The following is a 72,089-nucleotide window of genomic DNA, read 5'->3' on the forward strand; positions in this document are numbered from 1 at the left end:
CCTGTATATAAATTTTCGTTAAAATGAATCTCATGCCCAAGAACTGATCCATTCGTGCATTGAATTTGTATTTCAGGTTAATGTAAATATATTTTTTACTAATATACTTTGATTTTCTAGAGATTTGGTTTGTATTTAACTTTTAAATTATACACAGGTATTGATATTTTCATATAATAAAACAGATTAACAATGGGGCATGCTCAAACTAAAAGAATATATATTATCCGCCAGGAGGTGTGATAGTATGTCGTTTGGGAGAGCAACCTATATAAGTTCAAGTTTATACCATAATGCGTGTACAAGTGATGTTTGACATTCACCACGCTTTTAATATTGACGTCATAGTACATGAGTGCTTGCATGTTATGTCAAAATATATTTTTCTTTTCAATCAGTCGGTACGATACATTAAATTGAAAATATTAGTAATAGTGACGTCATAGACTATGAGTGGTTGGATGTTTTGTCAAAATCCGCCTGTCTTGCCAAGCAGTCGGTACAATATATCAGATTGGAAATTTTAGCAAGCCTGGCTTTTTTTGGTCTAACCTTGTATTAGTTAAAAAGGGTATTTCTATTTCAGGGTTGTTGCCCACCCCGAAAATTAAGTAATTTTTTTGTTTTACTTCATTTTTTTTTGGTCACGATGAAAAAAAAAATTTATTTTTTGTAAATAGCTGTAGATTTTTTAAACTTTTTGGCTTAAAACTTGATTTTTAAAAATTAAATAATTTTAATTATTTTTTGTTAAATTTAAATTTTGAAATTTCTTAACAAAGAAATTAATTTTTTTTTATAGCTGTAAATTTTTGAATTTTTTTGCTACAGCCCGTGCAGTCCACCCAAACTATGTAATTTTTGAGTTTACTTGTTTTTTTTTGGTAAGATTAAAATTAATTTTCTATGAATTTTTGAATTTTTTTTTGAAAAATTTAATATTTCAAATTTATTTCAAAAAAATTTAATTATTTTTGAATAGCTTTTGATTTTTGAAATTTTTCTGTTTCAAATTTAATTTTTGAAAATGAACCAATTTTTGCTTTTTAATACAAAAATTATTTTTTTGAAATTTCTTAAAAAAATTTTTTTTTTTTTTTGAGTAGCTGTAAATTTATAAAAAAATGCAAAAATGTAATATTTAAAATTTTATTTTGCACTTTTTTTTTTCTAAAAATATACAAATATTAAATTTTTCAGTAACAAGCAAAAATTCCTTCTTTATTTTTTGGAGGGTGGGCTACAGCACCTCCAGCACACACCCTGTAGATGCTTCTTGATAATTTGTGTAGAGATTATAGATGTGGACACCTATATACTGGTGTTGGGTTGTCGTATGAAAATCCTAGACTGCTCAGACACCGTTATGATTATTTGTGGATTTAACTAATTCCTCCTTTTAAAGAAGTTCGGTATGGACCTGTCGCAAAGAAAAATTCGATCTAAAACGGTATTTAAGAAAAATTTATAGGATCGATCTAGACGGGTTCTATAGGTTAATTGTTAATGTTGTAAACATTGGAATAATGCCATTATATGAAATTAAATGTGTTATATTAATCCTATTTATAGAGCTTATAAATGAGGATGTGGGAGAAAATTTGTTTATTGATTGAGAGCGGAAAAAATGTGTCCATATAATGAGACCGAAAAAAACGGTCCATAATTTTAAAACGATGCAAAGTTGAAATACAGTCTGAGATCACGGTCTGATACGAAATGTCAGTTTGGAAAAAATCACTCATGACCGACCCTAAATAAAATATTGTTCTTGGACCAAATCTCAACACTAGTATTATACCTACAGTTGAGCCCAAAAGTATGTGTACCCTTTCAATATTTGCCATATCGATACTGGAAATCTCTAACAATTGGTCTTAATTTTCTTTTTATTATTGTTTTTAACAATAATTACTATTCATTGACTAAAAATATCAACTTTTTTTATGAAATAATTTTTATGCCTCGAAAATAATTTTGCTTGTTTCAAAAGTATTTATACACCTCCAGAAAGGTAAAAATAAAAAACAAATTCTCTGTTTGTTTTTATCATCGTGAAGTCTGGAAAGATTAAAATACTTCTATAAAGTACTCGAGAGATCAAGAATTTCCTTGAACTATATTCTGAGGTATAAAAGTATGATGAGCCAGTTTCTTGCTTCAGTCATTTTCCGCACTCAACATGACAAAGCCCAATGAGTACAGTGAGGACATCCGCCAGTTTGTAGTCAATTACCAATCAAAGGGACAGGAATAAAGTAATTTCCATCAAGTTTTCCATCTCAAAATCCCCTGTCCAAAGTATGATCACCGAATTCAAAAGAACTGGCCATTTCAAGAATCTTCCTCGACATGGTAGGAAGTCCAAGCTGAGCTCAGCACAAATGAGATATACAGTCCCAGAGGTTGCCAAGAATCCAACAGCAACTCTTAAAACCATTCCGCAGGGGTTGAAAGCAACAGGAACTTTGGTCGGACGATCAATCGTTTAAAGGGTTTTGGACAAGAATGGGTTCCGGGGTTGAGTTTTCAAGAAAGACTCTACTCCTCAAGAATAGGGACATAAAGGCCAGGCTAAAGTATGCCAATGAACACAAAGATGATGAACGCAACTTCTGGTGCACTGTGCTATGGTCAGATTGAGACAACACAGGAGATGTTTGGCCCCAAATTAGCACATTTTGCGACGGAAGGGCCAAGCCTTCAACCCAAAAACAATATTCAAACCTTGAAATACAGTAGTGGAAGGATCATGATTTGGATTGTTTTGCTGCCAATGGAAGTAGGGAACTTTACAAAATTGATGGCACCATGAAAAAAGAAGCCTACATCGAGATTCTTGAAAATCATCTGTATCAATCAGCAAAGATGCTTAAGCTTGGAAGACATTGGTTGTTCCAGCAAGTCAATGACCCGAAGCACACATCCAAAAATGGCTCAATAGGCATAAGATTAGAGTCATAGACTGGCCAGCCCATAATCCTGACCTTGAGTCTATTGATAATCTATGAACTACACTGAAAAAAGTAGTGTGGAAAAGAGATACAACAAATCTATGGAGATTCTGTAAAGAAAAGTGCCAAATCGATCCCAGTGTTTGCCTCAATTTTGTAAGGACTTATTTCAAGAGTATTTAATATTTGAAGAAAGCCAGCGGCCATGTCACAAAGTATTAAGTCATTTTCTCTTGGTTATGAACACTTATGAAACGCCAAAAATTATATTTGGTTGATTAGAGATATTCTAAATGAGTTTGTAGATCCAACATGAACATTTAATTATGTTTTCTTGGCCTTTTTGTTAGGGTACAAATAGGTTTGGGCTCAACTGTATATGAATATTTTTGAAATTGCTAATCAAGTAACAATGGAGATTTTCCTTTGCATCAAACAGTATAGTTTGCTCCTGATAACCAAATTACTATAGAAACTTACAAATATGTACATTCATAGAATCAAATATGTGTGTAAAATTTGCAATTCATTTGGGGATTTGATTTATTATCTGTCAAAAAAAGAAGCATTTTTTTATAATTTCAGTAGGTTCATGATCATTCGTTTTGTTATCATTGGTTATTGATTCGTTATTTCTTTTGTTGATTAATTCGTTTGATGTTGAAGATGAATGTTGTAGCATCTCTTGTAAGAAGACCCACCTACTTTCAGCCTGATCCGTCCATTTCTTTCTGTTCGGCATTTGTTTGAATCCAGGAAGTGGATATATTTTCAAAAAATGGACGAAAAAGAACTTCCTTTCTTGATTAAACATTACTTTAGGAAAGACAAAATGCCTGAGGAGACTAAAAAGAAGCTTGATAAATATTAGGGGGACTCTGCACTTTCGATTAGAACAGTTTATAAGGGGTTTCAAATTTTTTGGAGTGCCCATATGGGTACAAGTGAGGCTGAACGTTCTGGACGCCCTGTTGAGATTACTACTCCATAAATAATTGATAAAATCCATCATGATATGGTGATGGATGATAAAAAAGTGAAGATGCATTATAACTCTATTTTCATTAATTTTGCAACCACAACTGCTGAGGTGTGAGCTGGTACATTGTCGTGATGGAAAATTATTTTTTGTGTTAATTTAATATTACAATTTAATTTTTTTTCAAATAAATTCTAATTATTATGAAAAAAAAATCCAAAAAAGCCTCACAAAATATAGTCCTGCAGACACCCTTGCTTATCATATACAAATCAGCTTGTGATATTCACATGATACCTTCAAATATGCAAATCAAATTTTAAATTTAGTTTCTTTCTTTGACAGAATGTTTTTTTAATGGTGAAAAGGGTAGATTCATCAAAATATGAAACCTTGGACGGAACAAAGGTTAAACTACTTATTTTGCAATTCATGTACGTTTATACATATTTAAGTAAGTATATCCTTGAGTATATATATGCCTCTTTTATTTAACCAGTTTAATTCTAATTTAATAAAGCCAATGTTAAGAGTGTTTCAACGTATGAATGTAGATAGATGCGAGTGTAAAGTTCAAACGTTAATTGCAACCTATGAATTATTAATGAATTTTGATTTTGAGATTTATAAAGAATAAGTATTGTATCTATTGAAAGGCTTGTTAATGAATAAACAAAAAGGATCTTGTACATAGAATGATTTTTTTTTTTTGCTACATACATATTTTCAATCTCTGTTGAGATATGTGTGTACATTGTAAAATATACAAAGGAACTTTTATTAGAATACAATTTTATTATTCAGTTATTTTTTATGTTTTTGCAATCCATATCTGATATATTCAGAGTCCAATGTACATAGGTATAAGGTCAAATGGATTTACTTATATATGTGTAGATATAAATTTTGTACCTGTTTTGTTTGCAAAAGAAAAAAAATAATATAAGGTTTTGTAGGAGGGTGGGTCGATAAGTCGGAGACTTTTTGAATGAAACACGGGTTTTTTTTTTGACAAGCAATCATTTTATTTTTGCAATATAGTCTCCTTTGACCTCTTTACACTTTGTTCAACGGTTTTCCAGTTTTTTTTGGCATATATTTGTGATATGATTTCATTATTGGAGCAAAATCTCTTTCCTACGAGACTTTATGTTTGGAAATAATAAATAGTTACATCGGACTGAATACAGAGAGTAAGGCGGATAACGGAGCAATTCCTAGACCAATTCATTAAATTTGTCATGGACAATACATTTGTGTAAACTATTGCATTGTCTTGGTGGCGAATTTTTAGAGCAATTAATTCGTCAAATCGTAATTGAATCGGTTCAAAAAGTTGTCGTAGTATTTGACAATCTGGATTATACCCTGTACATTCCAAAAACGGTTGTCATGACTTCATTGAATGACAAACCCATTTTGAGCTTCTTCGGCGCCAAATTGCCCTGTTTTGTCTTTGGTGTGTTATGGTGAAACTACGTTTTCTCTACAGCTACAAAACGGCGAAAAAAGCTCATTCTTATTGCAGTTGAACAACGTCAAACACTCCTTCGAACTTGTCACATGATTGTGTTTGTTGTTAATTGATCTTGCGGATAACTTTTTCTTACCAAGTGATCTTCTAAAATACAGCTACAATTGAGCCATGTGATATGCTAATGTCTTTCCACAATCTCTGCCCTTTAAATCTTCAATCGGCCAACACAGTATCGTGAATGTTTTCCATTGTTTCGAGCGTAACAACCTCAACTGGGCGTCCAGAACATTCCAAATCTCGTCTACTTGTACGCCCGCCACAAAATTCATTCAACTACTTTTTTAACATTGAAGTTAATGGTGCAGAATTCTCATAGTATTGATCATACTTAACCTAAGTTTCTGGGATGTCCTGAAAAAAAATATAGATTGATGAGCAAACGAATTCACTTTTTTTGTCATTGTTATTACAATTTAGCCGATGGTTTGTTATCTACGGCTGACACACACACACTAAATGATGCAGCTTGCTCCAAATTTGAAAGGGATCAACTGACCGATGCTGAATTAAAAGAGATGTGTTGACATTCCACTAAAAAATCGGAGAAAATGAACAAGTGTGTAGTATTTTATAATAAAAAATGTCTTGATCAAAACTCTTCGTAATTATTCTCTCTTTCTACATAATTAGACAGAATATTTTGGAAATATTACTTAGTTGACTATCCACATTTTGTTCCAAAGATGAATTTAAGAAACCATTACTATACGTTGTTATATCATCTATAACATTTCATATTTGTGGTATGAAGTATCAAATCTCATGAGTCAATGAGTATCATTTACGGCCATTATGAATAGAAATTACGTTAGATGAAATATGATAATACTTGTTGATTTAGATTAAACTACAATCAGAGAGAAAGATAATAAATTTATCAGAATATATAAATTATGAAATATATGAATATGATATTTTTTTCCGTTTCAATTTTGTTTAAATAGATAACTATTCAGCCTAGAACTCATATCAACTCCTACAACATAGATTAGTGGAAAATGAATTAATTTAAATGATAAAATTGAAGTGAATCTACAATTTTTTTTCTTTGTGACATACAGAATGCTTTATCTTACTAAAATGAGTACTTCAGTAATATTTTTAATTAAGATAGGGATTGTTAATCAATTATTATATTTGATCTTTCTAGATATATATGTGTTATCATTGAAATCACTTTAATTATAGTTAAAGAAAATGATAATTGTACATGTAGGTGGCAATACATTAATATATACCTATATGATTGCATTCTTTTTAAGTTAGAATCATTTGATATCCCACATTCAGTAATATACTTTACTTATAGTTTAAAGAACAGTTGTTTACCAAAAAACGAAACAACTATAAAATGAATTATTACAACAACATTTCTTTGTGCCTCTGTATTTGTTTGTTTGCCTTAATCTTTGGTAGGCATACATTGTTATAAATATGAATAAAGCAAGGTTCGTCAATTTGGGTATTTATTGACGCCTCAATTTTTTTGGGTGAGTCGCTTAATATCTTAGAACTGTGTAATCCCTTCATCTATCAAATTACAATACAGCAAGGAGCGTGTGTATCTATAGCTCAGTGCGTCATAATAATAAAAAAGGGGGGAGTATATAAGTAAAGTTTGTCGATCTGTTTATCGAATTCTAATTCTTCTAACAATACAAGATACATAAGGTTTTTTTTAGATGTTCCTTTAATTGGTTAGATGGAGTTGCACTGATTAAGTATAAGTAAACATTATCGTATTACATTCACTCCATTTGGCCTAAGAATCTTTTTGGTGAGATCCATTTACAAAAAGTATATTTTTTTCTCTAGGAATCGCCTGGGCGCGAACGCACATTGAATTCAAGAGAATAATTTCTCCCAATAAGCATTTTTGTATGGATCAGAAACAAAATGTAGTTTTAATTTATATTTTATTTTACTTTGTATCAACGTAAATTTAGCAAATATATATAATAGGAGAGGTGGGATTTTGGTTGAGAAAAAATACAGTTTGAAGATTGAAAAATGAAAACGGTAGTTGCTTGTGATATTTTTTTTTTTTTTGTCCATTCTTAATTAGATCGTCCTGGTGTTAACATCTATATTTGAAGAAAGAATTCTCGCTTAACTTTGATGTATTTAAAAAAAATCACAATAATATATATATTTAAATATAAGCATTATATTTTACATGTAGGAGGGTGCCCTCTTTATAGGGGCAATTCATTTTCTTCCCTCAAAATCATATAACAGGAAACTTATGTTAATATGGGTCTTAATTCGGTAATATCCCATTTTTTGCTCCCACTTTCTCCTCATGGTCACCAAAAATTCCATGCTATGTATTGATTCAATATCAACCCCTAATTCAAAGTTATTACAAACAAACAAAACCATTGATATGTATACGTTATAACACAGGTATTCGTAGTAAGGACATTGTCATTATCACATTCAAACATATATAATACTGTAATGAATATATCATCAAACACTAAATTAGAAAAATCTAAAACAATATATCATTGGATTATATATTATCTGTATTACTTAAAATAATTAAGTCTAGTCCCCTACCAAACACAAATATCCTAACTATTGATTATCTTCAACAATATGCATTTGAAATTGTATAAGTAATATGAAATAAATATGCCTATGTACTTATAATTTCCCATGTTGTCGTACATTTTGCAAATATTTGCTTTAATGCATTATATGTTCTAGGATATGGAGAACACACCTTCAAAAACAATTAGGTAAATTTTTTTGCCTTCTAAGAAGAAACTGATTTGAATAAAATTTAGTCTTTGGTATAATTGATAGTAGTCCTATTCAGAATTGAATTATTAGATCCGTACCGCAATCCAAATTACGCAAGTATAGACAAGTATAAAATAGCTCAACAAAACTTATACTTATATTTTAATAAATTAAAAAAAAAAAAAAAAATAGACCTTAAAAATGTAACTTTGATTTTTTTTACAATTTTAACCATCTAAAGGTAAAATACTAATGATTTTTTTATTTAAAGAATAGAGTGGTAAAACCATGGACATACACAATTCATAACTTTATTTATGTAGTATCCCTCTAAAGGGATAGGTTCAATAAAACTTGAACTTTTTATATTTTTAATAGTATATACATATACCATATCATCAAGTCTTTATCTAAAACCTTATAAGATAACAGTGGACAACTTAAGTATATAAGCACATTATATATTTATCTCTTACAGATAAATTTATGCACTTGAGCTCTACTAAATATCAAATATCAATCTAAACTGCTTCTCTAATTATGTTTATGTAGAATGATTTTGTCATTGTTGATGATATATTGGTTATATCATAATTATGCAAATTCTACACATTTTTAATACCAATTTTATTCGAAAGATGACACTTAATTCACATTAGTCATGTTACCGGTTCCAATATGGATTTCAGTATTTCGATACCGTAAAAATAAAGTAAGGTACTTTACTCTTTTGACTAAAAGTTCAAATAAAGCTAGAATGGGCACTCAGTATAGTGCAAATCTTGCATAAAATCATTTCCCTATAAATTAAACTTCATTTCTGTTTTATATGATTTGTTTTTATTACAACCTGTAGAATATTTTTTTACCTTTTGAGTGTGCTTGACCTTGTTTGACTTAATATATATTGGGTGCTTTTATTACACCATAGAGTTCAAGATACCTGGAATAATCATACATGATTTGTATTCCCACTTGAGGGGAATATAACAAAGTGGTTGGTTGAACAAAAAGGAAAAAAAGAAAGAGTCAACCTCATTTACTTTTCCATTCCTTCAAGAGGGGAAGGGAGACAAACAAGCTTTAAGCTACATCCTTGATTATTCCATGTGTCTAGAATTTCGTAATTATACATACTAAATGACATTCATTTGAGTCATATATCGCAATTTGTCCTAATGTAATGGTCAATTATGCGTTTGTAATGGTGACCTTGACCTCGAAAAATGTGATGACCTCTTACTGTTAACAAATATAATATTTTTTCAAAGTATTACTAAAACCTTTTTTCATTAACCCCGCTAAAATCAAACAAAGTAAAGCGAAAACTTAAGCTCTGTTCAACTTCTTTGGTGGAGGTAAATATGTTAACTCACATGCACTTACAGGGGTGATGTTCTCATGATTTTTGTTTTCGGCCTAGTTCTGAAATTTGATGACTTGGTACGAAGGTTGTTTGACAAGTACGTGAAAAGTCCAAGAGACGGCACTTCTGCCGAACATCGAGGTTATGTTTAATTAGTAGCATCTCTTGAAAGAAATCCTACCAACTTTTAGGCAGGTCTGCCCTATTTCCTTCTTTCTTTACTGAAAAGTAATAAATAGTTAAATGCCATTAATAAATAAGAATTGGAATCGCAAATTAAACATTATTTTCCTTATGCACATCCTGATTCCGATTCTAGAAAAAACAGCCGATTCCGATTGATCGCCCTATCACTAATGATAATGCTCTATAAACACTTTATCAATATCATCTTTCAACATGATTGTCATGAAGCCGATTACACAAAAGCTACATTTGCCAATTGATTGCAATTTTTATTCGAATCTTGTCGTCAAAGACTAATTGAAGATGAGATCAGTAGTATGATTAATATACACATATCCTTTTTTATATAATAGTTATTTGATAAAACTTTTTAACACCTTTTTAACAATTATATTTGCGTTGACAGTTTAATTAATGGATTCTGATAAATTAATTATTGAGTTATTTTTTTTGTTTTTTTTTTTCTAAATGTCAAAAGCAACTGCAACATATATTCTCTAAAAAAGGAGAGAAATCTAAAAAAGGAATGGAAGTGGCCTTGTCCTTTTGTCAAAGAATCCTTTCTCATAAACATTTCTTTAATGATACTTTCACATAAAAAAATGGTCATCTTCATTTTAAAAAAAATATATATATTTTATCTATTTGCCTATATACGGGTATGTACAGTGCGTTTAAAAAACAATGTGGAAAATTTACCTGTCTATGAAAATCGGGCATTTCTTAACAACCCTGAGACTCACTGGCCAAATTCATACTTCATTTATAATATCTTAAATGGATCTTTTAAATAATGCCACATTATCTGGTATCAAATTTCTTTTTGATCAATCAGAACTTTGAAAGTTATAATTAACCAATTTTTCATAAATTGGGTTGTAAACGTATAAGCTGGTGTCATATGGGACAGACTGTAGGAGCCAAAAATGGTACAATTAGTAGCATATGACAACTTTTCCTCTTGAGAAAAGTTTTGGTCGGATAGGTCCTAGTATATGGTTAAAGCGTGCATTTGAGTTTTGAACCCGTTAATATTACAAAATCAAATTCAATCACATCTCAAGGGCCAAGCAGAACTCAAACCCCAACTTAGCAGGCATTATTTATAAGATCCATTTTTGCTGTTTCGAATAAATTATGAATTATTTTAGAGTTTTCAATAAATTATGTAAATTTTACACGTTTTTTTTTAACGTATCAGTGTGAGTATAAGTGAATACTCGTATTATATTTTATTTTTTGGTAAAAGAAAAAAATAGTAACATTATTTCCAAATGAAAAAGACAAAGAAATTCGTTAACTACTTTTACTAGTCATGACTTTGGTCGTAAAAAAAAATTTACGCTGTTTTTACGAGCAGTTGTAAATTAAGTCTAACCCCAAAAAAATAAAATAAAATACCAAATTCCTGATGGAGATGTCATATAAAGGATATTTTGAGTGGGACTCTTAATTTGAATTAATCAAAGAAAAACATAATGATAATATTTTTAAGCTACATGTATTTACACAAATAATTGCAGTGTAATAATCGAATATATGTCCGTCAACACACAAGCAAGTGTGGATTACATTTGCATTCTTTAGAAAAAAAATAATATTGTCGATTTAACTATGTTTTTAGTACGTGAGAATACTTTCTAATAGCCTTGCAATCAAAGGAGGATAGCTGAGGTGAATTTATCTTAGATAACATAATTCATTTTCATCGTGGACTCTCTTAATCGTCCGGATCTCTGAAGATTTGGTTTAGTTGAAGCTACAAGCTTGTGGATGAGTTTCGATGCAACCACAAAAAGTTATATGCTATACCAAACAAGAATATCATTGAAGTACTCCTTTGGTTAGAACACCCAGTGCATGCCATGTATGTACATGTTGAATTGCATCATCGGAATGGAATGTAAGATAAATTTGGAAAATCATTTATCCATCTAGGAGCTACGAATCACGAAACAACCTTCATCAATATTTTAGCCTAATTTAACCAACTTGCTACATGTATCATTTATTTTTTTGTTCTAATTGGGAATGATATAATATTTAGTAAGAAGATAACGAATTATGTTTATTTTTGCTTTACTTTTGTAAGATAAATTCTTAAAATATATTAATCTTTTAAAAAAACACTATATTATTACACTAATTTTTTTCAAAAATTATAAATTATTTTTTATACAAATTATTCTAATAAGCCCTTTGAATATTCTGCAAATTGCACGTAAAGTAGCCAACATTGATTGTCACAATAGAGAAATAATAAATTCACAGATTTTATTTGATAGGGGGCATATTGGGTCCAATATATGTTTATTAATTTAAACATTTACAGGTCTTTAAAAAATGTTGGAGATGGAGTATGTAGAACTTTGCAAACTCATATCCATAACATGTCTTTATTCTGCAACTATTTTATAGAAAAAACGCCGGAAGGAAAGTTGTGGTCCTTGAAATGTGGAAAACTAGACAGACCATTGCATATTTTTACGGACTGTATGAAAACAGTGAATTTTAGAAACTTGGATCAAAGATTTTAGAGATTTTGAATTTGGTAGAAAAGTCCTGGATTTTTATTTTTGAGCCCGTCGAAGGGGGGTCGAAAGGTGATCATCGGAAGGAATCTGTTGAGTCAAATTAAAAAAATTTATCATGATTTGCAAAATGTATGTGCAGATAAATCCCATCGATTTATTGAAGAGTCGTCTTATTTTTTATCTGTTATCTATCAATTATTTTAATGAGGAACTGTACTTTTTAATGAACTCAACAATTTTACAAAGCTTTTTAATTTGCCAGTAACATCAGGCATAAAAAGTCTCATAGTAAGATGATGCTCCAAACGAGAAAGTGCAAACGCCTCTATGAATATTTCCGCTTTTTTATTATCTATATCTAGATTTATATATCTAAATTATATTTTTGTTGTTTAGTTTTAAGAGCATTTACATCGGGAAGAAAAAAAAAAAAATAAGTTTATTAAATATAATAAAAGTTCTAAACTATAGCTAAAATTCTTAGGTGTTTCAACTCAGTCCACAAATTTGAATACAAGGTCTATTATTGACTCAAAGATGTCTATATAATATTGATTTTTATGTATATGAGAAAGTAAATACATAAATTGGGGTTTTCTCCTAATTATTTTTTTTCTTTAAGATTGTTTTTATCTTGCCACACTACATATCCTCCTACTAATTTTAATACAAAAAATGTACCTTCTCTTGAAATATTAAATACAAATCCCCCCCCAAAAATAAAAACCACTTTTATTATCCAATTTGAACCGTCACCCACAAAATAGATTTAAGTCCAATTTTGTAAATGTTTATCTTTAACGAATAAGTTCTTAAATATGGTTTTAACTCTTTAAATAATGACTCAAAAATATATAAAAGAGGTTAAATATCCTTGAAAATTGATGAAACATGAAAAGTAGGAGGAGGAACCGGTCAACTTTAATCTTAAAATAACTTTAAATTGAGACCTATAAAGAGGTTTTCAATATATTAAAAAATATAGGTATATAGTAGTATGCCCGTATATAAATAGATTCAATCTTTATGAGACTCAACGATGAATATTCATAAATATTGTACATGCGGCTATTTCAATGGACTTCCTATAGACGAGTCTCTTCATAAATTAACACTTTTTGACGATCATATTTTATAAAACAGGCTTTTTAATGATTCGATCTACATACAAAAAAAAAAAAACAAGCATACATTTTTAGATCTCATGGTTATAAAAAGCTGTGAATAGCTGAAGAAGTTTTATTTAAAAAAAGAAGACTTAAATAACGTAATTTTGTTGAAACATTTTTTTGTCTTCTTCTGGAAGTAAAATTTAAATAAGTTAGTTGGTTTGAACATCAAAGATATACAAATTTTGTCATTTTTTTTTGGAAAAAATAATTTAGTTACCTTCTTGGAGGAGAAGACGTTTCGATTTTGGACTCATTCGTTAAGTTATATTAATCTATATTACATGTGGGACAGTTCTGGAATTATTCTTAAAATATTTTTGCAAAAAATTAAAAGCTATTCTCAAAAAATTTTTTTTTTTTAAAAATACACATGTGTTTACAAAAATTAAATTTTTTGGAAAAAAAAAATCATAAGTCTATAGCTGTCCGCAAAAAATTAAATTTTTTTGAAGAAAGTTTAAAAAAAAAAAAAAAATTCGCCAATAAATTGATTTTTTTCATAAAACAAGATCGATTCCCTGTGTCTCAAAACTTTTTTCAAGGGTTGGGTTGTCGAATCGAAAATGAACAAAAAAACAACAACAAAAAAACAAAAAAATGAATTATTGTACTACCAGAAAAAGGGAGAACATATATTGAATACGAATTAAACAAGGGAAGAAAGGAAGAAGATGATTAACGAGTTAGTATTAGTATGTATCTTCATTATGGGCTAAGAAGGGAGATCTCGTAATCAAATTTTTTATTGATTACAAGAATCGCTCTTACACGTGATGGCGAAGAGTTTCCATTTTCAATTATAAAAAAACAAAACATTTCCCAATTAAGTTCGCAATGCCAAAGACTATAAATAAATCACAAGGTCAAACATTTGAAAGAATTGCTTTATATTTACCAATATCAGTATTTTCCCATGGTCAATTATATGTTGTATCTTCAAGAGTGTCAAAAGGGGGTACAGGTTTGATTATATTTACATCAAATGGACAGAAAAAAACAAAAAATGTTGTATAAAAGGTGTTTTACAATAGAATTTTTCCTATTATTTATTTATAGTTTATAATATATCGTTTTAGTTTAGAGTTTTAAAATAAGCAAACTAAATATAAATAACATCTTTTTAATTGGCTATCTTTAGGATAGTGCGTTCGCTCTAATAGTTATTAATAAAATTGTAAAGTTGTGTGACTATAACATCGACAATATATAATTTGTCCAATGTTACTACATCCTGTTCTTGATTACAGAACATTATAGTCTAAGGAGTAGATTAGAAAATGAAGGGTAATAATTCTTGGAAGATAACTTTATTTCTATCCCAGCTACTCAAAAAGTTACTTAAGTGGGAATATGATTTCAACTGCACACTACTCTCCTTTTATATATATATTTTTTTTTCAATATAGAAACAATCTTAAACAAAATAAATAGAATTTTAGTTAATTTATTTAGCTTATTTAAACATATGACCCTATATTTCAAAGGCATATTTGAGTCAATTATATGCTTTGCATTCCAATTTCAAGTGAAATGAATTAAGATGCCCACTAATTTTAACTATAATTTAAGCCTTTCTTTGATTTAAAATACTTATATTGGACTCAACATGGTTCCTTTCAAATATATTCTTTTAATTTCTCATCCTGATACTGTGACTATCCATTTTGGTATCTTTAATTATAATTTGCAACTCACGAAATGGGTAATTAGAATAATCCTTGTTGATAGAAATGGAAGATAATTCGTTAAAAATTAATTTAAATTGCCCAAGCTATTAGCTATTAGGCTAGTTAGCTTGCAACAGTTGGATAATTTAGTCTACCTTCATTAGTGCTTCACGATTTTTACAATGAACGAAATTATTGAACAAAAAACCGTCATACAAGCTTATGGGCGTTATTAAATTGTCTTAACATCCCTCATGAGTCATTCGTACCATTCTGACTGAAAATTTGGGCGTGAAACGCGTCGGTGCAGGGCTTGTTTCTAAAGAGCTGAATTTTCTGCAAAAACATAACCGTGAGAAAGTCTCTTTGGACATGTTTAAATGTGCAAAATCCAACCCAACGTTAATGGAATGCATTATAACTGGTGATGAGATATAGATCTACACGTAAGACATACAAACAAGCCAACGATCGTCAGAATGGAGGGAGAAAAAACTTATTGTAAAAATCGTGGAGCACTAGAGAGGTAGAATAAATTATGCAGCTGTTGTAAGCAAACTGGTCTACAGATCGCCCTCAAACTTGGCATCATAATGAAAGACAGTGATGCCGACCTAGAAAAAAAAGTTAAATTCTTTCAGTTGGGGCAATTTGAATTAATAATTCCCGGTACTTTTTTGACAGAATCCACATATGTTACTTCATTTTAATCAACGTATATTCAATGTAGAACATGTCATTAAGTTCGTATTTCTGTGTAGTTTACCAATGAAGAATTCCTTTTCATGAGGAATCTCTGATGATTTATATGTATATATTATATATTAATCAAAGGAGTATAATATTTTTTACTATTTAAGTAATTACCGGATGTAATAACTACCAAAAACATCATTTAAAATGATGAATTACCCATCTAAAAAGTATATATATATACATTTTGAAGGACATTCTTATTTGGAGTAGAGGAATACATTAATCATGGGTCAGTTAAGTAAGCAACTTACCTATGTAAATAACCTCATTTATTCTTTAAAAGAACCATAATTTTTCAATATAGGTATATATCTAATCATGTGTATAATTAATTAAACCATTCACTGACTATGAAAAGGGGTTTTAAGAACAATTATTTTAAATCTATTTGTGTTTATACTAATTATGTATACCAATGATTGGCTGATTAGGCATTGTTCTACCCACAACAACATAGATGACCGCAAATCATTCAATTTAACGCTCCCTTTGCTTGACTTTTAAATGAGCTGCTCAAAAATTAATGCTATAGGTGTATTTTTATAATCAATAAAATTGAATCATATAGGTAGAGAGTAGTATGAGGGTCGTTTGAAAAGTCCTTGTAAAGTCTGATAGGTGACACTGCTTACGCGTATCGAGGTTATGTTTAGTTAGTTATATCTTTTGGAAGAACACAAAACCACCTTTCCGCCAGATCGGTCTATTTCTTTCTGTTTGGCATTCGTTTGAATCGAGGAAGTGGAGTGATTTTCAAAAAATGAACAAAAAATAATTTCGTGTGTTGATTAAACACTATTCTATGAAAGGTAAAACGTCGTAGGAGACTATCAAAAGAAGCTTGATAAACATTATGGGGACTCTGCACCTACGATTAGAACAGTTTACAAGTAGTTTTTGAAATTTCAGAGTGGCCATATGCACATAAGTGCTGCTGTACGTTATGGACGCCCTGTGTAGGTTAATATTCTAAAAATCATTGATAAAATCCATGATATGGGGATGGATGACAGAAGAATAAAGGTGCATGAGATTGCCAGTGCTCTGGGCATCTCGAGTTGGAACACAATTTCCATTAATTTTATGACAACCGGTGCATTGTCGTGATGGAAAATGACTTTTTTTCGTGGTGGCAATCTTGGGCATTTTTCTTGCAGCTCAGTTTTCAAACGGTCCAATAACGATGCACCTGTAATAGTTTCACCCTTTTCCAGATAGTGGATGAGGATTATTTCTTACAAATCCAAAAGACATTCGCCATAATCTTTCCAGCTGATCCCTCGATTCAAACGAATGCCAAACAGAAAGAAATTGAACGATCTGTCTGAAAGTTGGTGTGTGTTCTCCCAAGAGATGCTACTAACTAAACTTAACTTCGATACTCGTCAGAAGTGACATCTCTGTATCTTTGCAAGGACTTTTACAAACGACCCTCGTAGGTGTAGAGTGGTATTGATACTTAGTCCAATAGGGATTTTTCTTTCGATTCGATATTAAGGGATTTTTCTGGACACTACACGAGAGAAAAAAAAATGAACTTGCAATGGAATATGGGATTAGTAAATGGAATAAAGTTTGTCGAAATTTGTCTTTAGATTCGTTTGCATATAAGTTTGCCAAATAAAAATTGATGTTTACCTAAAATATCTGTCATTTTCTGAAACGCCGACGCATCAATTTACAGAGAGTATTTTCAATTTCCAAAACATTTTATTACATAATTTTTGTAATATTTGCAAACATGAACCAGTTATCGAGTTTTATCTTTTCGACAACATTTTTCTTCAAAACCTTTTTGTTTTTGCAAGTACGAAAATAATATTGGTAGGTTTGTGTTTTGCTTTTACAATTCCAATAAATGCTATTAACTATTTCTTTGCAAAATTAGTGCAAATAAGTCTTTTGCAATTTTCTTCACGAATTTGTGTTTGGAAATTTTTTGAAGTAAATAAAAAATGGACTTCTCATATAGACAATTTATGCACATATGTTGGAATGTTATTTGAAGTTAATAACGTCTTATTTTTTTAAATTTTCATAATACTAAGGTTACAAGAGGCACTAATGAGAGTATTATTATTATTATTTTTTTTTTTTTTTTGGGGGGTTAACCAAATTGTTATTGTGTGAAAAATCCAAGAGAATAAGAATTAGAATTATCAGGATCTTTTTCGACAACAAAAAGTATATAGAAGTATGTTCTGTAAATATTTTTAATTTTTAAATTAATTTGACCATTATGAATCTGATTTTCCTCTCCCTCCTTAGTCCGAGCAATGCCGAGTAATCCTTAGCTAGTTTTATACAAAATATCTAAAAGCATTCCACGAACTTATAAGTTATATGAGTTGTAGGAAAATTAATGTAGTTAATCTACCTTATGTATATTCTGCATAATACTTCGAAGTGGCAGCCAAGATGATAAAATAAATAATGTATTTTATTGAAATGAAAATACACTAATTATTGGAGTATCGTTTTTTTTTATTATAAATATATCAACAGGAGAAATGTTCCTTGAGGGTCATAAAATAAACAATCGATTATAGTAAGGAGAATTGCCAAAAACAATTTATCAATAAACAACTTATATAGAATTTATTCTACCAAAATAGACATTCCTACATAAATGCACAATTTCAATTACTGTTAACATGTCATACATATAACACGTAGTATATTGTACATTTTAAAATATTCAAATGTTATTTAAATATATTTCAATATGGAATGCAACAATTTTTAGACATTGCTATTTATATTGTTCACACTAGTGATGTTGTTCTAGAGATCGTTTTTAGTGACATATCCAGCCTCGAGACTAATTATTCAAGATTTTTGACTTGATCATGTTGAAAAAACACAGTAACAAATCAATGTTGTTAAAAACCCTAAATATTTTTGTAGTGTGTAGGCTAAGTCTCCATCCCTAAAAGTCTTGGACTCAAGTTAGGTGGTCTCGACCATATCAATAGTTTATACTTAAGTCATGATTCATTCATATTTTCGTAATTGCCAAAAGATACTTTATCGTAGATACTTAAATATCCTGTACAGATAACTTCCCCCCTCCTCCCTTCAAGGTCTTTATATTATGACTTAAAAAATATACCTATCACATAACAGGGAAATTACACTCTCGTAGAAATGATTTTGGCAAAGTTTTCAAGATTGTTTTCCTTAAAACTTCCTAATAATAAATAAAAGATGAGATCTTTTAGCAAATATTTTATTTTATAAAAAGTTCTTCAGTTCTAAGATATCCAATGAACACTGCGAAAAAATCCGTAGTGAAACATTTATCCATGCAAGAAGTACTTCTTCAGAGATGGCAAGGTGGGTAAGAATGCTCATGGCGACATTTTATAAAAAAAAGGAGGATGGGAGCATAGAAAGACAAGACGGTCCCATGGCACAAACGTCCAAGAAGGTGCAACATTTCTGCAGGGAGAACAAGGCTGTCTTCTGGTCGGCGTACTTCTTGTTTTCGTCCTCACCCGTCATGAAACCACTGGATTTCGCTGTTTGGTGCGTCTTGGAGGGCAAGACGAATAAAATTCTCGCCAGAATGTCAATGACCTAAAGTTTGTCCCTGTATTGAAGCCATCATTCAGAACGGAGGGGGAAATATTTAATAGAAAGTATAGAAAATGGTTGAATTTACAAATTTTGCTTCAAAAGTTTGCTCCAAAATGAAAATGTCGAGAGCCATAAAATACGGATGAAAGGGCTTACAACTGACTCCCACTCCACCTTAAACCTCAGAGGTGGCTCAGAAGTTCTTAGTGGACAATGTACCATAATGGAGCATACAATTTTATGAAGACAAAAAATCTATGTAACCCATCTAGAGCCTAGATCTCAACCCTCTGGAATTTGTTATCCAGCCCCAAAAAGAGAAGCAATCCTGTAAACTAATGATGTGTCGTTCGCAAACGTAACGCCTATATGAGCCTGCTTTTTGAAGTGAATGACGGGAGCTGGTTTTTAAATAAAATTTTCGTCAAGTTTGAAAAATTTGAAAAAAATAGGATGGATTTTTTTTTATGGATTTCTATTCTAAAAAAGGTGATTTGAATAAATTATACAGCAGATAATTTAAAAATATATATATAATCTTGCGGCAGGAACGTCTGCAGGATAATATTTGGATAAAATTTCTTGAAAAAAAAATCAAAAACTAAATTTTCATTGTTCAATCTTGTGGGAAAAAAAATCATAAATCTACAGCTGTGCACAATTTTTTTTTTTTTTTTTTGTAAATTGGGATATTTGGGGGGGGCTACAGTCCTTCTAGCTTAGTCCTGGCGAATGTTCTGGGGGAACGCATCTTTTAAAATAAAAGGATCAAAAAAATTTGAAGCCAGAAAGCCGGTTCTCTAAAAAGAGTCACTACTGTGGACTTCCCCACCTTTGTATTTAAGACCTGAAGCAGGTAGTCAATGAGCAATAGACTATGATGTTGGAAGTCTATATAAATACCTTCTGTGTGACTTCTGATAGAGATCGGATACTTTTCGTGAAGCCAATGGGTTTATATTTAGAAAAACTATTTGTTTTTTTTTCTTATGTTTACAATTTATTTATACAAAACTATCAATTTCCATGTTTATATTTTCTAGGGCTTGTTGTTCTTGACAATTCAAAGTGTATACATTTTTTTGTTACACCCTGTAAATGAATTTAATTTGCAGAAATGTTGATTGTAGCAGTAGGAAACGTTAAATTAGATCCATTACCAAAATAAATTTTAACTAAGATTTTGTTAAGTAAAATACCAAACACGGCCAATGTAGTGATTAAGTCAAGTCAATTTGTGAAATGAATATAAAAAACATCCTTTTATGAATTATATCAGTATAAAATATTTAAAAACGAGGCAATTGGTTTATTTTTTAATGTAAAAGGGATCATTCAAAAATGCAATCTATATCCATAGAAAAGTTATAAAAACAAAAAGAAACTTTTACATTATTTCAAGACATATTTTCTACCCCATATAACAGGATTACATTATACGTACTGTGTACATATATAAATATTTTCTCTCTATTTCATATCTTCTATATTATAATCAATAAATTTTATTTGGTAATACACAGATATACAGAGTAAGGACTCAAAAATTAAAAAAAAATTAAAAGCGTTTTGACTTCCCCTATTTTTATTATGTGCCATATTTTTATTATGTTCCTTTAATTGGTTAGATCGAGTTGCACTGATTCAGTATAAGTAAATATTATAGTAGTCCAATTACTCCAACTAAACCAGGAATCTTCTCTGAAGTCCATATATTTCTTTCTCTAGGAATCACCTGTAGCGAAACTACGTACATTGAGTTCAAGAGAATAGTTTCTCCCAAGTGCATTGTCCATGAGTTATTCCATATTTTTATTTTGTACCATTTTTATGGCAAACTTTTGGAGCAATAGTTGGTAATTCATTTATTTGGTATACTTTTTATTCAAGATGCTGCCCTTTATTCTGAATGCTGGCTTTAATAAGGGAAGGAACAAAACCACTACAGACCTTGATGAAGTCTGAGGACAAGTTGTTCCACTCCTCCGTGATCACGGCCTTCAGGACATCAACATTTGGGTGATAGCATTGTTTGTCTTGTCCTCCAAGACGCACCAAACAGCAAAGTCCAGGGGGTTCACGTCGGGTAAGGACGAAGGCAAGAAGTCTGCCGGGCCGAAGGCAGCCATGTTCTCCCTGCAGAAATGCTGCAACTTCTTGGACTTGTTTTGCCAGGACAACGTCTTGGGAAAACACAAAATTGTCCCTAATGAATGTGCTCTGACAAGAAATGGTACCTGAGGACATTGTAGTAAACGTCCATGTTGACTTTCTCAATATCCTCCTTGACCATGGCTTCAAACTCGGTACTCCTCTTCCTGTTGTGGTCCCCGCTTCCATGCTTCCTGGAGAGACCGCGTCAGAGTTGTTAATCGCCTTCCTGGTGTTGTAGAAGGTGGCCAAGACACTTTGAAAATGGTTGAGATCTTCTTGGAATCAACTTGTGTACAGAGGAGATCGCAAGCCCTCTGGCATTTTGCTTGTTGCTCGGACATTTTTCGATTGCACAAAAACAAAACAAACATCAAATTGTAGCTTGTTCTCAGTTCTTTCTAATGGCTTCAGTTACAAAATTGTCAGAATTTTATAACTGAAACTAGACTTCCTTCGAAGAGGGTTCTAATTTTTGAGTCCTCACCCTGTATTTTTGTATTACATATGGTTGTCGTCAACATAGGAGTAAGTTAGAATATTTTTCTTAAAATTTAGTGTCGATTATATTTGTATTCTTCAACGAATTATCCTTAATTTATATAAATAAATTATTCGTATTAACCCTTTGGGTGCGAGAAAACTACACTTTAAGTCATATTTTGAACCAGTATGTTATAAAGTGCGTTTAAAAAAACACACAAAAACAATTACTTGCCTACAAAAAATTGTCCTTACTTAAAAATTATGAGAGCTACAAGGCTGATTCATACTTTGTTTAAAAGATAGAAGTAATATCTTGTGGCTGAACATCTGATAGTTGATTTTATTTCATTAAAGGATGCAAAATTCAATTGCACGCTTTGGAACTTTACGGCTAAAACTTGTGTCAAGGGAAAAAAATACTCTCATATGCTTCTATTTGCCTCATTTTTATTACTTTGATGATTCTAATACTCAAAAGGTCTTCGTCCCAGCTTGCAGGTTTAAAATCCAATTTATGAAAGGTTGCAATGATTATAACAGTTCAGGTCCTATAATTATAGTTTCATTTTATACATATATATAATATGTTTCTGTCTTGTTACAAAAATGAGACAATCGTTAATTAGAAACTGTTTTCTGTGAATATGAAGAAAAAAATATTCAATAATTATAATAAAACTATTTACAATTGAAATTATAAGGAATTTAATTATATCAAATTAAATGTAGATATATAAAAATGTTTGATTATATTCGGTTAATAAAAATTCACAATTAATTATCTATGTAGATATTCCTATTGAACAAAGTTAACAGATAGTATATATGGGTCGTCAACATAAAATCAATGTAGAATGTTTTCTCAAAATTTCGTATAGATTACATTTGTACGTAAAGTCTTTTGCCGAATCCTCCTTAATTTATTTCAAATATTATTCTTGTGAATATGTCGCAAATTCTAATTAAAGTATTAAAATTTGATTGTCAAAATAAAAGAATAATAATTTGATACAGTTTATTATAAAGGTCCAATACAAGCCTTTTAAATTGAATACAGTTACTAACCCATAGCTATAATTATTTGGTATCTTAACATAACACACGAATTTGAATATAAAGCTTCTAATCAGTAATACAAATAAGTGATGGAACAATTAAAAAAAAATCCCGAGGACGATTCTTTAATATTTTAAATTATAATTAAAAATACAATTTTTCTATCATGGGCCTGGTTTTGGAATTTTTTTGAAACAAGTTTGAAAAATTAAATCTTTTGGAAAAAAATATTAAAAATGAAATATTGAATTTTTGGAAAAAAAAACTTCAAATATACAATTTGATATATAAATTTGTTTCAAAAATCCAGAACTACTCTCGTTATATTAAATTTTTTGAAAAAAAAAATCCAAAATCCACAGTTATTAACAAAAATAATTTTTTTGTGAATAATTTCGAAAAACCACAGCTATTCAGACAAAAATAAATTTTTGGTAAAAATTTTTAAATTTTATATTTTCTTGTAAATAACATGAATTCCTTAATTGGGGGGGGGGTATTTTTTGATAATTGTGAAAATTGATAAATATTTAAATACCAGTATTAAATAATAATCAGGATCGGAAATTGAACATTATTTTCCCGATATTTATTCCGATTCCAGAAAAAAAAGCCGATTCTCCGATTAATCGTCCCACTTCTAATAAAAATAATTTAATCTTCCAGTATGCTAAAAAAAATGAAACTGAAAATTAAGTTGGTCACCCTGACCATTTGAACAATCTTTGGGAGAAGAAAGATTAAATTAGCTTCAAGTAGCTGTTATATGAAGGAATTAAATGTCAAATCCCACTTGTTTTCCTGCAATGATATAGATAGGAACTACTTCTGAATTCTACTACGAGTCCAAAAAAGTCTTATACATACATCTTTGCAAAAAATCTATCAGTCTTAATTTTAGTCTATTAATAGTGCTAACATCTTTTAAAAATAAACAAACAAATTTCATGTTGTAATTTCAAAAAGAACTCCTTCTTACAATCTCTTATTTTGTCATTTCTGTCTTTAATTGACTCCTATACAGGGTGAGGACTCAAAAATTAGAAAATTTTAAAAGCCGTTTTATTTTATGGCAAATTTTTGAAGCAAAATTTGGAAATCCAACCATATTCTATACTCTTTATTCAATATTTCCCCCTCCGTTCTTAATGATGGCTTCAATACAGGGACGAACAGAAACACAAGTGACCTTGATGAAGTCCGAGGTCAAGTTGTTCCACTCCTCCGTGATCATGGCCTTTAGGTCATTGACATTCTGGTGAGAAGTTTATTCGTCTTCCCCTCCAAGACGCACCAAACAGAGAAATCCAGGGGTTTCATGACGGGTGAGGACGAAAACAAGAAGTCCGCCGACCAGAAGACAGCCTTGTTCTCCCTGCAGAAATGTTGCACCTTCTTGGACGTTTGTGCCAGGGCACCATCTTGGGTAAACACATAATTGCCCCTGGGGAACGTGCTCTTCAACCATGGCAAGATATGGTACCTGAGACATTTGAGTAGAAGTCCGTGTTGACTTTCTTGTTGGCCTTGAAGAATTAGGGAGGCATCGTGGTGCCATCAGACGCCAAGACCCCAAAGAATAGGAACTGAGCTGGACGTTTGGTCCTGAAGATTCCCTTGACCTGAGCCCTTGATTCAGCCAAGCACCGATTATTTCTGCTTTCCAGAACAGTATCTACTGTGAAGATCTTCTTGTCGGAGATGGACTTGTGGGCGGAGGAGATCGCACACCCTCTCCCATTTTGCTTGTTTCTTGGACATGTTGGATCCCACAAAAACAAAATAAACATCAAATTGAAGCTTTTTGTCAGCTCTTTCCAATTTTCCAAATTGTCCTAATTTTAGAACTGAGGCTAGACGGTCTCGAAGATGATTCTAATTTTTGAGTTCTCACCCTGTAAGTTTATTAAATATTTGTCTGTTTATTGAAGGAAAATAACAAAATAGGATTATATCTTTTTTTTTTTTTTTTTCTTAAATTGTTTTTAAGTTGAATCACCACATATTTATATAAGAAATTTGAAAGAAAAGGGATCAAATATGTATAGGTATGCCTTATCAACAAAAAACAGTGTGTGCCTAAACTTCAAAGTCAAGAAATAATTTTATTGATAGTTTTATAATATGCAAGTAGATGGCAAAGAGAGAAATGAAAAAGGATTTTTTTTCACAATGAGAATACTTTTTTTTATAAGAGTTTAAAACTTTTTATTTCTCAGGATCTTTTTATTTCAAATGACAAATAAAATTCTTCAACTTATTTGTCAAACTATGTTGTAAAAATACTTTGTACAAAATAGACAAATTAAAGTAAACTTTATTTTTCTTGGAAACCAATTCAGCTGTTGCATAAGCAGAAATTTTATCAGATATTCAGGAATTAACTAGCAGGAAATTATGTAGAACAGTTGTAACACTTTTTTTTTTCATAATTGCGCTGAGTTGGTATAATTTAGACTTGCCAAATTTTAACCCATCATACTTCATGACGGCGTTTCCTTGCCAACACAAAAATTGATAGCGTATTTTGTTGTTTGCTGTAGATGTTTTGCTTCTCTTTTCCTTATTAGTGCTCATAACGTTCATTGATTGAAGTAAAATTAGCTCATTTTTAGCTGTGAACAATTCCCATCAATTATTGTATTATATATCCATAGTTTGGAAGAATTGGATACCACCAATAGATTTTGGGCCTCTTCTGTTTATTTTTTTTTTTTGAAAGGAAAGGTTGAGTGATCAAAAAGGGTAACAACATAACATATGTCCATTATTGTTATTATGTATTTAAAGATTACAGGTCAGTCAATAAAGTTTTCACAAATTCAATTTGAATGTATCTCGTCAAACGTTGCAACTGTCTACGTAACCATAGACGTTTGAAAAAGTTAAAAAATAATCCATTTGAGTTGGAAATTATTAAAATTTAGCTACATAATATTTTATTATGGATAAATACATATACTTTTCACGATATTGAACTCCTAGATTTCATTGTATTATACTTTCATATAGGCTTAAAAGTCAATATAATCTCTATCAAGAGCAAAACAATCATTCCAACACCGCTCTATCTTTTCCTCAAAATCTTCCTCAGTTTTAGGAATAAATACTTCATTAAAGCAAAGTTTTAGGTCTATGAACAGACAATAATCACTAAAAGACAGTTCTACAGAGTAAGGTGGATGTTATAGCAATTTAAAGTTCAATCCATGTGTTTTGTCATTGTATTGATCGATTCATGACACGGCGTTCCTGGCGAAACAACACCAGAAAATGGGGCATTTTCCCGTGATTTCGTCATTCAAGCGCTCTAATAACACTATATAATATCTACTGGTCATGGTATTACCCTACTCTATGCAGTGTATGAATATTATGTTATACGTATGCCAAAAAGCCGAAACCATAAACTTCCCAGCTGATTGTTGTGCTTTCGGGCACTTTGCACGAGGTTGACCAGTTGTTGTCAACTCTGACGATGATTGTTTTGAGTCCGTTGTAGTGTGATAAATCCATGTTTCATCCATTGTCACATACTAACGCCAGAATTCCTGGTTGTTAGGCTTAAACATGGCCAAAGCCTGTTCAAAGTCTTCATCACCTTTTTGCTTTTCGTAAACAGTGAGCAAACGCGGCATCCACTTAGAACAAAGCTTTCTTATGGGCAGATACTCATATAATATAAAGGCAAGTTGTTCAATTGATATCTTTACGATGTCAGCTAACTCACTTTTAGATCATCAAAACGATTTTTGGATGTTTTCTGTTGTTAACACCTCATTTGGACGTTCATTGCATTTTGCATCATACTTGGATTTACACTCACGTTTGAAGTTAGCAAACCAACGTGTAAGAGTTGTTTTTGATAAAGTATAGTCCCCATAACCCTCTTTAAGCCATTGCTTAGCATGTATGCTATTATTTTCCATCAAGAAACAGTGTAAAGTGTAAAGAAAAAAAATTGTTTTTGATCCATTGTTTGGCAAAAAAGAAAAATAGCGTCTACATAGCACAAGAAATCACAAACTAAAGAACATATTTTAATGTTATTTTTACGACTGGCTTTTTGAAAATTGATACTAAACGAAAGGGGACTTTTGAAATAAATAACACCCTCTATGTGTGGATCCTGGAACTTTTCATCCAATGTGTTTGTTGATTAAGATATAATTAGATTTATATAGAAATGTCCGATCGCTCTTATAGATTGATAAATTCACTCTCGATTCCTCTTTAGAGCTCTGTGTAAAGTGTTCAAATATAAAATAATATACGAATAAATAATATAATGACATTTACAGTACTTTTTGCAACTGTTTCCTTTGTGCTGTGCGTTACAATATCTCAAAGTTATCGACACTAAGTCAGATTTGAATTTCTTTTTTTAATGTTCCTTTGATTGGTTAGATGGAGCTGTACTGATTAAGTAAACATTATAGCATTACATTTAATCCATTGGCCTAGGAATCTTTTGGTTAAATCCATATACATAAAGTATGTCTCTTTCTCTAGCAATCACCTGGGAGCGAAAGTACACACATTCAATTCACGAAAACAATTTCTCCAGAGTGCGTTGTCCATGAGCTACGGCGATTCTGAATTTTTGAATATACAAACTGATCAAAAAAAATTTGAAAAAAAATCAAATACCATACATCAGCATTATTATTAAAATAATGAACATCCGGGCTCTGCCATCTAGGCCCTGCAGGCCACTGTCCTTACTTAATTTATACAAAAAAATTTAGGGTTTATTCAATATATTAAAAATGTACTATGAACCCATAAATACAACAACAATTTTTATAACACGGTTACATAATACGACACAAATTAAAAAGCAGATATATTCTGTTAGTGCTTTAAATAATTTCATAATTTAGTAAACTTGTCAAAAGACAACATTTGAAAATCCTTCATTCTAATTAAAATAATTAGGAATTTGTTTTTCCTTCATCCATAATGAAAATACATTCAAAGACTAACCTGCTAATCTTTTATTTCCATTTGAGTCATTTATCAAACTCCCTTTTTTTTTTATTTGTATAGAATGTAATATTAAATATACGTTCTCCCTTTTTCGGTTAGTACAATAATTTGTTTTTTGGATCTTTATTTTTATATATATTTTAAGATCTAGAACACATACCTTAACACAAAACTTGGAAACATGGGGGATAGATTTTGTAATATGAAAAAAAAATCAATTATTAGCAAATAAAACAAAAAACTTGCTCTCCAGAACCCAGGAATCTGGTCTGATCATAACGAATCAAATCCATTACAACGTACCTTTGAATTCCGAAGAACTTTTATTTAATATCTAAAGTGTATATCTGTCTTGGTTTTTCTAATTTGGACGTTAATGGTTTAGGTGCCAGAATTTTCATTATATATTAAAATAACTATTTACGACGTTTATTCATCAAAAAAAAGTCTTTGACAATTATATCTTGAGGAACAGTTGACAAAAATTAATGACTATTTTTTCCACAATAGTCTGCATTACGTTATACAATTGTGAGATGTTCTAAAAAAAGAGACTCTTACAACCCTCCTATATTTCAACTCGTCTGCCCTACTAATAAAATGTAGGGATTGAACATATCTTCAAACAATGTATGAATTCATTTCTTGGCAAACTATGACAAGAAAATTAATGATTAAACGATCAAGTAGCAAAATGAGCCTCTATAAGAATTCATTATAAAAAGTATAATTCATTTTTATTGTTCAAACACAAAGGGATATGACGATGCAAAATTTGGATGGTCAGTTCTTTCACATCAATTCATTCTCTCTAAGATGGATTAAGCTCATTAAAATAATTGTACAAGTCGTCTTCGTATAAAGAATATTAAAAAAAAAAAATGATGGTGTACATATGTGTACTATTCATATGTAAATAAATATTGAACAACTTTTTAAGCCAAGTGAACTTATCTTTTGGGGGTCAAATTATGTATATACTTGCAAGCAATAACAAATAACATACAATAGTTGTGTTTTCCTTAATATAAGGAACTAAGGATTTATGAGTTAATTTCTTCCTGATTTATTCTTGGAGTCGAGTAGTTTTACAAAATAAATTCTCCTTGTTATTTATTGAGTTCCTTTGCAGACCTAGTTTGTATTTGATAGAAAATATCAAGGATTAATTACCTATTTTCTATAATTATTACTAAGAATCCTGTATAATATGGAGAAATACACAATCATTCTGTCTTATTCTTTTACATTAAGACACGCGAAAATGTGTTTCTACTTGAATGAAGCATGTAACAAACAGTTTGTACCTCGAGAACCCCTTTGTCTGTTTGGTAATATGTATGTACATAAATATCCAATAACTAATTTTGTGAGAACATTGATAAATAGAAATATTATCAAAGAATAACCTGTTTACAGATAGGGAACTTATTTAATTTCCGGTTTTAGCATCTAGGATTCATTGCCTTTTTTCTAAAATAATATCTCTTGATTATAGTTTAATGACTTTCAAAACATTAAGATACCTTTTACTTCCTGAATCATACCATAATAGTGATTTTATTTACATACATATTTTGTGCGTTAACATATAAACAATCTTGAGCAAAATTTAAGAAAAGGAGAAAGTGCCAAGATATATATATTATTATACTTTATATATACATAAATACCAATATTTCATTGGCATATTTGAGTCAGTTATAGGCATTGTATTCAAATGTATGTGTATTCAAATAGAATATATCAATATCTCATTATTTTATTGTGATGATAAATATTAGGTTACTTCGATTCTAATTTACAGTGCCTCTAAAGGTTTAATAAGATTAAGTTGTTGGTAGAAATTGACGATAATTGTCTGAAGAATATTCGTATGCCGATAACATATAAGCTAGCTGGGAACCCTTTTTTCAATATTGCGACAGTATGATAAACGTATCTATTGATATGAGTACTATAATGTATGTTAATTCAAAAAGTAATGAGGTCCTTAGGAGTCGCAGTTTTTAAGCTTAACTGAATCTTATAAAAATCGTCATGATATTAAAATAATTTTTAAAGAAGAGTGTATAAGTATTCAGGTTGTGAGAATAACGAAAAAAAAGAAATGAATTAGCTATATTGATGATATCAAAATTTGATTTAAAGTTCAAATACAACACCATGAAATTGACAGAATGTGTTAATCTAAAACTTTAGACAAATATCAATCATATTAGTAACTTGTTGGACAGCTTTTCAATGGTTTAATATTCTATTTGACTCTTTATATAATCATAATTTTTTAATTGAAGTAAAAAACTTATAAAATTTTTATAAAAAAAGTTGAGCACTCAGTTTTAACAAGGAACAAGTGTAACTTATTCTCATATTAGAAAAAGAAAAGAAAAGGCAGATTATAAAAGGTACATTAAATCGAATAAAAAATAATAAACGTGACTTTCAATTAGATGTAGCAACGAGCGTGTGTTGCTAAAGTTTAGTAAGGGAGGGCTCTAGATATTAAAGTACTCTCTTGCTCAGATTATTTTTTTATAATGGAGGAGAAAATATCTGAGTGTTGATAACTACGTGGGCTCAAGAAAATCAGAGAGTAAACCTTATAATTTCTGATGGAGTTATCTTTTATATTGTTATGGCAAAGTCTGTATGTATGTCGATGCATCATAAAAACTCTGTCCAATAATTGGTAAAGGGGCGGCTGTAGGATCTGGGCTGGAGGGGTGTAGGCTCCCAAAATATCCAAAAAATGTATTCTTAAAAAAAAAAAATTAAATAAATCAATATCAATTTTTCAAAATTTTTTCAAAAAAAATTTGATATTGGAATTTTTTTTTCATATTTGCACTTTAATTTTTTAACTTTTTGAAAAGTTGTAGATTTTTGAATTTTTTACAAAAAAGTCACTTTTTTGAGAATTTATAAATCAATATCAATTTTTGAAAAAATTTTCAAAAAAAAATTTATACTGGAATTTTTATTTTTCATATTTGCAATTTAATTTTTTAACTTTTTTGAACAGTTGTAGATTTTTAATTTTTTCCAAAAAAAAGTCATTTTTTTGAGAATTTATAAATCAATTTTAAATCAATATCAATTTTTGAAAATTTTTTCAAAAAAATTTTATATTGGGAGTTTTATTTTTCATATTTGCAATTTAATTTTTAACTTTTTTGAACAGCTGTAGATTTTGGAATTTTTTGAAATTTTCTTCACAAAAGTTCAATATTCTTTTTTTTTTTTTGAAACATTTATTTTTCAATTTTTATTTCAAAAAGTTAAATTTTTTAAATCCTGTGGACGGCCCTGTAGTATTAGGGATATTAGGGTCTGTAGTATTAAAGCTGGTTGGCGCCTTGTGCGCCAACGAGCTCAGCACTCCCTCTATTATCTCAATTATTTGAGTCGAAAAATTAAAACAATTACTTATTTTTTTATGATACACTTAAATAATGTTGCAAAAACTATTTGGACTTTGTTAGAATAAAAAAAGGCATAAGTGAAGTAGTTGTTACTACAGTTTCAATGTAACATATATATAAAAAAAATCTAGATTTATAATCTTGATTCAATGTCAAGTCCTGAACACAAAGAACTCAAACTGTATCAACAACAAAAAATTTGTTTTTTTGGACGACACATAACAAGTCAAACATGTTTTGTTTTTTTGCATGAATATATAAGTATATAAATATATAATTGAAAATGCACATATGCGCTATTTAAGCTTTTATGAGGCACTAAAATTATTTTTTCGTTAATCTTATGTCTCATTGAAGAGAATATTTTATATTAACAAATCAAATTTATTTACAATAGTTCAATGAACATAATTATTTAGCATACAGGGTGAGGAATAAAAAATTAGAATCCTCTTATATGCCGCCACCCTCAGTTCTTAAAGTTTGACAATTTCATGTTTGTTTTGTTTTGCGTGTTTTTGTGTGCGGTCAAAAATGTTTGAGCAACAATCAAAACGGGAGAGGGAGCGTGATGTCCTCCACAAACAAGTCGACAAGTGGACACTGTGCTGAACAAGAGAAATGATCACTTCTTGCCTGAATCAAGAGATCAGGTCAGGGAATCTTCAGGACTAAACATCCAGCTCAAGTTATGGTCCTCGATGTCGTGGCCAACGAAAAAGTCAATACAGACGTCTACTACAAGGTACTCATGTACCAAGACTTGCCATGGTTGAAAAGCTCGTTCTGCAAGACAGCGCCTCGGCACACACGCCCAAGAAAGTGTAGTATTTCTAGATGGAGAAAGTGGCTGAAATATGACTGGCAGACTTCTACCCTTCGTCCTCCCCCCGACGTGAACCCCCTGAAATTTGTTGTTTGGTGCATCTTGAAGTGCAAGAAAAACTAGACGTCTCACCTGAATGTCGATGCCCTGAAGGCCTTGATCACGAAGGAGTGGAACAACTTGTCTTTGTACTTCATCCAGGCAAGCTGTACTTTTATTCGCCCACGTATTGCTGCCACTATTCAGAATGAAGGGGGATATGCTTAATAAAAAGTGTAGAAAATTGTTGAATTGCCAACTTTTGCTTCAAAAGTTTGACATAAAAATGGCCTTCTATTTTGGTTGGGTCTCAAGTAATTTTTTCTGGACCGATTTGGGCCTATATCTCTGTGTAGACGGCGATATCAGACCGTAGACCGAAATTAAATCGTTTTCAAATCGTGGACCGATTTTTTGCTTTTACCGTACAGAGCAGTTTTCTGTTCTGAGTTAACATAAAAACAAACTTGAAGAAAAATAAAAATGTCCTTTATTACATAGGAAATTTTTGGTAATCTATTACCTTTATATTCAAATTGTTGCAAGGAGTAGCTATATATCCCTTCTTTGACTGTTACTGTTAGAGTACAGCTGTTAGGGGAAACCACAGGATTATATTGGGAGAGGTGCTTGGATTTAAGGTCCTTAAAATGACTTAATCTCAATTTAAAGGACTGTTGAGCCATTTTATCAATTAGGGAGGTTGATCATCGAACATCTGCAGCAATATCGGCAGAGAGGGTTTGTACTTCCGGGAAATTAAAGAATCCTCCTATGGACAGTACCCAACAAAGAGGCATTTCAAACTCCATAGTAGCATCTATGCACCCTTTACATAGATACTGCATTCGTTTGGAGTATTGAAAGAATGTGAATTTATCTACAATCACATTTAATTAAAATGCTGTGTTTTTGTAGCTCAGGACAGTAAATAATCGGTCTAGACACTTCAAATTTAAAACCAACTTTTCCATGAGACCAGTCCAAACTGAGCTTTTAAATGATTTTAAATTAATTTGGTCTATTAAAAGTCAAAACAGTCTTCGACCAGTCACGGATTTACAGACAAAAGCCCAACACTAATACATCAAACAGAAAAAGCAACAACACTTACATATGTCTAAGATAATTTTTTTGCATAAAACATTTTTTGATCATCTTATGAATATATGTATGCATGCATGTCTTTAAAGGCCGAGCAGTGTTTACATGTATGCATGTCATATTCAATGTGTTACATAATTAAAAAACGCTATTTCATGTATTTTTAATGTGTTTATAAATAATAAATGTATAAGATAATTCCTTTATGAACAACCAGCTTTGTCCATGAATTAAAGTATAATCGAATGTATCTAGAGATTCAAACAGAAATCATTATTTGCAAAATCAGCGAAAATATTGAATTATTCTTTAATAATAAATACTAATATATTAAATACCGAGTGGAAACTAGTGATGGGACAATTCACACAAAAATACACATGTCGATTCCGATGTCATGTTAGTAAAAATTTCCTATTCCGAATATTTTTCCGAATAGAAGTTAAAAAATACCATCTTGTTACTTGGGGTGTCCAAAAGATTATAATTATATTTTTTTGTGAATAGCAATGGAATCGATATAGCTTAATAGACAAGGGCCTCGGAAGAAATTATTTTATTGAACTCAATGTGCGTAGGTTTGCGCCCCGGTCATTCCTAGAGAAAGAAATATGCTTCATGTTAATGAATTTCAAACAAGATTTCTAAGACAGATGGAATAAATGTAATGAATCTCAAAGTAAGGTTACTTTTCCCCGGAAATTTGATCAAATTTATGTCCCTGTTTATATATCTTAGACTTATTTTATTATTTAAATAGACTTACAATAGAAAACTGAACTACAATAATTCATAATATTACTTAAGATTGGACAAATTTCAAAAATATGAGTAAGTTAAACTGTAGCACTTGTTTTATACATGGGCAAATTTTAAAGTAGTTTGTTAATTTTTTTTTTGAGACTTGGAACTGACGTCCAGTCGCTCTTGTTGGTGATGTTATTATGCAAATGCTATAAGTAATGTATAGCCAACAAACATAACCTCTAGGAGGGCAATTATAAGAAAGAAATGGAAAAAAAAAAGATGCAAAAACTTGATATTTAAGTCTGTGTTTTTATTGTCTTCATCAGTAATTACACCAAGCCATCCACCTTATTGTCAAAATTGTAATCAGCAAATTGGAACAATTCTGTTTTTGTGTAAGCACCATCTCAAACCGATTTTTTTAATTAATGCTAGATAGGTAGAAGAAATTGTTCATGATTTCATTGAAATGATATTGTGTAGTAGAAACTATCACAAGTGTATAACATTATCAAGTGGTAATTTTAAACAGGCATATTCTCACAAACTGCATGAAATAGATCCTGTTTAACGTTACAAAAGGACTTTTAATTGATTTTAAATATACAATATACTGAAGGGTAATCATCTTTCTTTTTTATTGAAAAAAAATATTTTATATTGATCCGGTTCACACTGTGCATGTTGAAATGAAGGCATGTAGATGTGTGGAGTAAATGAGGGAAGCAGTTGATAGGAGATCAATTGTAATTAATAGCTGATTGAATAGATGGAAATAGTTTTGAAAAATCTAATATTTTTGTACTTCATAAATTACTGCATAAGTTTCCAGCGTTGTCCGGGATATTAAGAAATTAAAATTAATAAAGAACTTTTCAGGGAAGCGGCGGTAGAAGAATTTAACCTGCTTCAGGGACCAGCAGCTCATATACACAACCCGTGGATGGGGTGTATTCTAGCATATTAGAGGGGGTGCTTAGAAATGCGGCAGTTGTACAGCTTAAACTGCCTTGAGATCCAATACTTAACCTGTAGAACCTGAGAGCCATTTTAGGATATTGAGAGGATTCCATAATTCTCAAGGAAGGAGTGGTGAATAAATTTAACTTGACTTGGGTCCAGAAGTTCATCTGCACAACCTGTGGCCTGGAGTATATCAAAAGGGTTCCTCGATGCTTAGAATCAGGGCGGAGGTAATGTTTAAACTCCGTTTTAGCCCAGTATTTCACTTGTACAACCTGAGGACCAGGGTATATTTTGGATATTAGAAGGGTTCTTCGATTCTCTGCCGCCGCATTTCTAAGTACCAAGAACCCTTTCTAGTATGTAGGAATACACCACAGCCCAAGGGCTGTGTATACGATCTGCTGGTCTCTGAGGCATGTTAAATTCTTCCCCCACTGCTTCCCTGAGCATCAAAGAACCTTTGTAACATCCAAAATAGGTCCCAGTCCTGAGGTTTGAGTAAAGTGCTCAAAAATGTTATTTAAAGGCCACCATGGCCTTGAAGACCAACAAAAATGTTACTAGAACCATGTCTAAAGCCATAAGAAACTACATAATAAAATTAAGGTAAATCTATCCTTTGGTTTGGCCTTAATTGAAGGACAAACAAACAGATATTATTACACATTAAATATATATGTAGATTATAAGTAATACATCAAATATTAAATAATTATTTGCTAAATGTACCTATATATTTTTAGTCCCCACTACATATATACAAATATGTCCATCGATAATTATCAAGGAATAGGCAATATACCTTCTTTCCTTTGAAAAAATCAATGACATATATGTGTATAGTTGGATTATTTTCTTATATATACATGTGTGCGCGTCTAAAACTGAACACTCTAAAATTTTAAAAAATAGTTAAATAATTCTGTAATTTTTAAAGTGGTCGATGAATTAATTTATTTAACATGAAAGATGAGAGTCTTAGACACATGTCTATTCAATACGGCCGCCCATATTCTCCACTACCAACTCCAGCCTGGACTGGAACTTGTTGTATGACTTGGTGATGAAGCTCTGACCGAGGTTGGCTCAGGCATTCTTGAGGGAAACCTTCAGCTGGTCCTTGGACTCCCGATAGCACCCCTTTAAACGCCCACACCCTGCTAAGTCATGCGGCGAACAATCAGGCGAGTGAGGCCTTTTTCTCAAGCTTGTCGAGAAGAATTTTCGACCTTGTGAGGCGTTTTTCCCCGTCTACAGGCTTGAGGGCTTGACGAGGGGGTCTCTTGTAGACCTTAAGACCAAGATCTTTCTTAACTAGCGGATCCATGGTCCTTCTGCTGACGTTGAACTACCTGGCCAGGACGCTGACGGTGACATTGCCTCTCTTATCCTCTACATCCTTTTTCACGACGGCAACCATTTCGTCCGACCTTCGAGGCCTTGACTTAGATCTTGTGGTCGCCTAAGGAGTCCCTTTGGCTACCACGCTGTAAACGGTGGTGTGGCTGCAGTTCAGAACCTTGGCAATTTCAGTGGGAGTTTTTCCCCGCGCGGAAAGTTCCAAAATTGGGACTCGACGTCTCTTCAGATTATCGTCTGTTGTTTCACTGTTGCTATTTAGATTTTGCTGGAGTTTTGTTTATAACTAGTAAAGACCCTTGGCTCGAAGTATAAGCCGGTTTCAACTCAATAAAATCACGAATGTTCAGTTTTAGATGCGCACACCTGTAATATATATATGTATAGGCTGGCATTGCAAAGTTTATTTCTTTGTACTGCTCTTTCTGTATACATATTTAATTACCCATAAAGAAACAAATATTTGGAGTTCATATCTAAGTCATACCTTTTCAAGGTTACTTAACAAAAAATAGTCATGAAAGAAATATTGTCTCCTGATCTGTCTAATTAATTTAAAATTTTATTTATATCTTTTCAAAGTACTTAAGAGTTAATTGCAATGGGGACTTCAGATCTCTTTTGATCTCTCTACATCTTTTACATACATACGTATTATGCACAGGTACCAAGATGCAAATTTTGTTGGGTTAGGGAAAATTACAACGAACATTTATCTACTTAAAAAGATAAAAATATGCATTTTTATGCATTTATAAGGAGTTAGAATGAAGGATTGAAGTTTTCCTCATGCAATTTTTTTTTTGCAGCTGTCTGTAAAATTAGATAATAAGAGTCATAACAAAAATGTTTTATTTTGCTCAATATCATTTTCAATTTCAAAATATTTAGTGACAGGGTATGTTAGAGACATGGAAAAGAGGTTGGAAAACAGGCCCAATTTTGTGAAGTAAACAGTATGAATCTAACAATATAAGAGAAAGAATATATATATCAACTGGTTCTGGGTAAGATTGCGCTAATCCAAACCTTTTACCCACTAATAATTTTTGCCGTACAAATATACCTTTTAGAGATTTTTCAGCATGACATATTGTCCAACATTTGTAAAGTTCAACTAAGAAGCTACCAGAAGATAATGATTACTTTCGAAATAGACTCATTCTACCGGATCCGTGACTCCTTTGTTGTTGTACACACTATCTCTTCTTTACTTCCTATATATTTTCTGTTTCTCTTCTGAAATATAGCTGACAGTCAAACCTAAAGTTATAGTTTAAAACGAGGTATAATGTAAAAACATAAAAAGGAACAAATATGTCACACGGCAAAATATTCAAAAGGCGAGACTGTATGCCGTACAATAACATAGTCACAATATCGCATGTTCGGTGTCCAATGGCGATAGGCTATCGGTCACTTAACTTATTAATATGACTTTCATTCCATCTACCTGGCATGGTTGAGAAAATGATTACAAATATACAATATTTCAAAGTATTTTGATAAATTTAACAATATGTTGGTACATTAGACTGCCACATTAGACAATGTTACATGCATTCGATTTTTAATTCTTGAAAGTCTAATCCCCCATATTTGTTCATTTTGTTGTTTAAATCTGTGTATCAATCAAAAAATTTAACATTATGAGGTCGCTCAACGCCTTTGAAAATAAATTACTTATTTTGATGAGGATTTATGTTTTTTCTTTCACAGTCATCCAAGTAAATACAAGAAAATGCAGCTGTTTTTTTTAAAGCATTTTTTTTAGTTGAATAAATAAACTGAAAAAGTATTGCTAAAAGATTTCACTAAAATGTAATTTTACTATTACAATGAAATGATAATTGAAGGAGAAATTATATATGTAGATACAAGCTAGAATTATAAATTTAGTGCAAGTAACAGCTCAGTTTAATGTAAGTATGCTCATCAGATTCAGCTGACAAAGCTGTTTGAGGAAAAAAATACAAAATCCTTGATATGTTCTCCGAATACGAACGGCGTGCAGCCGTTATAGTGCGCCTCTGTGCAAAAACACGCCCAATGAGATAATTGAGCTTATGAAGCTGTACAAATCAACTGTTGATGACATTACTGAGGCTTGCAAGTAGTCTTATGTGTCGGGAATACCTGCAAGGAAGACTCATAGTTGTTCTGAGAGCAAAAAACGCACACAGGACTTCCTGTAGGCCATGCGAGAAAAATGAAATGTGACCCCTCCCCCATCTCACCGGATTTGACCTCTTTGGACTTATATGTGTGGGGTGTCGTGTAGAGAGAGCCCAATAAACGTGCTTATAACACTTTGACTTCTTGCAGGCTTCCATTCTCGAAGCAGTGGCCAACATGGAAAAGGGGTTCCTTATCAAGGCCTGTGCCATATTGGAGGCTCTGGTTGAAGCTGGAGATGGTTGGTTTGAGTGATTGACTTCACACTAGAACCCTTCATGTAAAAGCAAAAGATTTGTGAACTGTTGAATTAATTATGAAAATAATTGTAGAATACATTATCCTTAAATTATTCCGATTTCAAATACACCACCCTGTACATAACGTATATATGTCCCGTGTATGAGGCGCAGGCTTTCCTCTATATTTCTGTCGCTTAACCAGATAATTTTCGCATTAGTTCCAAAAAAAAAATTATGCACTATCATTAATCAGATATATATATATTTTGTTGAAGACTTGCTGTATAGATTAATAATCAATTTCCCTTTAATTATAGCTTTTTATTTCCTTGTTAATTTTTTCTCGCAATAATTTCAAATTATAATTTAATGTTCAATTTAAACTGGTCTGTGTCTAAAGTCTTTAGTCTGTTTTAAACTATTTTGAAAAAGTTTTAAAGATCGCCATACGCCATTAAAGTTCTTCTTCTCTAGCTTTCTTTAAAAATCGGTCAGATATTATTCATTACTAAATTAGTTTTTATTTAGAAAATAATCGTTTTAATTTCCGATTTTTCAAGCTTTTAACCTTATAATTCCTTAAAGAGATTGTCGCTCTCTTCCAATTTTAATCTAGGTATTAGTTTTTTGTGCAATTAATCTAAAAAAAATAGCCAAAAAAGCTTGCCTGGGTCACCTTTGAATGTAACCTACGATATGAACATTCCATTGAATTGTTTCATCATCATTAAAGCCTAATTAACAATAAAAAATACACAAGTTCTAATTAAAACTTTTTTTCTTTGCATTAATGAATTTAACAATCCTAAAGCAATAAAAAACCCTGCAAAATACCTAATTAAAAGCTAAAGAGATTCATTTACTAAATGAAAACGATGACGAGTATTTAAAAAATTTACTTGAGTAAATTATCTTTAGAAATTTTCGAGTTATTTTTTCTTTAAGTATTATCTTCCACTGATAAACGAATAGCTGGGCATTGGTGCTTTTATTTATATACTTTTAATCAAACAGTAATTTTGCCCAATATTTATGATGATTAAAATTTCTGTTTTATACAAAAGATAATAATGTAGAAAAAATATTACAAAAATATTTTGTAAGTATAATTTACTCATGTAAAAAAAAAAAAGAAATAAGATAAAAGAAAATAAATTATAATATATAAGATAACTGTACGTCGGATCTTAGAAAGTCCAGTCAAACTCCGAAATGGGAGCCTTGTGTTAAATTCCTGGAGAGAAGGGCAATAAATTATCCTGTAAAGAAAAGCATTAGAAAAATGGCTTCAGTATAGAATAATATCAGGTACCCTAGAAGTAAGAACAAAGTTTTATTACGGAGATAGAAGCATATGTGTCTTTTGTCAGACCAAGGAAGAGACGAACAATTATTTTCTATTTGAATGCGAGATGCTCCTTTCAATTTATAACGCCATCGGGTAAACTTGTAGAGAAACTTTTTTATTTATTAAGATGAAAAAGGATGATTTTTTAGACTTTTACTCCGGGAAAAAGGAAAAGATTATTTATGGATTTATTACAAAGACTCAACATATCTTGTATACCAAACCTGCTTCCTAAGACTATGAGATCTTTCCGTGTTTTATTTGTTTTAGAATGGATAGTCCTTTTATAAACAAACTCTATAATTCAGTGTTTTCTTTTCAAGTTTTAGTCTTTATCTTTGCATGAAATGTTGATTTTTGTTTTTATTCTATGTCTTTGATCAATTTTGTGTGACTTTTTGCTTTAATAGATGTGTACATGTTTATGTATTATTGATTTCAATAATTTTCGTTTTTGTATAGTCCTATAATTAAATTGAATTATATATAAGACTTGTTGGCCATGAGAAAAAAAAAATACAGGGAGCAGGGATCAGATTGTCACCTACTTTAAACCTTGATAACTTGAAGACGACATTATCAAATAAAAACCGGTTACCAAATAGGAAAGCTATTCTTGTCAGCTGACGATACGTAGTTCAGTTAGCATAATGCCGTCATAATATGAGGAGATAAAGAGCTATAAGTTGAACGCGGAGCTTTCGAGGTCCGCCGTAGTCATGGTATTGGTTAATAATGGAGGTGAAATCTCCAATTCAACGATTGCTTCAACCTTAGCAGTGAATTTACGGACTGTTCAGCGTATCCGTAAGAAGCTAGAGTACACCTGGGATGTTGATGCCACCATAAAGAGGGCACCATGCAGTGGTTAACCAATAACTATTATGACGTCGTAACCAAGGATTTGTGGCCTCCTAACTCTCCCGACCTTAATTCTTTGGACTATTTTGTCTGGGGCTATGTCTAGAGACATACCAACAGACATCCCAATAGCACCAAGGCCAGCCTGATGGACTACATCAAGGAAATATTCGGCAACATGGACAATGAGATGGTCAGAATAGCCTGCGGCCGGTTCAGAGGCCGTATTGAGGCCGTTATTGATGCCAACGGTGATTATATCAAATGAATGGCTACTTTTACCTATATGCTCGTCATAGTTTTGATTTTCAATAAAAAAATTAAGAAATGTATATTTTGTGTTGTTTTTTGTAGAAAAATATTTTGGCGACAATTTAATCCCCGCTCCTTTATATAGAAAATAATTAAGGTAGAAAACACAATTTTGGAAAAAAAACTTCAACCTTCAAAAATGAAAGGCCTTTGAGTAACCTTTAATTATTTTTCAAAATAATTTAAAAAGATTCAGTGATCATCTTGTACCTGAATGCATATTTTAGGTCTGTGAGAGCTCAACATTTCGAAAATAAGTGATAAATTGACCAGTTTACTATAATACTTGGCACTCTAATAAAGGGAGGGATTATCAACCTTTTTCATCTGAAAGAAAAATAAATAAGTAAAAAATCTGACATGTTTATACAACAAATGATACTGTGTTGTGTCACATTATCAAAGCTGTAATTACCAAAAATATATTTTGCTTACTCTCAGAACATTATACCATCAAGTCGTAGGTGGATGGAGGAGAGTCTCTACACAGAGTTGAATTCAAAGTGGCTCTCTGTTTATTCCATGCCTTTGATTTTGTGACAATGGTAAACCTTGACTCTCCTAAATAGGTGGTGGTGAAAGGCAAAAGAAATTTGATTGCCCGTTTTTACAGAGAAGGATATTGACTGACAGTCAGTATTCAGAATAAAGCAAGGTATATACATACTATCTGTGAGTGGAAGCTTCAGGCAGCTGTTCAGAGTTTTCTGAAGTAGCATCCACAATAATAATTTAAAAAGGAAACGATTGAACAGCTTTAAAAATAAATAGAGGAGGCTCAATATTCCTACAGTTTTGAAAATTGACATTTTTCATGAAACAACTCAGTGTTTATTTGAATACTGTCCATATACTTCAAATTCAAGCTTTTTTGAAAAAATAACAAATTGAGCTTAACAAATTTATTATAAAATACATTGACTTTAAAATTATTTCGAAAAAAATTATACTTATATGTACAGAATAACGTCCATTGAAGTTGATTGAAATTTAGCTCATGTGTCTACAATATGTAACTATGAATTAAGTAAAAACTTGTCAATATATATCATATATCATCAAGAAAAAAGAATAAATATGTATTCAAATGATTTATTGTTTGGTACTATCTTCGACTAGGTTAGATTAAATTTATTATTACTGGTTTTATATTTCAAAATGTAACTCAAACAATGTCTTTGTATGAAAAGGTCACAATGGTTATAAAATAATTATATTTTTTTAGCTGAATTTAATAGTCATCAAATATGTATAATATTCATAAGCTGACTCAAACAACCTGAAAATCTTGGGACTATGTATCCATTCAAGCATCTCTTTCTTATATTAAAATAATCTTAAGATTGACCAGAGAGAGAGAGTAATTATTATAATCAGTTACAATTGAAAAGGCTCCCAAGAAAGGGTGAATATATTTTTGTATACTGAAAAAATTGTGTTTTTTTCTTCTAAGTCCAACTAGGAGAATTGTTGGTAGTCTTACTCCAAATGAATCTTCAGTTTATCAAATATAGTTGCAGTTTTTGATATTTATTAGTCAAATAGTTGAATCCCAATATGCTCAGAGTATAAAGTCATGAGACAAATTTCAATCCAATTCAATTGACGTTATTTTGGACACATAGTATAATTTTTTTTGAGATAATTATAAAATATATTTTATTATAAATTTGTTAAGTTCAATTTATTATTTTTAGGAAAGAGTCATTTACTTTTCCAAAAAAATTGAAATATAGTCACTCTAATCTACTTCCTGTTCCACCATCACCTTTCTTCTATCTATGGTTAAAGTCAAAACAAGACCCATGTCTCCTTCAATTGGCTTTGGGTTTCCATACTAAAAAATAATTCCTGATTGTATGTATATATGTATTCTATATACTAATGCATTACAAATGGTATAAAATTACGGAGATTAATGTTCACATATGGTTATCTGGGTTGCCATCATTTCAAGAGATTCTTGAAAATGAAATATTCACTTGATTTATTTTGCATCCCATTTCCTTTTTAAACACAAGCACTCGTCATGAAATAATGACCAATAAGAGATCTTTATCCGTATTTTGGGAGCCCCTTCACTATATGAATTAATTATAAGTTTATTAAAGGAAAATAAATACTCTAAGCATGAAACATGCACTCTTTTTTCCCGCCTTCCTTCTTTTTTTTTTATCCACTAATGACTATTTTTTTCTATTTTCCTATTACTAAAATAATTGTGAAATAAAAAAAAAGAGAATTAAACCAAAAACAATTTTGATAGTGATTTTTATAAAGAATTAAAAAAAATATGAATTATTTATTATTTAGATAACATTAAATATATGGATGTTAATACATACTTTAAATTTAACCATTTTGTTTGGCTGGTCGATAAAGCAAAGAAAAAAAATCCTCTAAAATTGTGCAATATATTTCGTTTTTTTAAACGCAGAAGCTCTTATTGCAAATAAGTTGAAATGTGGAGAACCAATTTAGAGAGAAAACTCGAGTACCATGGCATAGTCCTAGATATGCATTCTTTGAAAATACTACAGATGTATTGAATACCTCTGACTAAACTATTGAAATAGTTAAATAAAAACTACGGGGGTCCCTGCATAACGCAGTTTCAAACACCGTGGATTTTATGTGTGGCAATGTTTGGGATTTGTAACTTTTTGAATTCCCCTTTTATATAGTTTTTTTAATATAATGATAATAAAATATAAAAAACAATGTATTTTGGTAAACAATTTTTTTTGCCAATATATTCATAGAATAGGGAGGTGTGCCACATAAGTATTTGATTTGACTTATTTTCGGGTTAACTTATTATACAAATATGCATTAAAAAGGTTGTTGAATAAATATTGCTTAAGTTTCGATGATTAACATTATACAGTTTTGAAATATCCAGATTAAAAATCAAGTAAATACCTAATCAATATTAAATTTTACAAGTCTCTTGTCGGGCAGACATTATTTTAAATAATTTATGATGAATAAAGTATTTTATTGCCCTAACCATACTAAACAACATAAAATAAATAGTAAAGTGTACTTTGAAAAATAACTTCTCCCATTTTATGGGTTTTATAACCAAAAAATTGCTCATACAACGTGGAATTTTCTTGATCCCAAAAACCACAACATTCAAGGGTCTGGTCCCTTGTAATAGATTAGGCTAGATACATCAATAGTTTCAGATAAAATGTTTTTGTATTTTATGTTGTAGGTCTTGGGATTAAATGCTTATTTATGCAAGTATTACTCCATTCATATTTTATTAATTTCATTTTTCGTATATGCGCTAGTATATCTAAATATATATAATATTAATACAGATAAAAAATATGTCAATCACAAAATTAATTTTAATTCTTTAAGACAAGGATCAGGAACCTTTTTGGTTGAGGGAGCCATGGATACCATATATTTTAAAATGTAGAGCTATACAATTTGTTTAACACTAAATGCAAGTAAATGTGTAAATTGTATGTCAGACCAATACTTTTAAAATACAATGTTCTGAATTCTTATTAATAAAGTGCATGACAATCTAATTATTGATTCATTCACACAATAGGAAATCAGAACTATTACCAGAGGCGTCCACAGGGTTATAGATATATATTATCAAAAGACCCACATTTGACTCGCGAGCAATGGGTTCCTAACCCCTGCTCTAAAATATTAATTATACTGTTGTATTAATTCAATCCCTTCTTTCATTTCATAAATATTAGAGTAGGTTCGCCTGGCTTTGCCCTGGACATTAAGAAACTAAAATTAATTAAGAACTCTTTTGCTTCATAAAAAAATAAATCCGTCAAATTTGAAGGATTATTCTCATGTTGGTTTAATAAGTATGAGTATACTAACATATAGGCATTATGTAGGCACTCTTCTTTAACGCAATGAGGAAGTAGTTGCTTTATTCTGGGTCAGACGCCAAACGCGTTACTGCGTTTCTAGGTACCAAGGAACCCCTCTAATATTTTATAGAAGACCCTAGCCCATGAGTTGGGCACGAGTCACGTTAAATTTCCCCGCCACCATTTCTCTGAGCATCAAGAAACCCTCTTAATATCCCTAAAAAACACCCGGCTCTCAGGTGGTGAAGTCCTGGGTCAAAATACAGATTAAGATCTACTCCCACCGTGTTCCTGGTGTCCAAAGAAACCTTCCAATATTTTATGGTACACTCAAGCCTAACTGGTAGGCCTGAGACAAGTTAAATTTCTCCGTTGCCCTTTCCATGCGTATCAAAGAACCCTCTTAATATCCCAAAAAACACCCCGGCTCTCAGGTTGTACAGGTGAAGTACAAGGAATCAAGGCAATATAAGCTGCACTGCCCGCCGCATTTCTAAGCACCAAGAACCCCTTCTATTATGCTAAAATACACCCCGCTCGCAGGTTGTGTATATGAGCTGTTGGTTCCTGAGGCAGGTTGAGTTCTTCCACCACCGAAAGAAATGAAATTCAAAATGAAGACTCTTAAGAAATAGTCCTATGTGGGTTTTAGAAGAGGAAGATAAAATAAGAATGTGTATTCTTGGGATTATCTGTGCATTAAATCTTGATTTAGAAATGTACTTAGTAAAAAAGTCCCTTTAAACAAATATGGATATAGGATATACCATGTGGGAAGTCAACACAACTACAAACTAGGATTATTTTTCTTAAAATTAAGTGCGGAGAACATTAATTGTATTCTTTCCCGAGTTATAATTCATTTTTTGATTAAATTATTTTATCAAACATTTGCACGCTGCAAAATGTAATGGAAGTAGTTAAAATTGATTATCACCATAAAATAATAAGAAATTGATATAATATTTAATAGGGCCCATAATTGGGTGGATAAAAAGTTGAAATTAGAATATAGCTAAAATTCTTGGGTACTTTACTCATCCCAGAAATTTGAATGATACGCCTATAATTTACTAAAATATGTCTGTGAAACATTGGGCCTTATTTATATATGACATCAGGGGCATCCACATGAGTGTGGGGTTGAGAGCTGTAGCTCTGCCCCGCCCCAAATTAAGAAATTTTTGCTTTTTACAAGAAAATTTAATATATAAAAAAATATCTCAAAATGTAATATTTCAATGTTGTAGTTTTTTTGGTAATTTAATTAAATTTTTCAAAAAAAAAAAAAAATAATAATAACTTTCTGTAAATAGATTTTTGAAATTTTTATCGAATAGATTTATTATCTAAAGTTTTTTTTTCAAAAATTTATATTTGAAATTCAATTTGTTGAAATTTTTTTTCAAAAATTTTGACTTTTTCTCAACAACTTTGGATTTTTGAAATTTTTTTGTTAAATATTTATTTTTTTGTGAATAGCTGTGGATTTTCAAAAATTTTATTCCAAAATTTAAATACAAGAAATATAATTTTTTAAATTATTTTCCATAATATAAAATTTTTTAATTTTTTTTTTAGATTTCATTTTTGGATTTATTTGTTCAAAAAAATTTCCAAAAACCATACCCCTAGAAGTAAATAAATTAATTAAGAGCTTCTACTTTTCTTGATTTTTGTTCAAGATTGTTTTTATTTTGACAAACAGCATATGAATGTTTATATTTACCCAAGGTTAATAGAAATAAAAGGTTAGACCATCATGTCATTAGGCTTGTTGGAATTTTCAATTTGATGTATTGTACCGACTGCTGGTCAAGAAAGGCAGATTATGACAACACATGCAACCACTCATAGTCTATGACGTCACTATTGCTAGAATTTTCAATTTAATTTATCGTACAGACTGCTGTGCAAGAAAAACAGATTTTGACAAGACACACAACCAATATAAACTATGACGTCACTATTATAAAACGTGGTGGAAATCAAACATAAGTCGTACACGCGTTTTGGTATAACCTTGTATTTCTATTAACCTTGTATTTACCTAGAAATTTAATCAAAAATACATATTCGTCGGAAAATTTCTTTGAAATACATTTTTACAAATATATTATAAATATTCCTTTATTGCTTGGAACAAACGCGTACATTGCAAATATAGATATTTAATAATAATTAGAAGGACAATACAAATATGAAAAAAGTAATATTTTATATCAATATTTCTTAAATGATTTGTACGATTATTTTTTCAATACTACAGAGCTATGAGCCTGCTTTTCATACTACCTTTAGATCCTTTCCCCTTCAACTTTAATCAATATTTTTTTATTTATTGTAGATAGGTGATATCCTATTAGTATCTACTACTACTTTCTACAAAAAGAAAAGCCCTCCTGACTTGAAATAATTAAACCAGTAAGTTTTTGACAAAAAACAAGCGCATACCCCTTGGGGTAATTAGAGACACTACAAGGACTACTTGAATATTTTACAAGTCCACATCCACAGGGGGTGAGCTGGAGGGGCTGTAGCCTCCGCCCCATAAAGAAATTTTTGTTTTTTTAATAAAACATTTCATATTTGAATTTATTTTTTCAAAAAATTTATTATTTGAAATTCTTAGGATTGCTTTTACTAATTTATGCTATAGTTAATTCCAGGCCCTCCATAACTAGGTTGATAAGGGTTTCACAGGAAGTGGGGACTTTGTTATTATTTGACTTTCTCCCACCCCTGTGTCCTCCTTAGTTCACTCCTCAACCTTAGTAACTGCGGGAGTTTACTTACTAATCCGATTCTACGACAGGCTAATACTTGTATTAAGTTTTAGATTATTGGTAAGGGTTTCAACTAGAGGGTACATGACTAAAAAAAGTTTGTGAACTTCTGTTTGAAGAGACACAATCATGGTCCTCAATGGATATTTATGAGGCCTATTTAAATCCTAATTGTGCAGGATATTTAGACACGTATCCTTTGAGTAAGTCAGGAGTTTATTGACCTATAAACCAACACATAAAAATTAATTACAGTGGCCTTTTATTTGGAATTAGGATTGTAAATCTTTATTGAAGGGATTAATGATCTATCAATTATAGATAAGTTCATAATACACCCATATTAGAATGTTGATTTGTATAAAGTATGACCTCCCAGTATGTAAAAGAAAAAATTTAAAAAAATGATATGGTAACCCTGAGTGTTTGAAGAACGTTAACTGTCATTACATTTAATTAGATGATGACTAGATATTGTTATTTATATAGTAAAAATAAATATAACAGGGTCATCTTCAGTGGTTGAGTTGTAGCTCCCCCTGATTAAGGAGTTTTTGCTTTTTACAAGAATAATTAGAGTTTGATTTGTTTTTTCAAAAAATTTAATATTTGAAATTTAATTTAATTTTTTTCCCCAATAAATGTAATATCTTAAAATTTAATTTAATATTTTCCCACCAAAAAATTATTTTTGAAATTTAAATTAATTTATTTATCCAAATAAAATAATTTTTTTTTTATGAATAACTGAAATTATTGAATTTTTTTCCATAAAATTAATAATTATTTATTGAAATTTTTTCAAACAAATTTATTTTCTGTGAATAGATATGGATTTTTTCAATTTTTTTCAAAAAAAATAAAATAATTAATATTGTTTTTCAAATTTTTTTCCAAAAAAAATTAATCTTTTGTGAATATCTATGAATTTATTAAATTTTTCTAAAAAAAAATTAATAGTTGATATTTATTTTTTCAATTTTTTTCTAAGAAAATTATTTTCTAGCAATAGTTATGGATTTTTTCAATTTTTTTACAAAAAAATTCACATAATTAAATTTTTTTCCCAAACATATTATTTTTGTGAATACTTATGAATATATTAAATTTTTCTCAAAAAAAATTAATAGTTGATATTTATTTTTTCAATTTTTTTTCTAAAAAAATTTATTTTCCAGCAATAGTTTTAGATTTTTTCAATTTTTTTACAATAAATATTAACATAATTAAATTTTTTTCCCAAACATATTATTTTTTTGAGATAGCTATGCATTTTTTAAATTTTTCTCAAAAAAAAAAAAAATTAATAATTAATATTTATTTTCGCAATTTTTTTTTCAAATTTTTTTATTTCCTTTGAATAGCTATGAAATTTTTTCAAAAAATTATATATTTTAATCTTTTTTTTTTAAATTTCACTAATCATGCCCCCCTCAAAATGTAATCTTAAAATCTGTTTGATTTTACTTACAAATAAGATTAATTTTGTTCATTTCAGTTTAGTTTGGATTTAATGAAGGGGAGAGGGGGGAAATATATCCATGATGAGAATCAGGGTACATTCATATCTACATCGTTAAAAATAATATGATTTGCCAGTGAATTACAAGAAGAAATTGAAAATTAACGTGGTCATCCTGACAATGAAAAGTATGTTTGGGAGAAAAAAAAAACATAGTTGTCATGATTCTTCATTAAATTAACTGCAATCAGATGTTAGATGACTAGAATAAATACAAACTCCCACTTCGTCTCTAGCTGGAATATAGGCAGGAATGGCAATACTCAATTCTACTCTGAGTCAGACCAGGACTTATATTTGTATCTCCTTAACAAATCTAGAAGGATACTTGATCCATTTCATTTGTTTTACGGCTTGTTAAATATCTTATTTTCCAAATATTTTCTTTATAGCTGACACAATTATTTACTCCAGATAACAAATGACTACCTATAGCTATAAATTAAATCTAAATGTATGGTCTCTAGACTTAAATGACTCAATTGTTCAGATATATAGGGTATAAAATATATTACTAAAACATTGTGTTTTAGAGTCCGAGTCGAAGTCAAAAACTTGGAGTTGAGGAGACGGAGACAGTAATATTCAAAATACAGTTGGACTCGGGCATTTTATGTATCGATTCTGCAGCCCTGTTGCCAATAATAACAAAAAAAAAAAAAAAAAAAAACGCACGCTAAAAAATCCTTAGAATTTGAAACCCTAAATATGGAAATGAACTCACCATATATTATCTTTAAATTATAACGTACTGAGTTATAGTTTCACACACTCATTGCTATAACGACATTTCTCAGATCACTCAGATCTAAGCACACACTAAAAAATGAGGCCTCTATAGACAGACAGATATATAAACTTTGCTCTATCAATATATTTGATTCACCCATAAAATGTGTGAGGCTACATTATTATAACAAAAAGCACTCATCAATGTTTTATGAATAATTTTTCTGAACATATTTTAATCAAGAAGTGTTATTCTGCAACAGATGATGCTAAACATTGTTTTATATTGAAATTGACCTATAAAATTGATACTCAATTCTATTCAAAGTCCAATAAGGACTTACTCTTATAAATCCCCAACAAATAATCTCCATTACTCTCCATTGGTCTTGAGCACACACTCACGTGCTTACAATTTTCACATAAATGTTCTCTCTCCAAGCTTTGGAAACCAAAAAAAATATCACACTCGATAATGTTATATTATATACAACTCTATGTAAATGTACTTACGTACATATCCTTTTATTTATCCATGATCACAATTTATTATCCAATTAATTATTATTTCAAAGATTTATATAGGTGTTTTTCCATTGCTTGGCAATGCCACATATTAATTTAATCTCTGACTATCATAAAAAACCTCCTAGAAAAATTAATTATTTGGACTAATATAATATGTATTTTTTGTGTATTTTGTTAATAGGTTCCACTGGGCCAAAATCCTTGTTCAAATTGAATTTTATTGATTGAAAAGGAAAAATTGTGATGTATCTAGTCTGGAAATTGGGTTTATGATTAAAACCAAGACCAAAGCAACTAGATTTAATGAAATTTGGTCCTATGAAACTTTTCTTTCTCCATTTTGATCCTTCAATGTCTTGGTTACGAGTAAGTTGATCTTGAAAGCAACAATAAGGTGAAAAGTCTTGATTTCTAAAATTTATTTATGATTGTATATTTATCATTTTTAAGTAAAATATATATTAATAAATTAAGTAATGACGATATTTATAATATATATCGTTTTGGAAATACTAACAAATCAGTTTGTTGTTTATGTGGCTTTGTTTTACTTTTTATACGGAATACGTAAATTAGAATAATGAATTTTTTAGTTATTATTATTTTTCCTGTTACGTGAATGAGTTTCAAATTACCTTACAATAACTTAATTTGACATTTTTTTGAGTTCAAACTTTAAAAAACTCACGCATAATTTTCTTAAAAGATCAAGGATATGAATAAACGAGGTTTGATAAAAAAATCGTTATTATTTAATTTTGATTTAATATTTTTTGAATAATATAAGTACACTTGTCAACAAAGTATTTTGGCAGTATCACTCATTTTGAGTTGTTACTTTGCTTTTTGACAGATAAAATATTATATATTATCAATATTTTCAAAAGTTATTAATCAATTTTCATTATGTTTTTTTTGTAGCCACGTACAACATACTTCAATTTATTATATCATAATTTACAATGTGTATGTAAAATAACACATAAAACATAACAAGAGCGAAAAAAAATCACATTCTTATAAAAATCTTTATATATACAGGGAGTGGGGATCAAATTGTCGCCAAAATATTTTTCTACAAAAAACAACACAAAATATACATTTTTTAACCTTTTTATTGAAAATCAAAACTATGACAAGCATATAGGTATAAAGTAGCCATTCATTCGACATAATCACCGTCGGCATCAATAACGGCCTCAATACGGCCTCTGAACCGGCCGCAGGCTCTTCTAACCATCTCATTGTCCATGTTGCCGAATACCTCCTTGATGGATTCCATCAGGCTGGCCTTGGTGCTATGGGGATGTCTGTTGGTATGTCTCTCGACATAGCCCCAGACAAAATAGTCCAAAGGATTAAGGTCAGGAGAGTTAGGAGCCCACAAATCCTTGGTTACGACGTCATAACAGTTCTCGGTTAACCACTGCATGGAGATTTTGGACACATGGCGGAGTGCTGAGTCCTGTTGCCACACCCAGGGCCTGTCTCCAGCCTTCATGGACCTGGTAGGGTCATCCTCAACCATGTTCTTCACCTTGTCGACAAAGTCGGTGTCCATGGCCTTCCTGTGGTAGCCCTACTCCTTGGGTGCCCTCTTTATGGAGACATCAACATCCCAGGTGTCCTTTAGCTTCTTATGGATACGCTGGACAGTCCGTAAATTGACTCTTAAGGTTGAAGCAATCGTTGAATTGGAGATTTCACTTCCATTATTAACGAATGCCATGACTACGGTGGACCTCGAAAGCTCCTCGTTCCACTTATAGCTCTTTATCTCCTCATATGGTGACGGCATGATGCTAACTGAACTACGTATCGTCAGCTGACGTGAATAGCTTTCCTATTTGGTAACCGGTTTTTTATTTGATAATGTCGTCTTCAAGGTATCAAGGTTTAAAGTAGGTGACAATCTGATCCCCAATCCCTGTATATATATAATTATCAGGCAATGGCGTACTAGTGGATTTAAATTTGTATAAAATGCTCTGAACTTTTGTGGTAACAAAATAAATTTCTTTTCGGTTTGGGCAAATCTAGAAATATCTAAAATCTTCAGTACTCAATAATAAAGTGTAGAATTTTTAAAAGTTTTAAAGAATCATCTCCTGTTTTGACTTTTTCTTCACATTTTTTTAAATATTTGAAAATCAAGGACCACACCAAAAGACAACCAACTTATTTGTCTGTCAAAAATAAATAACAACTAGTCTAAATTAATGATATTGTCATCATACGCCGTGGACATGTCTATCAATATAATTAAAATTTTTTTACACATTTAATTAGAGTTGTATTTGAAAATATAAAATAATGGCGCCTTTTTGATCAGATGAACATTAATAAAATATAATTATAATATTTTTACAAATAGTTTGTTATATTTTTAGGGCCCTACAAATTTATTGATTTGGTAGTCTCAGAAAAAAAAATAGTATCTTGCAAGAGATATCTCTATCGGAAGAGCCCTAACTTCCCCTCGTCCTTGGATCCTATTCATATGTAATGCAAATATCTACACTTTTAATTGATATGTAATATGTACATATCATAGAAAGGTTTCTTAATATGTGGGCTGTAACCAAAAAGTGGTCTAGTGTCTTTTACAGGTTGTTTCTACAAGTTTATCAAAAAAGTATATATTATATCTTATTTATCCCCCGTTATTAAAAGTTCATGGGGTTATATTCATAACATAAACTTTATCTTAAAAAAATGTCGGAGTTTCCAATTGTAAAAAGAAATACTCTAATGTACATATATTATTTTTTTAATAAATCTTTGTTTTTTTTTGGTATATATAAGTGTTTGTGACAGGGAGTAAACATTTATTTCACTCACTTCTTTCTGTTTTTGTTAGGTAGGTGCATAAATTATACAAAAAGTACAAAGATTTAATTGATTGAGTAATCTTATAAAGATAAAAGGGATACCAAATAATTTATATAAACTAACTTTCTTTGCGTTTGTTTATAAACAATGATATTATTTGTTACAATATCTAAAAGTTTCGTAAAATATACACTTTACATTTATCGATACACTTACTAGTGTTAGGCTATAGTTTGAAAATCCTTGACTCGTCTAATACCGTTAATATTTTTAGTGGGTCAAAAAAAAAAATTGGTCCTGTATAAAAAAGTCGGTTTGAACCTGTTCCAAAGAAAAATTTGGTATGGATTGGTATCAAAATAAAATTTAGTCTAGACCATAGACGTACCGGAGCTCTGACATTAGTGACGTCACAACCTATTCTAAGCCTGACAATAAATATTACAACACTAATAGTTTATATAGAGAGGATGTTACTTTGTATTGAATTGTTCACTCATTCGAAAAAAATAAACGATATATTTTTTGTTTGTAAAAAAAGATTTTCCATAGCTGAAAGAGTTGTCCATAAATTTCATATAATTCATTTTTTCAATCTGTAAAAGTATATATGTACTGTAAATAAATTAGAGTATGAATGTATTGAAGTATAAAATAAATCGGGTGTAAGGAAGGTAATAGTGATGGAACGATTCCAAAACAAGTTTTGATGCCTATTCCGATTCTTTAATATTTTAAATAATAGTTGAAAAATACCATTTTGCTATCAGGTGCGTCCACAGGATAATATATATATTTTAGATTGAACCGAAATAACAAAAGTTGGGAATTTGTGATTTTGCAATATATTCCTTTAAACAAGAAAATAACTACAAACGTCCAAAAAATGGACTTTCTTGGTTGTGTTTTGATTTGAAAATCTGTTAAATGTTCGAAAAAAAAGAAATTTTACTGTTGTTTCACTAAAATTATCGATTTTAATCCAGTGACAGGATTTTTATTTTATTGAGTATCATAGATCAAACATATATGTTTCAACAGTATTTTTACAATCTTTCTCTATATTGCCTCATAATATGATTATTGTGGATTCAAACATGCTACCAATAAATAAATATTATCTTTCGGTACTCCGTATTACGCGCTTACATTTTAATGTTTCTCTCCATTTTTATTACACAAATCTCCTTCTTTGATACCATATGTGAAATATGTTATTACTAAATATACTTTTCTTGTACATTTATGCCGAATAAAACAGGCTTGAGGAGACAAAGCTAAGCAATTGACTTTGAGAAATGCTGGTAAAAGATCCTGTGGCGATGTTCCAATCATGGATATTAATATTTGAAGTGGCATCCCAATTGAGATTAGGAGAACAGTATGGTCTAATATCTCCCAAATCCCTTCCATTTCTAATGTCTTATATTTTTGTTATCCTGAATTGTCTATCTTCTTGCTGAGAGGTTGATCGTAAAGATAGTAGAACATGTTAGTAGAGAGCAACTAGGGTGTTTTATCTCCGGCCAGCCAACCCATGCCTTGAGATGTAGTAGCGTGCAAAACATCTTGCCGATAGGAGGCATATTAAATGTGAAACCATGAAAAGTTCCATTTAAGAAAGTTATTCATTTATAATTAATAGGATAATCATTTTTGTAATGCAATAAACATAAAATGTATCATTAGACAAATCATTCAATACACTCTCAGTGTACGGCCATACGGTTCACCTAACCTCAATCAATATGATATTTTAACTACTAATATCAAGGATTTGAACAACGTCACTGAGCCTATTATCACGGTAGTCATTCCGCAAAGTCAGTTTTATCTTGAAAAGGAAAAGAAATTAAATATTAATAATGCATGAAAAATATCAAACTTATAGAATATAAAAATAAAATTATACTTACATATAAACAACTCAACCTTAGAAATGAAGAAATAATAAATAAAAGTCATATTTGGAAAAATTTAATTGACAATTTCTTTAAACAAAAATTAAAAATTTGTAAAATGTGCTGTTTTATTTTGCATAAATGAACAACTAAAGTATATTTACGAATAATATATTAGATATTTGGTATCAAAAAACGAGATTTGAGTTTTAAAAATGATGAGAAACCTCTAAATAAATGTGTTTTAAACGTGGTACCAAAAGAGAATATGTATTTCATGGCTTCATGCTTGAAACTAAAACATTCATCTTTTGAGGCAAGTTAGAGAAAGATTGTTTTATTATTGTTGCAAAATATATGTCGAATCTATTATACTTAATAAAATAAAAATCCTGTAACTGGATTAAAATCGATAATTTTAAAGAAACAACATAAAACTTTTTTCCACATGTTACATATTTTTAAATCAAAATACATCTATGAAGAATTATTATTTAGGACGTTTGATGGTTTTTTTCTTTATTAAAGAAATAAAATGCAAAATATCCGGCAATACCCAATTCACAACTTTTGTTATTACTGTTCACCCATATATATATATTTATTTTTGGGGGAGGGGGGCTTGGTTTTTGGAATTTTTTGAAAAAAATTCAATTTTTTTAAACTTGGAAAAGTAATAAATAGTTGAATACCTGTAACAAATAAGAATTGGAATCGCAAATTCAGCTTTATTTGCCCAATGCTGACCCCTATTCCGAATCCAGAATAAATACCCGATTCTACGATTCTCGATTCAAATTAATCGTCCATCACTAGAAGATAACGAACCGAAAAAACCTCATTTATCCCATAACTTACAATTACATTTATTAAATAAAATCCTATGGGCAATAATTATTATTCACGTGCATACTTAAATACCTTCAGGATACACATTGTGTCATTAAGGAAATAACAACTCCTTTGATTCGAAGATATTTATGTATATAGGTACAATACATAGGTGTATTAATGACGATTAATGATATAAAATTCTTCTGAATGTCTTTTTTGAAGTGAATAAAACCCTTGATATTAATGAATAATGATCGTTCTAGCCTTGTCAAAATTACAGTAACCAGGGCTGTGTTATTTCTATCAATTTTTAAAAAGTATTTTTTCTGAAATAAGGTATAGCTTATTTTTCAATGGGCCTTCATCTCATTTTTTTTCAAGTCACTAACTAAAAACTCAAGAATTTCACGTTATATCTCCTTTTTTTCAGCTTGGATACTCCATGCAGGTGGGAGGGGGTGGGTCATTGCATTGGCCATGATAGTAGCAATGGTACACAATAGTTACTCTTTAAAATATCAAAATAGACACTTCCTTACAGTATTTGCCTATCTTATCTTACATTATATAGATATTTCTTAGCAATGACGTTGCAAAGTCGTAAAAAATCCTTCTGTTAATGTACTTATATTTATTCTTTAATTCATTGAAAAGAATTGAAAATGTTTTTTATAAATTATTATTTTTATAAAAAGCTACAATGAGCCATTTAATGCCTGGAAGGAGATAAGATAAGGACACTATTGTTCACTCATATTCAAAATATCATGCTTTTTTTACGTTCCAAATAGTTCCTTTTAACAAACAGATGTGATAGGTCAACAAAAAAACAATTTTAAATAAAAATCCCAGTTAATTTTTTTAGTTTATATATACATACGAGGATCGTTAGAAAAGTCACTAAAAGGTCAAAGAGATGGCACACCTGGCAAATATCGAGGTTATTTTATGTAGTAACACCATTTGGAAAAACACACACCAACTTTCAGACAAATCGGTCTATTTCTCTGTTTGCCATTCGTTTGAATCGAGGAATCGGACGGAAAGATTATGGCAACTATCCTTTGGATTCACAAAGAATAATCCTCATCAACTATATAGAAAAAGGGTAAAACTATTACAGGTTCTTATTATTCATTGTTATTGGACCGTTTGAAAACCGAGCTACAAGAAAAATGCCCAGGATTTGACCACAAAAAAGTATTTTCTCTTACGACTATACACCGGTTCACACCTCAGCAGTTGTGGCCGCAAAATTAATGGAAATATAGTTGCAACTCGAAATGCCCAATGCACTAGTAATATCAAACACTTTCACTATTCTGTCATCCATCAGAATATAATGGATTCATCAATGATTTCTGGAGTAGTTACATCAACAGGGCGTCCAAATTCGTTAGGCGTCACTTGTACGCCTATATGGGTACTCTGAAAATTTTGAAACTACTTATAAACTTTTCAAATCATAGATGTAGTGTCCTTTGAGGCGTTTTGCTTTCATACATTAATATTTTATCAACACATGAAATTCTTTTTTAGAAAATCACACCACTTCCTTGATTCAAGCGAATTCCAAACAGAATTTAATTCACTGATCTGTCTGAAAGTTGGTGAGTGTTCTTCCAAGATATGCTACTAACTAAACATAACCTCAATACGTTCTACTATTCCACTATTGTCATCTCTTGGACTTTACACGGACTTTTCAACAACACTATGAATTTCTGCTACATTAGATACAATTTGCAACAGACCCGAAGGTTACTAGTACAAATTTGGTGATATAAATTTAGGATAATTTGTCGAAGAATATAGATATATGTAATCAACATTCAATTACAAAAAGAAATTATTTTGTGTTGACGGGCCATAGATCTTCTATTATTCAGAATACAGGCAAAATAGGTTTCCGGAGGAACAAGTTATATTTTTTAAAATGTTTGAACAAAGAAATATTGTCTGTGCATTTATGAATCATTATATATTTGCTGAACACACATATTATTTAATTAATTAAAACCATTTTTATTATAACTCTTTGTTATGCATGACTTTCCTAAATTTCCAAGAGTATACAACAATTGCAAAAAATTCTGGTAGTGCAATATATACATTTATTTAATGTTCCTTTTGTCTATATATATATGATGTATCTTTTTGCACTAAGGAAAATCATTTTTGAATACCATAATTACTATGTAAAATGAAAATACTATAATTATATCAATATTAAAATACTTGATGATTTAATTACTTCCTTTTAGATTTTAAAAGCCACCGATTTAGAAGTTATTTAACTTGGTTGATTTGAAAAACCTATTATACGAAAACAATGGTGTTTTTAAGGGTTTTATACCATTAAGAATGTGCTTTGTAAATTAATACTGTTGTAAAATAGTATACTCATATAATAAAATATCGTTTTCATAAATAGTGGGTTGTCATTGGATGTCATAAATTGTATCATAGTTCAAGGAGACACCATGTTGGACAAAGCCTATATAAAATGGACACATTTCCATAAATTTTGAGGAAACTCAATCAAATGACTTTAAGGATAAAACAATACTTAACTCCTGCATTGAATACAACTATGGATCTGTGTCTCTGTCTGTTGTGGATCTGGACCTAAGATCTGAAAAAAAAAAACCAAAGTATGTTCGGATGTTTGGGATACTTGATCTTGTTCAGCAATCTCACAGATTTCACTAACCTGAGGCCCTTAGTTTTCACAGTGAGCAGCTGGTCAGTCTGACAACTCTAGGACCGGCAGTTCAAGTCGTTCTGGATGATGGTGTTGTGTGATGTGTCCAAATCTGAGGCAATTTGCCGTATAGGGATCCTTGGATCAGCATTAATGATCTCCTGGACATTGCTGAGGAACTCCTTGTTCCTGACCTTCCTGTGGTCCTCTGGGTTGTGCACCTTCCTTTGCACGGCCTCTAGGGGTTTGCCACATACCTTAAGATTCGCTTTGATGCTTCTAACCGTTTGTTTTGGCATTTTCAGGATGGAAGAAATCTCCTTGTTGTTAAAAGTTGGATCATCGTTAAGCATAAGTTGAATAGCGGTGCATTTTCGATCTCTCTCGTTGAAAACTTTGTCCTTTTTTCCCATGTTAGAGAGATATTGTGGTCACTCCACTTTTTTGGTAACTACCCAAATAATACGAGAACCCTTAGCAATAGAAAAATCAGTGCAAGTTTAAAATATATGGCTGTGGTGGTGTTGCAAAGTTGCAGCAGATTTAATCGTTCCACCCTGTACTTGATGCCAATGATAAATAGTGACATTAAAGTAATATGTACTAAAAATTCCATAAAAATGGTTAAATTTGTAGAATTGTAATTTTTTTTATAATCGATTATGGACCAGAAAAGTAGGATAATTAAGAGAAAAATATTATAAATTTTTTCCCTCATATTAGTAAATTTTTATTTACGGTATAAAAATAAAATTACTATTATGACGATATAATACATAGTAAAGGATTGTATATATTTTATGTTAAGATATATAATAAAACTAGGCATTTGAGGGATATATTTTTGATAGATAAGAAGGTTTAACTCCTTTTATGTGTTGGTGCCATTTTTACATTCAATAACTCACTATTTTCCTTACTATTAATGAAAAAAGTATTTTCATTTTTATACAACTTGACTATTTAGGAGCCCAAAATGTCGGACATCAATAGCATAGACATCACATGAAAAAAATATATATACTATGATATACAGGGTGGAAACGCTATTGACGTTCTTTTTTAAATATCTATCCATGAATAAGGCTAGACGAGAAAACTATGTTAGTCAGCTGATATTCAGTTTACAGAAGCTGCATAATCAAAACAAACAAAAAGCTCAAAAATGAACAGGAATCAATATGAGACGATTGGTGGAGCCTTGGCGTGTGGATTTCGAACACAAAGGACCACAAGGAAATGGCCCAGTTGAACAATTTGTCCTACAACCCTGTGAAGAACTTCATGGGCATTTATGATGAACATTGTAGAAGGGAGACAATGTGACAATGCAAACAGGGCCCAGGAAAGGTGCAGGCAGAAACGCCATCACTTGTGGGAGAAGGAGATCCCCCTTGTATCCCCAACCTCAACCACTTGGACTTTTATGTGTCGGGCGTGGTTAAAAGGGTTACCAATCGTCATCCTAACAATACCAAGGCCTCATTCATCACCACTATCATGGAGGTATTCAGCCACATCCCCAATAAGGACATCATACAGGCCTCATCCCGCGTGTGGGCCCGCCAAGAGAAGGTGATTGCAGCTGGTGGTGATTTTATGCGTTAATATTTTTGTATGTATATTATATGTATAAAAGATTCCTCATACCAAATTTCAAGTTTCTATCTTTATTTTGAAGAGAGTTATAGAGATCTTAGTAAAAGGTTAAAAATGGGCGTCAATAGATTTTTCACCTTTTAAATTTACCAAAAAATTGAACTTGACATATTTTTGTGGGGCATGGTTTTTAGATTTTTTTTTAATAAAAAAATTAAGAATTATGAAAAAAAATTGAACAATAAGCATTCATATATTAAATTTGTTCAAAATAAAGTTATACACATATAATGGAATCGCTATAGCTCATGGACAGCACGCTCGGGAGTTATTTTTTTGAACTTAACGTGTGTACGTTCGAACCCCGGTGATTCCTAGAGAAAGAAATAGGCTTCATGTTTGTGGATTTCACCAAAAAACTCTTAGGTCAGATGGACTAAATGCAATTGTATAATGTTTACTTATACATAATCCGTGCAACTCCATTTAACCAATTAAAGGAACTTAAAAAAATATAGCTGTTTATATTAAATTAAATTTTGAATTTTTGAAAAAAAATGTCAAATATAACATTATTCGGAGAAAAATTTCAATTAATTTATGGGAGGTGGGGGCTATATCCACTTTAACTACAGACGCCCCCCCTACTATTTATACAGCTGCAAATAATAAGTAGATGTTGAAATACAATATTATTCTCGAGAGCTAAAGTTCATGTACCTGTGTACGTGTATCGTTTGTGAAAAGCAATACTCAAACCCATCCTTAAGTCGTTTTTTACGTCTTCGTTGTTTATTTTTCGCTGAAATTGACGGTTTAAAAAAAAAAAAAATGGCAAAAATCCGTTATCAGATTACAAACAGGTTAAGTATCCAAATTGACGCATAAATAATTATACAAACAGAAAACACGAAAAATAGATATTAAATATAAAAAAAAAATACTACTTTTGGCTTTGGATTCGTATATTATTAAGTTCCATCACTCGAAAATGCTAATAGGATTCAAGTTTTTGTTTGTAATTTTATTTCTGTCAGTGCTAGTTTGACAAGGCAAATGTTTGAGAACGTTTTGTTTGTTACTTCCTGAGTAAACATCGTTTGGTACTTAATTATTTATTTATTTTAACCAGATCAAAGCCTAAAAGGTCAATTTTTAATTAGTTTTTATAAAATACAAAAATTATCGATCTTAGTAAAAGTAATCAATTTAAGATACGAATAATACAATTTTAAAATAAGGCGCAAGTGAAAGAAATAGAATTAACAGATTAAAATAAAACCCAAATGTAAATAATATATTAGTGATTGGACGATTAGTCAGAATCAGAAATGGGAGAATCCGGGTTTTTTTCTGGAATGGGTATCGGGAAAATAATGTTTAATTTGCAATTCCAACTTTTGATTTTTATTATATATTACTTGTATATAACAAAATATTACTTTTCCAAGACTTTTTCAAAAATAACCCCCCAAAAAAAAAAAAAAAAAAAAAATAAAGAATTTTGGTTTATTACTAGAAAATGAAGTATTTAATTTTCAAATATTTTTTTCCAAAAATTTAATTTTCAAATTTTTTTTGTCCAAAAGTTTAATTTTACAAATATTTTTCCAAAAACATTAGTTGTCTTTGAATAACTATGTTTTTTTTTCGAAAATTTTCTCCAAAAAATTTATTATATGAATTTTTTTCAAGAAATTTTATTAAAATATTTGATTCTTGAAAATTTTATTCAATTTTCTTTCTTTTTTGGATAAACAGCTGTGGAGCTTTGAATTTTTTTCTCAACAAATTCCAATAACCAACCTCCCATAAAATATAAACCTGTGGACACCCTTGATAGCAAAATGTTATTTTTTAACTATCATTTAAAATATTGAAGAATCGGAATGAACATCCTTAATTTTTACAAGAATTGCATCGGAATCAGCATAGGGTTTTTTTTTTTTTTTTTTTTTTTGCAATGGTTTCATCACTGATATATGTTCATGGTTCACACAAATGAAATAATTAACTAAAAATTGCTTGAGGTGAGCCTCAATTCCTATTCAATAGTATAAAGGTGTATTGCATTTTGGAAGACTAGTCGTTTTGCTATAATAACTATGCTTGAAAATGTCAAAGGGATATAGGTTTGTCTTTTTTTTTAAAATTCGGTAGAACGTAATAACATCCTTAATAGCACTTCTTTGATACAAAGATCTATTTGCTAGTGCAAAAGTATTCGATTCGTTGATTTAAAACATTCGTTTCAACATGAATATCAGTTGATCATAAAAAGTATCAATGAAGACCAAGGAGTTATCTACAAAGGAAAATATCATGAATAAAATATACTTACTACGAACATACACATATACTTTATTAAAAAGGTTTTAAAAATATTTGATTGATATGTATTTACAAATGGAACATTTCTCAAATATCTGACATAATTGGTCGATTTATTTATCAATAATAATTTACCGTGAGTTACTTGCAACCGATTAATCAAAAAGGTTAGTTATTTGAATTTCCTCAATGTTTACACAGAGACACATAATTATATCGTTATTATAATTATAATAAGTTATATTTTTATTGACTTTTTACCCAATCTTTGTGCATTTCCTTGCTAATTAACTTAATTATGTAACTCTGTTGTGATACATTCAATTAGTGTTAAGTATCAAAATAATTCAACAGAATCCACACTTATATCTACGAGTTTATTTGTGAAGAGGCATCATTCCAAGATCCTAGAATTCTCAGACAAACAAACAAACAGAGAGCCAGATTTTTTATGGATAAATATAGATATATTTTTAGAAATTGCAAGACATTGTACATACCTTAAAAATAATTGATCATAATATATTTTCACATCAATCATACCCTTACGGAGTTATTAGTATTTTACTTAATTTTGTTTATTCAAAATAAAGTTCTATGGATTAGTTGACGGATATGATCTAACATTGAAGTTTTATTAACTCCCTTTATCAAACAAACATTTGTTAATTAAAACTAAAAAAACAACGTCAATCCTTTCCACTTAATCACTAACTGGGTCAAGTCCAAATAGATTAATTTAATAAAACTGAAAAGACTATTGGAAAAGTAAAAGACGCCATTAGCTGGAAACGATGAAAAAACAAAAAAAAAAAAACAATTGTTCTCTTTCAAAAATATCTTGATGAGTATCAGTTTTTTGTTCCCCTTCCACCACAAACAAATACTTTTCAATTTATATAATGTATAGATACAATGGAGGGGGGGATAAATATTTTTTGGGATTCATATCCTCGTATGACCTAATTTTACCTCGTTCAAATGATCACATTGTATACTCTTTTTCAAAGGATTGCCTGTAGGAAATTTGCCGTCAATAGAAAATTGGCAGAAACTATACTACATTTACAGTTATCCGTATACCAATCAGTCCCATGTACAGATGGATCTGACTAATTCTGTGTTGGTCTTTGTTTAGAGTCGAGGATCACAATCCAGTCCAGTCCTACTTTTTTTATCTTAAAAAAGTAAAGTATATTCATCGTAACATCAAAGAGACTGTTTTTCCATTTTAAATTATTCAGTTATATTATAGAACAAATTATATCACCTTGCATTATACATAATGCACTAGCAAAAGGGATTTCCAGCCTTGCTTAGGCCATAGAAAAACTTTGGGAAACAGATGCTATCTTCTTGGGGGGGAGGGGGCAACGTAAAATAAGACTAACTTGCCTAAAAACACACAGGACTAAAGTTGAATTTATCTTTGACTTTATGAGGTATTGTCAGAAATACTCGGGGAGTCTCTTAAGTATAATGTTGAATCTTGGCTCAGTGCTATTTTTAACAACTCAACACCTTATCTGGTCTCTTAGAGCTCCATAAAACAATTTTTGTGTTTAGGATATAAAATAAGCCCCCCTTATACGACTTCCAAATACCAGTAATGCAAAGTTTCAGCCTCCTAGGTCCAACAGTGTTGGGACCAATAAGGCATACACACAAACTCTATTATATACAGATTATAATGAAAAAAAGAAGAATATTTTTGCAAAATACGTGTGTAATGTTTTCAGTAGTCATCTATTTCATGTCTATTATCTGGTTTAATATACCTCACATTTCTAGGGGAAACTCCATGAAACGGCAGTTCTAAAGATTAAAAAGACCGGTCATATGACGGGACTGGACCGAATAAATATGGTCTGACACAACACTAGATTATACCAATTAAAGAATCCGTTGATTGTTTTCAAATCTGCAGATGGGGACAATAAAATAACTCTTCTAATTTTTCAAATTGCTCTCAAGCCACTTGAGATTTGTGTAGAATAACCGTTGGATCTCAACATAGGCTCAAAACCACCGCCCCAACTTCTAGAACTACCTACAAAATTATTTATGCTCCAGATCAATGAGTTGTATCGTATAAACTTGGGGCCCCAAGGCAGATCAAAAACCATCACTGCCGCTTCAAGAACCATAAAGGACCCCTTCCTCATTCCCCAATACTTTTTTATGATGTAATCTTTGATGTTCACTCTTTATATGATGAATATTTTATATTCCGATGGGAAAACAATCTACGGATCCATAAATGGGACAGATTGGTATATGAATCACTGCATATATAATATTATTGCAGGCAATTTTTCTACATTGATATTTTCTCTTAATATCAATCTTCCGAGAACAATAGTCTTTCTAAAAGTGTTGTATATATTAAAAGTTTTAAGGGTATCTTACAATCAATGCAAACAAAAATTAATGATGACTTGTAGTATATAAAAGAAGAATTAATATATATTCATTACGAGCCATTAAATTTTGCAAAGACTTTATTATCCGATAAATGAAAAGGCTAGATCAATTAGAGCCCTCCTTAATTCAACATCAGTATAATATGTATAAAATCAATCTTTTGCCAACAGAGAAATTATTTACATACTTCCGTGGTCACTTTAAAGAATTTTGTAGAAGATCAAAAGAATGAAATAATCAATGGATTCAGAACTTTTTACTCTCTTTGATCTTATCTCTACTTTTTTAATCATTTATTATTTCCAATATTATTATTCCTACTTGGAAGTGAAGAGGGGGGTTTGAAGAACAGACATACATACTAAATATATTTTTTACTTGGAATATATCTACTTATGAATCTATAAATAAGTAAATTGCAATATCCATTTCCAATATCAAATTTTTTATTGCATTACATATTTTCAAAGTATTTTACATATATGTATAATGTATTCTGAGTGATTGACCGTAAGAATATTGCCTTCAAAAATTGCCCTCTCGAAAATTGACTGCAATTATACCACATATATATATATAGTTAATTTACCAATCTGGCCCATGTACTGATGACACTCACTTATTTAAGGATTTGAAGATAGTTTTCCCAATTGGCTTGAACATAAATAGAAGACATCGAAGATTGCATTGGAAAAAAGTCTTAGGAAATTTGACGGGTTACTTTATGATTCTTGAAGCGGCAATGAGAGATTTTAATAGTGATGGGACGTTTCCAAAAAAAATCCCGATGTTGATTCCGATGGAACTCTATTAAAAATTATCGGTACCGATTTATTAATATTTTGAATAATAGTTTAAAAAAATGCAATTTTCGTAGCAGGGGCGTCCACAGGATTTTATTTGAGGGGAGGGAGGGTGATTTTTTTGAAAAAACATCCAAACATTAAACATTTTTTGAAAAATTTAAAATATTAAATTTTTTGGACTATTTTTTTTTCAAATATACAATTTGATATTTAAAATTATTTCAAAATTCACAAAAAATAGATTTGCTGGAAAAAATTTCAAAAACCCACTAGCTGTGGGTTTTTTTTCACAAAAAATTACAGAAAGTTATTTTTTGGAAAAGAAAAATCAAAGACCCACAGTTCTTTACAAAAAACTACTTTTTCGGAAAAAAATTTCAAATATACAATTTTATAATTTAAACTTAATTAAAAAATTACAATTATTCACAGAAAATTTTTGAAGGAAAATTTTCAAAATCAAGGTTTCTTTAGAATAAATAAAAAAATTTGGGAAAAAATTTCAATTATTAAATATCAAGTATTGATTTTTTTTTTTACCTAAAAATTTCAAATATTGAATTTTTTGGAGAAAATTTTCAGAAATTCATAGTTATTTAAAGAAAGTTACTCTTTTTGGAAAAAAAAATCAAATTCTAATATTAAACTTTATTGTAAAAAGCTAAAATTCTTTAATTTGGGTGGGGGAAGTATATTTTTTCATAAGTTATAAAAAAAAGTAAATAATTAATATCCGTAATATATAATAATTAGAATTGCAAATTGAACATTATTTTCCAGATTCGGATTCCAGAAAAACACCCAAATCTCCCATTCCCGATTAATCATCCCATCACTAGTTTTTAATCCACCTCGGGGACCTAAACTTATAAAACACAAACTGTTGATCTCGAGCATAGACAATTCAATAAGATGGTTCTTTGAAGTGACGGCCGTGTTTTTTAGCCTCTATCGAGGCCCCAAGGTTATCTTACGCAAAAACGTGTAAAAATATGCATTTTGGGAAAACGAGGAGATGAAAAACTCTTAACGGATCTTTTTAAGAGAAAATTTCCCGTAATTTTATTTCGATTTAAAACTGTAATGATGTATATACTAATCTCACCCATTTAAAGATTCGTTGATCAATTTCCAATCAGCAGATGACCAGCATAAAATAATCCTCATAGTTTCCCAATTTGCACCGATGTGTGAATCCTATCTGTAGTTGGGGCAGATCCGTAGATGAATTAGTACAAGAAATCCAGGAAATTTTACACATTTGGTAATTTTCAAATGATGATAATTTTCTGTAAAGCAAATTTAGGCGGATAACAATATTTGGGAATGTTATTTTCCTGTCGACAATCATCTGTGCTCGCATTCCGAGTACGAATATACATCTTAAGTGTCTAAAATTCATGTCATCCTTGAGAATTTCTAATCACATCTCATTAGACTAATTCTATATTTCTCATTTTGTTAGAAACGATATCAGACATAATTTCAATTTAATTAAATGTAAATTTGTCAAAACTTATTGAAATAACGAAAAAAACACGTTGAAGAACAGTTGGTTGATATTTTTATCTCTTTAAAGTATTTTAATTGAACTTTTTTAAGGAAAGCTTCTGCAATAAAAATATGAGTATTTTTTTTTTTTTTTGCAAAAAATATAAAAATGCACACATTTTATAATTAAATTAATAAGCAAAATCTATAAAAAAGGGTTCCCATTTTAGAAATGATTTATTAATGATTATAATAGAATAGAATATTCTTATAGTAAAAAAAACTAATTTCTTATAAATTTATTTTTCTTTAAACATAAAATTTGTCAAACTTATAATTATTCTGCAATTTCGAAATGATATTAATCTCATAATTGTTATTAAATTAGGGAATTGTGTTTTAAAAAAATCGTACCAAACACATTTAGAATATATTGTTTTAAGGAAATACATATAACTTATTTTAGTGGTTATATAATTTAAATTTTTTAACCAAATTTATGAGATTTTTTTTTTCATACAAGTCATGGGTATATTTAAGGATATTTTTAAACGTGTTTTATTTTTTGTTTTGTTATTTGAAAGCTTATTTGCTTTTCGTTCAATGAGAATTCCTAATTTATCTTGATTCTTCAATATTGTGTTTTTTCTAACTTATTCTCGAATGTTCGGTGAATTATTATTTAGGGACACATTTTCAACTGATGCCAATTCCGATACCTTATTTATGCACAATCCCCGATTCCTTATTATGTATAACGGAATATCATAAGCAAATAACAAAATTGTTTACTTTTTGAATGTTTAACTTTTGATTAACTACAGTTAGGAAAATAAATAAATAAATTTATTAATTATGATAAGTTTTTAATTATTTTAAAATTAAAAAAATTAGTTACTCCAGGTTCTTAGGAAAAAATTAAATTTTGGCTGGTTTCATATTAGGTAATTTGAATAATAATATCCTTTGTTAGATATTTAGTCAGCTTCCTCGCTCCTAGCCTCTGATCTAATTTCAACTGCCTCATTGATAATAAAAAATACCTGCAACAGGCTATTTACAATTATTTTACTGATTCGGCCCATATGAGATCAAATGGTCTTGAACTGTCTCCAGTTCCTAACTGACTTTTATATGTATGTCCTAGGAATTGAAATTCGTATTAACACGTGCTAAAGTCCAGAATTGTACCTATTTTAATGTACCTGGGACATTTACTGATGATTCGAACTTGACTCAGAAAATATGTAATATTTCGACTTCAATTCTGTTATAAACAATATTGTTCAACTTGCAAAAAAGATATGTTTATTTTAAAAGTGACTTAATGGTTTCAGAGTCATGTTCGGCAATCAATTAACAGTCGACTCAGAACTGGCACGGGTTCCCCTTCTTAGTGTTAGTTCTGAGTTGACTGTTAATTGATTGCCAAACATGAATACAAGAAAGTTGCCCCTCTGATACATGCGTAGCTTAAGTAATCCACAGAGGCTCTTGAATGCCGCTCAACCAAACTGGTACCGTTACAGATTTTTTGAAAGACTCATGAGGCAATTCAAATGTATTTGGGGACAAAAAATGTGGTTATTTCTAAATTGTTGGAATCGGAACCGGGGCTAAAAGTTTGGTACCAGTACATCCCTTCTTATAATAATTTTTTTTTAAATAGCCATTATATGATTTTTTTATTAGGATGTGTAAAAGCCTAAGAAAGTAATAAAGATAGTATTTTAAAGGAAAATTACACAAAAGCTTCTAATTAAGACCAATTCCTGACATATTTATTCATTTTTCCAATCAACTCTTTAAATTTGAGTATTTAATTATTTTGCAAGCCATTTATTGATTAGTAACTGATATTTAGATACACTTTGTTTATAATTAACTAAAAACAACCGTAAAAATCTAAAACTATGTGTATAATGGTAGTTTTTAGAATTAGTATTTCCATAAAAAAATTACTCACAGAGTATGGTTTGTATTAGAATATGTAGGAATACTTATTTATAGGTTTAATATTGAACAACAATGAACCAATATATCATTCAAAAGACATGCCTTTGTTTTGAATAACTTGGAAGGGAGTTCCTCGTCACTAACTTGGAGCTAGTACGCACAACGTCTCCCGGAACATATGCAACCACCGTGGTGGAAATTAGGGTGTAATTACTGAGCCTGGAAACTGTATTGACCTCCCTACGACTATAGGTTCGACGAAAGATCGGGTAAAGACATGGTGGAGAGGGCAGTAATAGTTTTATTCCCAAAATAGTTCAAAATTGTCTTTGCACCATTTATACACTTTGATATGAAGTGTTGTCTGGGGTTCCAGCCTGCTGTGAAAATATTTTTGTTATCATATTATAATAAGAAACTCTAAGCAGGAATACAAAAAAATGTGAGAAAAGTTATTAGCTTTTTGACAACTAAGAGGAGAATGCTAACTGCATCTTAAAATTGCAATTTGTACCATAATATTTACTTAGAGTCCGGCTTGGAGATAGAACATAAAAATAAACGGTGTTCAATGTTTCCCTTCATTTTTAAACGAATGAACGATGAAAGGGGAAAAAAATGAATGGCTTTCATTTTGTCGTTCATTTTTTTTGTTAAAAATTACAATATTTTCCAATGATTACCAAAAAATTACTTTCTTGAAAAAGAGAATTAGTATTTTCTTTGACGGTGCCTAAAATAAAATAAATATATATTGACAAATTATGGATTTATTTTTTTGTGTACAATTATCAATTACTATGTAAATTGATTACTTTTTATCAAATTTCTCACGGCACACCATATGCTAATCACTGGACTATGGAATTGTCGTTTATGACAAAGGTATTATTGGTTAGATGAGAGTTCAAATTTCTACATACACCTTCATTTCAAATTTTTATTTCTATGTATTTAAAAAAATCAATTTTATTTGAGATACGATGATGAATGTAGTATAAAATCAAACACATTCGTCGGGGTACTTGTAAGTTTGTAAGGTAGCAATATTTTGGTGCACCAAAATGATTGGTATCAGATTATTTCTCTTACAGGTAGTAATTTTAAGACCAACTAGGGTAGGGATTCTCAACATTTTTTAAGTGATGTACCACTTGTAAAATATTTGCTTAACCCAAGTACTATCACAAAACATTTTGAGCTTCAGTGACAGTATTTTTTTTTTTTTTTTTTTGGGGGGAAAGACCTTGGTTTGTGGATATTTTTTTGAAAAGAAATCCTAAAATTAAATTTTTGGTAAAAATATTTCAAAATGTTTAATTTTTTCGAAAAATATTTCAAATTTTTTCAAAAATATCAAAAAATTCAAATCAATTTAAATTTTTTCAAAAATTCAAACATCTATATTTATTCCCATAAAATTAAGTTTAAAAAAAAAAAATCAAAACCCAAAAAATTACAATTAAATATAAAATCTTTTACAAACGTAAAAAAAACTTATCAAATATTTTTTTGAAAATATAAAAAATTTTTTAGAGAAAAATTAAACGTAAAAGAAAACGAAAGTAAATATCATATATAAAATTTTTGAAAAAAATTATAACATTAAATTTTCTAGTAAAAAAATAAAATCCTTTATTTTGGGGAGGACTACATCCCTCCAAACGACCCCTGTAGACACCCCTGCTATGTACCTCTCGTAAAATATTCTTTCAAATTTCAAGTACCCTCAGGAGTCCTTTTAAGTACCCCAAGAGGTACGCGTACTCCCATTTGAGAACCACTGAAGTATGGCGTGATCAATAAGGTTTTTAAATTATGTCATCATTTTAGGTATTTGGATTACTTTTGAGGTCAGAACGCAAATATATATTTTTTAGGGAAGTCCAATAACAAGGGTTTTATCTTTAATTTTAATACTGTCTATAATAAAAATAAGAAAAGTTTATGCATCTCTCCGACTGTTGAGGACACATTTTGACGAATGTGTATTGCTAAACCTTAGAACCTCATATTAATAAGAAAAAGGAAGTACATATTTGATGCATATACATAAAAATAATCTTGTACTTAAATCAAGAATAGCAAAACATAACAACTTTTTTTTTACATCATATATACACAGCCCAATATTTCATTGGCATATACAAGTCATTTATAGGCATTATATTGAAATTTCTGTATTATGTAATGAGTTAAAATACACAAGAATTTGAACTACC

This window comes from Lepeophtheirus salmonis, chromosome 5 (assembly GCF_016086655.4).
Source record: "Lepeophtheirus salmonis chromosome 5, UVic_Lsal_1.4, whole genome shotgun sequence".
Taxonomy (NCBI): Eukaryota; Metazoa; Arthropoda; class Copepoda; order Siphonostomatoida; family Caligidae; genus Lepeophtheirus; species Lepeophtheirus salmonis.